This window comes from Chenopodium album, chromosome 26, assembly GCF_948465745.1.
Source record: "Chenopodium album chromosome 26, dcCheAlbu1.1, whole genome shotgun sequence".
NCBI lineage: Eukaryota > Viridiplantae > Streptophyta > Magnoliopsida > Caryophyllales > Amaranthaceae > Chenopodium > Chenopodium album.
This window is the reverse complement of record NC_137859.1, coordinates 31916667-31988755: the sequence shown is the minus strand read 5'-3', so window position 1 is coordinate 31988755 and position 72089 is coordinate 31916667. Positions and strand designations below refer to the sequence as shown.

Genomic DNA, 72089 nt, shown 5'->3' with positions numbered 1-72089 from the left:
CTTTGTGTTCTTAAGGTTCTGAATATATTCAACACTTGTTCTTTCAATGTGATTACAATAAAAGATTACTTCAGGTGCTGCAAGGAAAGCTTCAAGTTCAAATGCAATTTTCAAACTCAGAAGAATGTAATATTTGGTGTTGGAAGGCTAAGAACAGGTTCCAGAAATCTGTTATGCCGAGCAAATATACTGCTAGGGATGAAAGTGATTCAGATTTAAACCTAAAATCGAACCAAACCAAACCAAACTGAAATAGTAATTCAGTTTGGATTTTTTAAAAATTTGGATTGGATTGGTTTGGAAAATTTCAAAAATAGGGATTATGGATTGGATTCGGTTTTTTAGGTTTTAAAAAAACCGAAAAACCGAATAAGAAGTTGAATTATACAAATGAAGTACATATCCTGCTTGTAATTCAGGCCCAAAATGTAAGCCCAAGTCAGCCCCTATAAAAGCAAAATTGAAACAAAATAGTTCCTAAAAGCCTAAATTTTTATCCGCTCATTCTCGCTCTTCTAGTCTTCTCTGATTTTCTTTTTTCGTTCCTCTTGTCTTCCATGCTCTTATCTCATTGCAAGTCTATTTTTTATACTCAAATCTCAGTTCGAATTCATATTTTTTTTTTTTGCTAAATTTTTAATTTTTTAATTTTAGTTTTCTAACTCATGCTAAGGGTCGGTGGATTTGAAGTCCTTCCTAGAGGTGTTACAAGAAGGCATAAGAGTAAATTAATTTAATAAGAATTGTAGTATACTTTTTGTCAATTTTTGGATCTTATGAGTTTATATTTCGTAGTTTTTTTTTATTGTGGTAGAGAGGGACAAGTGATAATGGTTTATTTGACCACTTATTTTGGTGATTTTTAACCAGGTTTTTCAATTATTTTCCCTTTTTCTAACCCTTTTTGAATAAAAATGTTGTATCTCGGCTTCGCCCCCCCTCTTTGCATGTGTTTGTCCACGATTTGCAGGTATTATGACTTACTTTGACAAGCAATCAAAGCTCGAAATGGAGTTCAAGGCAAGGAAGCAAAGAAGGGAGAGCACGCTCCTAGAGGAGCGGGCGTGTACCTCTTTAAGAATGGGCGCTCCTTCCAAACCCCAAATTTTCTGCCCCTTTTCTGAAGCTGTGAGGAGCGGGCGTGAAGAACTCTTAGAGCGAGCGCTCCTGACTGCTTTTCTACAATCAATTTGCCTCAAAGTGAAGCAGGAGGAGCGGGCGTGCACCCTCCATGGAGCGGGCGCTCCTCCCCTTGAAGTTGAATTTGCCTATATTTGAAGAACAGGGGAGCGGGCGTGCAGAACACCTAGAGATGGCGCTCCTCCTCGATGTTTGTATACTGGCTTCTTCTGGTGATATGAGGAGTGAGCGCGCAACAACCAGGAGCAGGCGCTCCTCACTAGAAATCCGTTTTTTACGGATTAACCTATGTAATTCAGGGAGTATAAATACTATCCCTTTAGTTCATTTTACAATCAGACAACAGTAGTATAGTTTTCAACACCTCCTCTTAGTTTGAAACAATCCACTTTGGTAATCTATTAGTTTTCCTCAAATTAATCATTGTAATAGTTAGTTTCAAGGATTATTCTCAAGATTCAACACTTGTACTCAACATTTGAAGCTTCAATTAGTAATTTCTTCCACCTTCATCTATTTAATTTTTTATTTTATCTTGTATTTGCATTGAATCTCTTTAGTTCTTGATAATTTGTTGTTGGATGCTAGTTTTATCTTTAGTTAATCACTTTTCCCCAACTATTGAACTAGTTAGTTACCTAATAATCTTTGTTTGCATGTCACTTGAAATGAGTTGGGAGTAGTCCTCTTTGCTAGGGGTTGGGTGAAGCTCAACCTAATGGTTAGTTAAGTAAACTTAGGAGAAGTATTGATGTTTGATTTGTGATTAAATTGATTGTATGCGATTGCTTGTTTGTTCTTCATGATAGGATTAGCTACCCTCTTGATTTAAGAGCTTGATAACATGTTATGCTTAGTTTGACATGGAAATGTAAATTAAGTATGTCATTACTTATTGCAACTTGATTATGTATCTTCTATTGCTAAGCTAATAATTGATCTAAGTTTAGAAGTGTGAGTTGTTTTCCTAATTGCATGAGGTTGATCTTACATATAGTCTTTGCTATCTCTTGTCTATTTTACTCCCAATTTGTCTAATTGCCATGTTTGAGTGGATCTCATTCCCTAGTGTCTTTTATCACTTGATTTAGAACTATAGTTTATTTGTCTACTTGATAAACCTCCAATCACCAAAAGACTTCGAATTAGCTTGAGTGTTAAGATCTTTAGCAATTATACCCCGTTCTTTGTGGACCGAACTCTTTCTTATCATTGTTCTTGCTTTGTGAGATGTTTGTTTATAATGTGTTTGATTGAGTGTGGAATGTGCGACCATTCTAACGCCCATCAGCAAGCCTCAAGAAAATGCAAAACATGCGAAACAAAATAAACAAGAAAACATAAACAAAAGCAAAAGAAAATTAACAGAAAATGCAAAGAAAACAAAACTAAGCTAAACTAAGCTTTTGCCAAAGAAACAAGCCTAACTCTAACTACTCCACTTAGAACCTCCACTAAAACGGCCTAAAGATCCCGGGGGACCGCTTAAAAAATAACTATCTTGTGATCCGAGTTGACACCAAAATTAGCTAACCAGTCAGCCGCCCAATTAGCTTCCCTGTAGCAGTGACTATAAAGATCAACACCTTCCAAAATTGAGGTCACATGTTTAACTTCTACCAATTGCGATTGCTCAGATTAGGGGTTTCAAGAAGCCTAGCTTACATACAAAGCCGAGTTAGGCTGCCCGAGTGAGGTTTCAAAGTGGTAATAGACCAGGTTGAACTGTCTAGCTAGTAGCTACTTTATTTGCTTTTTTTATTTTTGATTTTTGTAGGATATGGTGTTTCAAGTCGATTTAATTAAGAACTTCAACAGCTCCATCATTTAATGTGTTTTGCATCCACATATAGGTAATAGGCCATGTTATCGTTTTCAATCACATTACATACTTTGTATATTGGCAGAGGGTTTGCTTAATGCAATTTGTTTTTTTTCTAAATGTTACTTAAGATAGATAGATGCAAAATTTTTAACTTTTTACTCGTACGATGCAATTTGTAATCACATAATTTGGCCTAAACGCAATCCAAAATGATTCTAAATATACAATAGAATCGAACAATCCTTTAATCAAAACATTTAACCGTTGGATTGCATAGGCTATTTACTAGTTATCTTTATACTTTAAGGATGTAGAAAAATAAAATGTGGTCTCCCCTAACAACATTCCCTATTGTCATATGACATACAATTCTTACGAAGAAGATATACTTTTTCGTCTTTCTTAAATTCAAAAATCTCCAAAGCAACAAACACTTCAAAAATGCAATGAACACTACCAAAACCTCATCTTTCCTCTTCATATTCTTCTCACTCTTCCCCCTCTTCTCTTTTATCTTTTTCCTAGTCTCATTTCATTTTCCCCAATTACTCAATTATTATGAAGTTTAATTTATATGTCAGGTATAAATCTCTATATTATTTGTGTTTAAATAAATAATTTTTATCATATATATTTTATTTACTCTTTGATCCATATATCTTCTTCAACCTCCAACTCTCAGTTAATATATATAAATTGAGATAAATAGTGAAATTTCACAATATATTTTAGGCAAATTTGTCAAAAAAAAAACTTTTAAAAGCTCCATTTTGCAAAAGAAAACCTTTTAAAAGCTTTGTTGTAAAAGAAAAACCCAACACTCTTAATTTTTGTTGAAGACAACCTGGTATCTCTATTTCATCTAATTTACTGCTAATTACTTCTAATTATCCTTTAACTCAATTAAATAATAACATTAGTTTATAAATAAAAAATAAAAAAACCAAAAACCACCATCCCCACCACCAGCCAACCACCCACTCCCTTTCCCCCTCCCCTGACAGCAGTCCCCACCACCGACTAAGCCACCAGAATCGTTGCCTAGCCTCCAGAACCAATTAAGCCAACCACACAAACCACCCCAGCCACAACCTACCACCAACTAGCCTACTCCTGTCGTCAACCACCATCAAGAAAACCACCTTATTCCCATCGCCAGCCCACCACGAAAACACCCACGCCCCAGAAACATCAACTCGATCCAACCACGAATTCTCGAAATACAACAACATGGATAATCGTCAATTCCAAAGAAGATCGAGAACAATAATCAGAAATTCCAGGTCGAGTACAATAATCGTGGCGAACATGGCAGTGGAAGGAGGAGAGAGAAATTCGAGGTGAACTTAAAGAGTTAAAGTCTTTAATTGATAAATTAGGGTTTTTGTGAGATAATTTAGGGAAATTGAAGGGAGAAGCCATTGCTACCATGATTGAGCTAAGAGAGAAAAAGATGAAATTAGGAATTTTTGGAGGAAGTTGATGAAGAAGATGAAGAAGAAAGGAGGGTGCGTGTAAGGAGGAAAGGGAGGTGGGCCAGTGGTAGGGGTGCAAGGCAGCTGCTCAGTTGGGGGAGGGGGTTGTTGCCGAGGGAAGGGGAAAGGGAGAGGGAGGGGTGGTTGGGTGGTGGGGGTGGTGGTTCTTTTATTATTATTATTATTATTGTTTTAATCTATAAATTAATTTAATTATTATATAGTAAAATGAGAATTAGAGGTTGATTAGAAGAAATTAGAAGTTAATTAAGTGAATTAGTGGTATTAGGTTGTTTTAAACAAAAAAAATTCAACTTTGGGTTTTCTTTTACAACAAAGCTTTTAAAAGGTTTTCTTTTGCAAAATGGTGCTTTAAAAGATTTTTTTTGACAAATTTGCCTATATTTTAATTTGAATTAAATATAGAATTTATAGTTAAATCAAATTTGAATGTCTTTTTTGTTATTCTGGTTTACAATTTGGGGATTTGGTTAAAAGAATATACATCCTCCTAAGAAAATGTTAGGAGTATGTTTATATGTTATAAATTATTGGATTTAAGAAACTTATAAGAAACTCATATTAATATGATTCTCATAAAAACCTCACGTGTGACGTGATAAACAATCGATGTGTGCAGAAAGAATTCGTTTTTTTTTTATGCAAATGAGGGTGAAGACTCGTACAAAACAAAGAAACGTAAACGATAAGCCTAGGCGTAGCTACCCCTATGACATTCTCCCAAAGCAAGTCCTTTGTTTCGATTGGACGATCCTCAAAATAAACCACTCACTCTTTAAGAAGAACACCCAATCTAGTTAACTTGTCGGCTACCTTATTACTCTCCCTAAAACAATGAAAAATACAGAAATTTTGACCAAAAGTACTAATAATTTTAGCACTACTGGGCCCTGAAACTCTTGAAGAATCTTTTCCCTCTAACCTTTAGTCGACTAATAACCACGATCTCCTTCTGAGGAAACCGAAATTCCTTTAACATGAACACACATTCACCTCCTTGAAGATCTGAATAAAAGAAATGAAAGAATTATTGGTTACTGTAGGCGTCGTTTGAAGCGCGCCTACGTTAAAGCATATTGGTGAATATGCTTGGCACTCATAGGAAGTGGGAATTGACATTACAATTAGGGACACGATTAGGGACAAGGAAAGTAGGGAGCCGCCAACAAGTTTTTAAGGAACTTGTAAACCGTTCACGGATCATTATAAGGCAACCACGAAAAGGGACAACGATAGGCAACAACGATTGACCCGTGAAGGTTACACCCCATTCATAATCCATGAGATTACTAACTCCATATGGTTCGGAACCACGAAAGGAGGATCGGGGATGATGGTACGAAGTGATTCATGGAGTCACATTCGCCCGTATTGGCCTCTACTCGATTCTTATTGTGAAAAGTATTTCCTGCGATCTCAAAGGCATACAAACAAATATTCAATTTGCTCCAAACTATTATTAAGCTAAATTGGTTGAATATTAATGCACACATAATTCTAAAATATTTGTGACCACTTCGATTTAATAACAAGATTAAAAAGGAACCTAAACCGATTGTCCAAATTATCTTATTAGTCGTGATTTTCAATTACATATTCCCTTTAAACATGCAATATGATGATCATAATGAATATAAGAATAAACATTAATATTGGAAGCAATTCAACAATAATAGCGTTAGTCAAATCAAATAATAATCCTAATCATGATATTAGCAATAAGAAATAATAATAAGAGTAATTAAGTGATTAATTACTCACTTTCCGCGTTTCCTTGAATTGCTACATCATGAATAAATTGTTAGTAACTTCAATGAATAATAAATCAAATGTAAATTAAATTAAATTAACGTAGAGTTGATTTGGTCCAAACCCTCAGTTAATTCTACCTTTCACGCCTTGGTTTAAGTATAGAACTTCGGGTATCATATGGACTCCTTAGAGTGCTTAAGGGAAGAATAGTGTTTAAGAATATAGGTTTAAGGCTTAGAATATGAGAGAGAAGAGAGAATATTTTTGGTGTAGGGAGAGAGGAAGAGAGAATGATTTGATGATCAAGCTTGTTGATGATTGAAAAAGGGGAGACATGACCTCTATTTATAGGGAAAAAAAGGGGGTCGAATCAAGAAAAGATAAGAATTCGAATCGGATAAAACGCTTGCGATAGACAGCAGTTTTTGCGGTTTTTGTTTTTATCATATCTTTTGATCCAGAAATCGGAATAAGATGAATAAGATATTGTTGGAAAGCTCTTGAAGTCTACTTTCTAACCTAATTAGAATCAGATTAAAATATTTTGTAGAATAAAAGATATGGCCGAAAGAGTGAGACGGTGTCAGTTTTGGATAGAGTTTCGTATTTCTTTTATATCTTTTTCGTTATAGCTCGGAATTAATATTATAATATATCATTGGAAAGATAATTTCAAGAGCTATCCAATCATATAAGAATCAGATAAAAACTATGAAGCACGAAAATAATATTTGGCAATCTTTGAACGTCTTTAATTCGAATAGAATTAGGATTTTCAAAAAGAAAAGTTTTATTCAATTTCAAATGCTTTAATCTTATCTTTTCAAAAAGAATAATTAAGATATTTTAGAAGCTTATAGAAGCTTCCAATTAATCCTAATTAGTTTAGGAATGGGATTAAATCCTTTGGATCCTCCACATGATCATTGGGTCGTAGGTAAGGTGAGCTTAGGTTCGGTTTGGACTCAGTTTAGTATTTTGGCCATAATTTATTCGTTATAACTCGGATTTGGGCTTATGATATATCGTTGGAAAGCTCTTTTCAAACCCCATCCAACCATTTAACAATTGGACCCAGATTATGGACCAAAATAAACTGATATAAACATTTTTATAAAAAGGACACGAAATGAATGATTTTAATGGACACGAAATGAATTATTTTGGGTTTAAAGGCACGAAATGAGGAAAATAAGTTATGGTTTGGTGAAATGGGTTAGGAATTGGGTTGTTTTATGAAATGAAAATATGGATTTAAGCACTCTAAGATTAAATATTCAACCCAACCAATAACGGCGGTGAAAGGTTATTCATCATCGGGTTTGGTTTTGGGTAGACATTTTTAGGTGTCTACAGTTACACAAAACCTTTTTTCTTGTAGTGATGGAAGAAATCTTTTCAAAAGATTTTCATTTTACTTTCCTCTCATAACTAAACAAATTTGGGATGACAATCTATCAAATTAAATTTTTTTGACAAAATCTATCAAATTAAATTCTTCATGCTAATTTCTTACATCTTCCATTAAACCAAATGTTGTAAAGTAAAATTTATTTTGTGTTCCTTATTTTCTTGATAACACATTAATATATGCACTTTACAAGCTAAATCTATTCATTGTATTGTTTGTCATATTTTCTCCATAAATTAGATTTTTTTTACTCATACTCAGACCCTGCCCCTAGGATTATTGTTAGGGCTGGCAAATGGATCCAGTCGGATCGAGTTCGTGTTGGGTCAGCTGATTTCTGGTCAGCTACCCCCTAATCCGAACCTGATCCATTTAACTTTTCGGGTTGAATATCTCAACCTGAACCTGATTTTTTCGGGTTCGGGTCAACCTGAAATTAACTTGTTTTTTTTTTCTTTTTCTTTTTCTTCAAATAATCTGACATTTTTCAAACGCATGAGTTTTTCTTAGGTTCAATGCTTTATTCTAAATTAGCACATGCATAAAATCTAAAACAGACTATAAGACTTTATAAATTGGCTAAACTAGAAATTATATGAAGATTATGAACCATACTAAGGAAATTAAACAACAACAACAACAATAGAAATTACATCAACCAAAATTAAATACTGAATTATAAAAACAAGTCTTAATAAATTAGCCAACAAGTACTCTGTATAAATTATATCAACAAAACAACAACAATAGAGATTAATTACATAAGTTTAAATTGTATTAAACTATTAATATGAACAACTAAAATCTAAAAAGCAAACCAAAACAAGACAAAAACGTATAAGAAAAAGGAAAAATACACTTTATAATCCCAACTATTGGCGATTTACCTAGAATAATCCCAACTAAGGTTATTTTCTAACGGTACCAACTTTGCCTCTTATTTTCTTCCACCGGTCCCAATGACCGGTAACCTGTTGAAAAGGTAATTTTTTTAATTTTTTTTTAATAAATGACACGTGTCAACAAGTGATTAGTTTAGAATTTAAAATCTGAAAATAAATAAAATCATAAAATTAAAAAAAAAAACAGAAAATTAAAAAAAATAAAAAATAATAAAAAAATCAAAAATTTAAAAAAAAATCAGAAAATGAAAAAAATTAGAAAATTAGGAAAAAAAATAAAAAACAAAAAAAAAATCAGAAAATAAAAATACAATTAGAAAATTCATTAAAAAAAAAAATCAAAAAAGGATAATAAAAAAACAAAAAGTTAAAAAAAGAATAAAAAAATTAAAAAAAAAAATCAGAAAATAAAAATACAATTAGAAAATTCATTAAAAAAAAAAATCAGAAAAGGATAATAGAAAAACAAAAAGTTAAAAAAAATCAAAAAATTAAAAAAAAAATTCTTTATTTATTTCTGATTTTTTTTCTAATTTTTTATTAATTTTTTGAAATTTTTCTAAGTGCCTTATTTTTTTTTGTTATTTTCTGGGTTTTTTTTAGTATTTTTTGATTTTTTTTAATTTCAAATTTTTTATTTCAGATTTTTTAAAAATTTTCTGTTTTTTTATTTTCTAATTTTTTATAATTGTTTTATGTTTTTTTTTAAATTTCTAATTATTTTTTGATTTTTTTTTTTTTTTACTTTGGACCAATCGTGTGTTGACACGTGACATATGACTTGTTACAACAGGTTATTGACCCGTAGTTGACCGGTTGGGTCTACTAGAAGAAAATAAGAGGCATTGTTGGTACCGTTAGAAAATAATCCTTTGTTGGGATTTTTCTAGGTAAATCGCCAATAGTTGGGATTATTAAAGTGTATTTTTCCTAAGAAAAATTAATGAAGTTTGAACAAGTAGAACGGCCTTGATGTCTAATTGTTCGTCAAGGGAAGGGCGGAAGGCATTGAGACGGAAAGGATTTTAGGATTTGATTGTTTGAATTGTTGAGAGTTGAAGGGAGGTAAAATGAATGAGATTGATGAGAGAGAAAAAGAACTTCTATCATGTGGTTGTAGGAGTAAGTTTTTTAAGAGTATATTAGGGTTTTGTTTATATAAGAACCTATTTGGGCTTGGGCTGATTTCATTAGGTTTTTATTTTCAAATTTTAAAATTTCTATTTAACTTGTACGAGTTCGGGTTATTAGGTCAGGTTCGTTGACCCGACCTATTTTTTACCCAAAATTTTTTTTCATGTTACGTGGGTTATTTACGGGTTGAAATTTTCAACCTTAACCTAACCCATTTAATTATCAGGTCGGGTTTGTGTCGACCCATTTAAGTTTTCGGGTCAAAAATCTCAACCAAAACCCGCTATTTTCGGGTCGGGTTCGTGTCGGGTTTTTGGGTCGGGTCAGCTTTTGCCAGCCCTAATTGTTGTCCATTATTTATAAATTATTCCAAAGAGTGTCATTCCATATCAAAGATATTTTAGGATAGAGTTGATTTCTTAAATTCCACCTGAATGAAGTAAACAAACTCATTAATGCTATTTCCATTCATAAAGTTAAAATCCTACATGGATAGCAAATATTGTCTCTATAATAACAAAAATAAAAATAATAATAAAAAAAAAACAAAAGAAAAAAAGACAATCGTGAATCTATGTGGATTTCACAATTTAAATGAATCATGTCAAAAAAGACTCATAATTGATGCCACCACTTGGCGCAATACTTTGTTTACATGGACTGCACAACGAGATACAATCAAATTCACACAATACCAGAATATTAATAAGCCACAACATGTCACACTTCAAATAGGATATTTTACTATAAAATCATGCCATTTGGTTCAAAATCATGTTATTACTTATAAGTGTGCTACAATACAGACCCATTCATTTGAGTTGTCTTCAGCTAAAGTAGCAAGAAGCTTCCACGACAAATGCCGATTATGCACCTTTGGCCACCCATAGAACCCTGTAAGCCTCCACTTAAGCTCATTACAAACCCCCTTCACCGATACATCCACATGATGCAAAAGACATGGACCGCAAAGCCACCTGCATATCCTTCTTCCACAACATTGCTTACCCCGACTGTCCACAGCAACACCATCATAGTCACCCAATTTTACTCTAATTTTAGACATTTCACCACTACACAACTTTGTCTCCATAATAAATATAAGAGACGAGGTCTCTCTCCGAACTAGATTTCGGACGTTATTAACCGCAGAAGTGTTGCCCAAACCTCTGCAGCTAATGCTTAATACACTCATTGAGCTCGACGGGGGCTTCTCCTCGGCAACCTCTGCCATTCGCAATCCATAATGCCATCTGACGACATCACCTTCTTACTTCCCTTCTCCTCATCAACCACACCTTTATCCCTTTCCCTTTTCCCAAGTACCCCAATGTCCTCACCTCCCATCACAACGTCATAACTGTCCTCCTCCTCCCTTTAAATTTATCCCTACTACTCTTATACCAGTAGCTCTCCCCTAAACAACCCCAAACACAAACACCTCTTTCTTTTTTTCACCCCTATACTCACTCAAGACCCCAGTTAAGTTAACTTGACCCTCCTCACATCCTACTTTCTCAACATTTGAACCCAACCCCTACAACGTTAATAAATCAGCCCCAACCTCACCACTTCCTCATTCCCAGCAATCCCAACACCATTCTCACCCCACTCACCCATACAAAATTTTCAGCACCCAAAGCCTTAGTTCCCTCACTAACCGCAGCACCCTCCCCACCTAGATTCACCATCACCAGGCACGTCTTCCACCATAGAAGATCTCACCACTTTCCCCTTCAACTCGACAAGTTTCTAGAGAAAGGATAGAGCTTTCGCCTTCAATTTAAGTTTGACAACCTCTTCTTTAAGCTTTCCCCACCCCTTCCTAGGAGAGGCACGAAGCCAAAGCCCCACGGCTTCTCATCAACCTCTTCGTCTTCATCGACATTGGTGCAATCTTTCTCCGTATGCCCAAGAATACCACACAAGAAACAAAATATGGATAAGCTCATAATTGAATTGCACTGAAGTTATGAGGCCCTACTTATTTTTTATCTTTTAAATCCTTCGCAAAGGTTTTGTCACATCAACGAGAACACGAGCTCTCCTCGATTTATCCCAACCAAGCTCATCACTCTCCATCTCGATAACATATCCAATTTTCTCCGCAATCGTGCGCACATTCCCATCAGAACGACTATCTAGTGGAAGATTGTAGAGTCGAACCCAAAAAGGACAAAGTTTAATGTTAATCGATTCAGGTTGTTCATTCCTATTAATGTCCTTAAGGAAAAGCAATTGATTGTCAAAGTTCCCCCATCGAGAATTTTCTCCTTGTCCCTCCAGTGGAAAAATTGGATGATGAGTAAGTTATTTTCAATTTTACGAAAAACTACTGCACGACTAAGGGACCAAATTTGCTTCATTGTGTTCTGAAAAGCGTCAAAATTAAAAGATCTCACCGTCAACAATTTCCCCACAAGGGACAGAGCCCATTTAGAATCTTGCCACCAGTAGAGTCACCAAGGTCTGCAATTTCTTCTTCATCGGCTGTTGTTCGCAATTTTGCCCACTTCTCTGTAATCTCATAATCCATAGCAATCACAAATCACCAACACCACCCCGCCACAAGGGAGAAAAGATTGAAATCACCAACACTCAAACCTCACGGTGATAGGAAACCCTAAGCACTCATAGCGAAACTCGAGTATCAACTCATATTTTATTTTTGAGTCTCACTAGCGAAGATGAAACGAAGTTTGTATATTTATCCTTAAATGCCAAGGATGTAGAAAAACTAAACGTGTATAGTGTATTTCCTGGCTAAAAAACATTCCTTATTGCCATTTGACAGGCACTTCTTACAAAGAAGATATACTTTACTTTTCTTCTTTCCCAAATTCAAAGATCCCAAAAAACCCAAAACCAACAAACAAAACAATGCAATCACCACCACCAAAATCCTCTCTTCCCTTTTCATATTCCTCTCACTCTTCTTCTTCTTCCTCTTCTCCTCTCTCTTTTTCCTAAACCCATTTCCCCATTAATCTCCATTTTTAATCCTCCCCTTTCTCTTCAATTTCTCCCTCCTCCCCTTCAATGGCGACCCATCAAACCTAAAACACCCCATTTCAAATTCAGCCCTTTTTCTTTGTTCTTTTGATCAATTTCTTACTATCAAATGGGAGCGTCGCTCTCGAATTCAGCCGAGGGCGGTGCTAATGGCGGAGAATGTGGCCCTGGCCTCGGTGACATACCCGAGGCCTGTATAGCTTGTGTATTCATGTATCTTACTCCGCCGGAAATTTGTAACCTTGCTCGCCTTAATCGTGCCTTTCGTGGGGCTGCTTCGTCTGATAATGTTTGGGAATCGAAACTTCCCCCTAATTATCAAGATCTGCTTGCTCTTCTTCTACCTCTTGATCGTTTCCAGGATCTCTCTAAAAAAGACATTTTTGCCCTTTTTGCAAGATCTATCCCTTTTGATGATAACACCAAGGTAATCTGATTGTGAATATTTTGTTGAATTATGTCAATTTGTGGAATTTCTAGATTAGGGTTGATCGGGGTTTTCATTTGTTTTTGATATTTGGGTTTTTATTTTATTATTGGGATTATGGGTTTTCATTGTTTTGCCATTTGGTGGTTGGGAGAATTATTGTTTTTTGGATTATGGATTGAGAAAATTGTGTTTGATTAAATGGGTTTATTGGGAATAGTAGTTTTTGTGATTCTGTGAATTTTTTGATCTCATTTTAACCCTTATCTGTTGGGATTTTCATGTAATTGGGGATTTTTATCAATTAAAATTATGTGTGTTAATTTTATAGGTCTTAGGAATTATGGGTATTTTTTATTGGTTGCGAAGAGTTGGGTTTATTTTGAATTTGTTTGATTAAAGTTGTTGTTTTGTATTCATTGAGCAGCAAGTGTGGGTGGAAAAAGTGACAGGGAAGGTGTGTTTATCCATATCGGCGAGATCAATGTCGATCACTGGGATTGAAGATAGGAGGTATTGGAGTTGGACTCCTACTGAAGAATCCAGGTAAACCAATGGAATTTGTATTTCTACTGTTTTTTTTTTTTTTTTTTTTTTTTTTTTTTTTTTTTTGTTTTAAATCTTTTTTTGAACTTCTTTTGTGATTGTAAATGAACCCTTTTGGTGGAATTTTTGTCGGAACTCGTAAAAGTTAACAACTTGGAAGATAAACTTGTGGAAGTGAGATGAGCCAATGGCATTTTAGGTGTGTAAATATATGTAAGAAGGTAATATTGGGTTACTATCCAGCATCTTAAGGAAATTTGATTTTGAAGTCAGGCCTTTTTAGTCTCTGTTAAATCCATGAGAAGGTTTTGGCTGTGGTTAGGTATGAATGTATGACTTCCTTTTGAATCAAGCAAAAGAGGGTGGTTCTAAGAGGGTAGTTTGATAACTGTTTTCTTTTAGTGTTTTGAGGGCATAGTATGATCTGGATCTTGATGATCCAAAGATAACCAGCTATGAAATTAAGGCCTTAGATACATTAGTGCAATTGAATTTAGGAGGAAGGCCAAGGATAACCTAAATCTGGTCTGTGATATGGATTTATATTAAGTGGATTTTAGATGAAAATTTTCTGTCATTAATCTTTAATTAATGAGAAACTAAATTCAATTTTAACTCTAAATCTGAAATTAATGAGAAATCGAATTCAATTTTGAATTCGCTTGAATATAAATTCCGAAGCTTAGTCCCTTAAATATGCCACCTTAGGTCTATGTTTATATCTAAAGTGGTCTTGCTCTTTACTTCAATTACCCTAAATAATTAATTAATGGAATCATTTCAATAATTAATGGAATCCATGAAAGACCAACAAATCAAACTAAACAAATAAATCGAAATTAAATACTAAATATTGATAAATAAAACATAGTGCCTAGGATGGATTTTGTTTTTGGTTCTAAGTCTAAGGTGCCAAGAAAGGTACTTTGTTGGCTAATGCTGAGCAAAATATTTCATGAGGGTACGAGACCTGGTTAAGGATATGTATTGGGATGTGTCAACAAATTTGAGGACATATGGAGGGTTGACAATAGAGTTTTCTATTACAATTGGATTGCATCAAGGGTCTGCATGAAGTCCTTTTCTTTTTGCAATGGTTTTAGGTCAAGTTACCCAGTCAATTCAAGATGAGGTACTATGGTATATGTTGTTTGCAAATGATATCGTTTTGGTGGTATAGAATGTTGGGCTTCTAAGAAGAACCACGTTAAAAAGATGGAGGTTACGGAAATCCGCATGTTAAGATGGATGTGCGGTAACACTCTAAGAGATAGAATAAGAATTGTGGTTATTCGCAAGAAATTGGGTGTTGCAGACATTGCATACAAACTAAGGGAAAATCACATGTGTTGGTTCAAGCATGTAAGATGGAGAGCTGAGGGTGCATTGGTCCAAAGAGTGGAAGAGTGGGACCATGAAGAGGTTAAACGAGGGAGAGGGAGACCTAAAATGACTTGGTTGGAAGGAGTTAAGAAGGATATGAAGCATATGGATTTGCATGAAAATGAGATATTTGATTGTAAGGGATAAAGGAGGAAGATTTTGTTGATGAGTGTATGGAATAATTACTTTTGGTTCATGTAGCCGATCCCTCTTATGTGATTAAGACTTTAATTGATTGATTTATTGGTATTATCGGAGTTGTATCTGCCTTTAATGCATGATTTGTTGCATTTAAACCCCATTGTAGTAAATTGCAACTTTACATTTTTTTAATGGATTGTATAAAACACCAAAGACAATTTTAATGGATTGCATGTGGGGATAATGTAAAAAGCAAAACATTGTGAGTAAAATTGTGAAGTTATTATTATTTACCAATTAAATAAGAAAAAAAGAGATATAAAGTCCTAAGAGTTGCATATATAAAACCCTAATTTATAAAATCCACATCTTGTGCTATATTTTATGACACCTTGTTTGTTTTCGTCAATAATAAATTTTATTATTGTTATTTAAGTGTAAAGGATTGTAAAGGAAGTGAAGGAAAGGAAAAAGAAGGGAGTGATTTAGAAACGAAAAAAGGGAGTGATTTAGAAATTTATTAATATCTAAAGCTCCAACAAAGCCTAATTTGGTTGATGATTTTTAACTTTCTTTTCTCTCTAACTACCTCCAATTTTGTGAGTAAAGGAAATTGATATTTATGGGTTTTAAGACGGTAAAATGGTGGATAGGGGTGAAAGTTCGGTTTTCGGTTTGGTTTTTTGCCCAAACCGAAACCGAACCACCATATTTCGGTTTCTAGATTTTGGAAACCATACCGCACCACTTTAATTTTAAAACCGAACCAAACCAAACCACCTAAATTTTCGGTTTTCTAAAAAAAAACCAAACCACACCGAATTTTCCTATCAAGGAAAATAAACATCAAATTTAGCAAAAAAAACCGAACCAAACCACACCGATCAAAACCGAACCAAACAAAACCACACCCCTAACCTAGATCCGCAATTACGCACCCACCACGAATCACAATTCAATCACAAACCACAATAAAAATAATGTAGAAAAACAAAACTTAAACCAAATTAAATTAAACGAAAGAAAAAGAGAACTACCTCACGTCCTCACATTCCACCAAAAAACGTCGATTTTGGGTTTTAAAGGTCAAATTCGACCATGAAAACTCTAGATCTAGAGTTTTCATGGTCGAATTTGACACGAAAACCCTTTAATTAATGTTGTACGAAATGAAAAACCATAGTTTATGCCCTTATGGAGTTCGAAAAACCTCGAAACCTTAGTTGATGGTGATGCGGGTTGGTGGGGAAAAGAGGACATGGGAGTAAAAGTGGAGAAAGGGCGGAAGAAAGAAGAGAGAGTGAGACTGAGAAGAGGAGAGAGAGTGAGACAAACAAGAGGAGAGAGAGGGCGGAGAAGAGGAGAGAGAGGGGGAACTCAGAGAAATGAGAGGGGGGATTAGGGTTTTTTCCTATATATACTAAGGGTAAAAATATGTTGGGCTAGGGTTTTTTTTAGTTTGGGCCTATATTTCGGTGTGGTTCGGTTTTGTTTGGTTTTTCATTTTTGCAAATCGAAACCGAACCATACACCGAATTTTTTTTTCTTTTTAAAAACCGAAACCGAACCACTTCCGAAAAAAACCAAACCAAATTTCTTATTCGGTTTGGTTCGGTTTTAAACCGAGTTTGTTTCACCCCTACTGGAGAGTGGTAGTTTTGAGCTAAAATTAGAGTCCCAAAGGGGGGGGGGGGGTGGAGGAAGGGAAACTTTTACATCTAGTTTTGGAACTTCAGAACAAAGAAGGGTGGAAGGGAATTTTTTTTGTCTTTAACCAATGAAAAGGGGGATTCTAATAAACATATGAAGCAGGAGTTTCAGAATGGAGAGTTGGTTGAAGTTTTGCTTTACAGAATTGGAGGAGTTTACTTAGGACCCCTATGTAAGTGGAGCTTTCTGTGGTTAACTAAACAACATTTTGCTCTTTTTAAAAATATATATAAAGAGAACTTCTGGCAATATATTACTTCCTATGTTCAACCAAGGGACCACTATAGATAGAAGGGTCTCTTTATAGAATACAACTTACAATTATAGTTAATAAACCTCTAATATTTGTAATTTTGTATGGTTGATTTCTTTGTAAAATTCAATTGCTGCAATTTCCTTAGTCTATTTTGTCCTCCAATTTCATCATGCAAACTTGGGTTTCTCTGATTTGTTTGTTATACCTTTTCTTTTATAAATCATATACTACCTCCGTTTCTTATTAGTTGCGACTTTGGGGTATTATTTGTGAGATATAAAATATTCCAAAGTTGCAACTAATACGAAACGGAGGTAGTAGATATAGTGTTATGACTTTAAAATTTTTATTTTATTTTTTTAATGTAAATGGATTATAGCTCTACTTTCTATTCATCTTATGTGTAGTTGATGGCTATTACTGTATGCTGAAGTGAGGTGCATACTGATTCCATCAACCATATGGATAGCCTTTTGTGCTTAGTTGACTGGTATTCACTATTTAGTAAAGATTGTACTATGGGAGTGAGTTTTTGTTATGATTGTTGATTATACCAGGTATTACCAGCCATTGATTTCTTTGGGTAGGGCCATTTGTACTCCATCTGTTCTTCTTCATTCTCACTTGCCATTTAAGTCCTTTTAACTTTTGCTATACTCACATTGCTGTATTCTATTTTAGGTTTTTTACCCACAATAATTACACCTTTCCACACCCTCTCTTACTTTATTTATCTTTTTCTTACATCCACCCACCTTTTCCTTTATCTCTCTTACTTTATCTTACGTCCTCTCACCTTTTTCCTCATTTTCTAAATTGCGTATATACATTAATCTAAGTAGAACATAAAAGAACTAAGGAAGTACCTCTTAGTATATAAAAAAAAAATGTAACACCCATATTAAGTTGTTATTTTATCTATGCTAGTATTATTGCTATTTTGTTAATAACCTCTTTATCACCTATCATTCTTTTGTTCTATGAATCAATCCTATTTTAATGACTTTGGCAATATTTGGACCCATGTCAAAATTATATCTTTTAGATTTCTTGAAACTTTGGGAACCTTTTAGTTAGTCACTTGCTAATAACAATGAATATCTATTATATGTGACTTCCTTCCACCATAGTGGGTCATCGGGAGTGTTAGATATGGATGGAACCATATGATATGTTTCCAATTGTAAAGGCATGTTTTCCGTGAAGATCTGATTGGTAATTTGTGCTTAATGTTTATTGATTTCCTCGAATTCATACCTTAGTAGTGTAATAATGTCATCTCTCAATGTTGTAAAATCCTTTTCCTTTCTAGAGGTCTGCAGATTGTTGAATGGGGTTTCTGCAATCATGTGGGAATTCCGACACTTGAGATTTGAGAATATGAAAATAAGGTATGGGATCATAAGAGTAGTGTTCTCGTGTTATGTCTTTCTTTGGGGCTTGGGATCTAATTTTTTAGTCTAATAAGGGCATGTGTCAACATTTTAGGGGAGTCGTAACTCTTGCTACATGTGGAAATGCTGCTTTTGAGAACATAAAATATAAGGTATTGTAACATATGTAGGAGTTTCCCTGTTCTATATCTTTGATGGGGCATGTCCATTATTTCTCTGGCATATGTTACATGTGTTAAAGGGAACAGGGAATTTGTTACATATGTTACAATACCTTATATTTTGTACTCTTGGCACCTGGTTTGTAGCTCTTTTATCATCTTCTCTTCACACCATTTTCTAGTTTGACTCTTAGTTTTAAAAGGCGCAAGGCGCACCAAGGCGTTTATGGTCCTTGCAGCCTAGGCGCAAGGCGAAGGCGCGCGCCTTTTGTATGCAAGGCGCATGTATTTATATATTTATTTCAAATTATTTTTTTACGTTGATTGTACTTAATATCAATTAAAAAGATTCATAATAAATTTAGCTGGGTCACCTACGGAAGGCACGCACGTAAAGCGCCTTTGGTAAGGCGCGCGCCTTTGCTGCTCAAGGAAAATAACACCATTTAACCCGAGGCGCGCTTTTTAAAACCAAGGTTTGACTGAGCACTACAATATCATTAAAAAATCAAAAGTTTTAAAACCAACATAGGTTTAGGAAATATCAATACTCATCTAGATGGTTGAGACAGATGTTTTAGCTTAAAAGCTAAAGCTACTTGTTCATGAGTTGTGTTGAGTACAAAATCTTCTCAAGGCTATTAAATTTGCTGTCTCATATTACTTTGCCATTATCCTTATGTGGAAGTTCTTGAAATGTCTTTGTACTTTGATAACCATAGATATATATGCCAATCTATGAATTCATAGTGCTGAGCAAACTTTAGCAGGTGCATGATTACCTGCTCATGATTAAAACTTGATCTTAAGGTGCTGAATATGTTATCCCTCTACCTTGGTTGTGAATTGGGTTATTCAAACTTAAGGACACAAGTATAAGCCCAGTTTGATGGTGGATAAGCAAATTGGAGTGTCAAAGAAGAGTATTCCTCTTCTTAGGTACATACTAAATACTCCCTCCGTCCCTAATTGTTTGCCCCATGTTCATTTACTACTTTATTAAGTTTTGGTTAAGTGAATTGATCAGAGAGAAAAATAGTGGGGCATAAAGTATTTTTTGTGCGAGTAAAAGTGGTGGTCCCCATAGACATTCAAGGTATGGGGCAATCTTTTAGGGACACCAAAATATGGAAAATGGAGCAAACAAATAGGGACAAAGGGAGTATCTAGTAACCATCAGCATCAACATTATCATTTAGGCATTTTTGGGTTTATTCGTTTGTCTATTATCCTTTGGTTCTGGATTGCATAGGGCAGGTATATGGTATACAATCTAAATTTCTCTCTTCTACTGGTCTAACTAACGAGACTAAGAGTACGGACACATGTATGATATATGTGATACTTCTTTCATGACGAAAGTATTGCAATGATTGTCTTTTAATAAGATTTCACTTTCACAAGTATTGCAACACTTTTGTATAAGTAATAGCCTTTTTCACTCTTCCTTGCAATAATTGATACTGAACTACTGATAGGGCTTTCAGTTCATTTTCATTTTGCCTCTTTCGAACGGTCTAATGTCAATACTTTAGTTAGTATTTTTGCTGTGGTCTTAAAGCAGTTACTTCTATGTTGTTGGTAGCCTTTAAGTTTAATCATCATCTATGGTTTCCTTTCCAGGTTCCAGGTGATAGCTTATCTGCAGCAAATATGGTGGTTTGAGGTTGATGGTGTTGTACAATTCCCTTTACCTCCTGATGTCTACACTCTTTCCTTCAGGTTACATTTGGGGAAATTTTCAAAGAAACTAGGACGTCGCACATCTAACTATGAACACACACATGGGTGGGATATAAAGCCAGTCCGATTTGAGCTTACTACTTCAGATAATCAGCATGCTACTTCTGAGTGCTATTTGGATGATCCAGAATCGGATGAGATGAAGGAAAACCTTAAGCGTGGGTGTTGGATAGATTATAAAGTTGGTGAATTTATTGTCACAGATACAGATCCTGTACCTGAAGTCAGGTTCTCCATGAAGCAGATTGATTGCACGCATTCCAAAGGTGGGCTTTGTGTAGATTCAGTATCAATCATTCCTAGTGATTTAAGAGAGAGAAGAAGAAGATTGCTTTCTAATTAGCTATATCAAACAAATCACCATGCCTATTATATAGTTAGCTGTCTGGACTCTGGAACTTTGCATACTGGTATCTATCATGCTCTGCATACCTTATAATAATTTTGTTGCATGAGGAATATCGTATCTATATGGTTCTGTAATCTTCGCTGAAGTAGCTTGCCTTATTTTGCTTTATTTTACACACAAAATTACAGAGGAAGAATGTAGGGAATATATACTGTTTTTGTTTGCTCAGATGCTTAATGAGCTTGTGATTACCTGGGATTTGCTCTGATGTGCATTTTGAGCATGTAAATTATTTATTGCTTATTTTACCACCACATTCATTATACCGAAGTTGTGAAAGGATTGTGAAATTGGAAAGTATCTGTACATTTTTGCCAAATTGTGTTAAGTGTTCTTGATTATCGAAACCCTGAACTAGTGAACTTGAATATACGAAGAAGTGATCGATAGGTTTCATAGGGATGTACTTTAAAGTCCATTTCAGAGGGTAGAATGGCAACACCCATATCTATTCTGGCACGCCAGTAATGGTCATGGATGGTTGACTCATGGACTGTCTTAGTGTGATTTTTATAATTCTTGCACTTTCCCTTGCATTTTATAAACCTAGAAAAAGATGGTAATGGCGTGCTGCTAGCATGAGGATATTGGATGTAAGACCCGACATGAGGCTTCTTTGTTGGCTATGGGCTGTGCATATAGCCGGTAATCTTACTTACGGATCATTCTTGCATGGTAAGATTTATAGCTAAAGGCAGTGACTTTTGAAGGGGACAATGTATGTACTAACTAGGTATCTTATTTCGCTCAAAGCAAAATTAGAAGAGGGTGGCCTATCACATGAAACACGCAAAACAAGGCATTTTTAATCAGTTTTTGTCAATTTTGATCTCAAATTGAACACGTAGGGCCAAAATACCCCCTAAACCCCTAGCATGCACGGAAGTCGAATAATATGTTTAAAACTAGATTTAATGGTTTTCTTAATAGTAGGTGGTAAAATACAATTTTTTGAAAGTTTTTTGGTGGTAAAATATAAGTTTTAGAAGTTTTGGTGGTAAAAAACAATTTTGTTTTTATTTTTTATTTCTTTTTGTGGTAAAAGTAGAATAATCCTCTATTTTGAGCCAGTTAATTTTTGTAAAGAGTGTTTTAGCATTATTATTATTATTATTATTATTATTATTATTATTATTATTATTATTATTATTAGTAGTAGTAGTAGTAGTAGTAGTAGAACTACTACTACTATTATTATTATTCTATGAAACCCATGCATCGGTTTGTTTGAATTTTTTAAAATAATTTTTTATATTTAATTAATTTAAACTGAAAATTTTCATTCGCCAATTTTGCTTACGTGTCATTTAAATTATTGTTAAAATGGTAGTGCTAGTTAAATTTTATACAACTTTATGATAGCTCTTTTTTTTCAAAAAAAAAAAAAAAAGAAAAAAGAAAAAAAAGAAAAGAAAAGTAAAAGGTAGTTGTTTCCAAAATACGTGCTTTAATTGATAATTCTTGATAAAATTTCCTAGATGAAATAAGCTGAAAAAGTTCCTTATAGAAAACAAACTAGCATAGTGCCCATGTGATGCATGGTTTATAAAGTATATTATTAATTCCATAAAATATAAATTTGTTCAATGAATAAAAACAAACTCATTTATATTAACAAATAAATTATAAATTGTTATACTCACAGTAATGGCCAAACACAAAATATTAAGCGAATATGATATGAGTAGTATAGTAATTTATGTCATTCACAATTTTTGGTATGCGGCCTGTTGTATCGTGCGACATGGGTTACTTGAGTTACTCAGTCAGGGGTTACTCGAGTTGCCTGAATTACTCGAGTTTCTCAGTCAGGGATTACTCGAGTTACTCAGTCAAGGGTTACTCAAGTAGTCGGAAATACTCGAGTTACACGGTCAGGATTTACTTGAGTAAGTCCTGACTAAGTAACCCCTGATTGAGTAACCCTTGAGTAACCCACGATCGAGCCCCTGACCGAGTAACCCCTTAAGTAACCCTTAACTAAACCCTCAATTAACCCTTGACTGGACTCCTTAAGTAACTCGTGATCGATTTACTCGAGTAACCGCTGACCGAACTCCTTAAATTAACTCTAGCTAAGTAACTCGAGTAACCCCTGACCGAGTAACTCGAGTAACCCATGATCGAGTAAACCCTAGAGTAATAACCCTTGACCGAGTAACTCGAGTATCCCTGATTGAGTAACCCCTTAAGTAACCCTTGACCAAGTGAACCCCTCGAGTAACCCATGTTCAAACCCCTTAAGTAACCTCCTGACCGTGTAACTTGAATAACCCTTGACCGAATAACTCGGGTAACCCCTAACCGAGTAACTCGAGTAACCCATGACCGAGTAAACCCTCGAGTAACCCCTAACCGATGGGTAACTCGAGTAGCCCCTAAAGTAACCCTTGACTGAGTGACCCCTCAAGTAACCCATATTTGAACCCTTGACCGAGTAACTCCAGTAACCCTTGACCGAATAACTCAAGTAACCACTGACTGAATAACTCGGATAACAACTAATACCCAATTTCCCCTTAGTATTCGTCAATATATTTACCCACCCAAAAATAATGAACATGTATTTTATTCACCAATAGGTACATTTGTTTCACAAGCATAGTAACAGAAATTATCACATCACATTCATATATAACGACCAGCAACATCTAATTAAATATTGCACTAATTAATAGGTATTTATATGCTTAGGAGTGTATATGAATAGAAGATAATTATTGAGATAAAGGAAAAATATTAGTTACTTATAAAGTATACATATTATATATAATTTATTTTGAAAAATATGAGCATTAACTTTTGTAATTAATGAAATTTAGGTATCAGATTCGTAAATCTTCTCAATTTGAAAACTCAATATTTTAATCTAAAATTACATTCGTAGGAAATACACAGTATTCAAATCAATTAAAATAAACAAAAAAAAAAAAAAAAAAAAAATTAGAACATAATGTAAGAGGAAAAGTCTTCATAACAAAGGATTATAATCAACATATCTCACTTATGAATTTATGATATTAAAAATATGCTATATACTTGTAATATCTATAAATTTATATGGTAGAAAATTATAAGGTAAAATAGTTTATTATATTCTTTATATGTATGGAAGTTTCTTGTGGAATATTCACATTAAAATCATGTACTTCCTCCGTTTTCTTTTAGATGCAACACACACTTTTTCACGGTATTTAAGAAATGTAGGGTTCACATGATATAATACACTTTAAAATGGGATGAGTGGTTGTTAGAATTGTAATTTAGTGGGCCGGAAATAGTATAGTTTTTCCCTAAAGTAACTTTTTTTTTATAGTGTGTTGCAAGTATTGTGACATTTTCTTTTTAGGAAAGTGTTGCAAGTAAAAGAAAACCTAACGGAGGAAGTATATGATATGGTTCCATATAAATACTTTACTAATATAAATCATTTGCTTATATAATAAATTTAAATTTTAAAATCAATTAACTTATACTAAAGGCGAATATAAAATGACACATGTCAATATGTGATTAAAAAAAATCCCGCCTTTTTTTAACTTTCCAAATTCTTCTTCTAATATATATATAGATTCAAGTTAATTATTATTCCAAATCTTCAATATATTTTATACTCCGTATAGCATAACATTTCACTGCCAAATAAAATAATAAAACATTTTGCAACAACATATAGAAAATTTAAGCAAAATAATATTATTAAAATAATATGCATAATATATAATATAAATTTGTACCGAATTTATAAAATATCATACGGGTATATATATACAACGTTTGTCATACTTTTATAAAGAGGAAAAATTTATACAAAAATTATTGAAAAACTTGAAATAAAATTGTCTTAGTTAAAAAATTTGGTAAATTTGTGCATTGTACGGGACCATGTACCCTATTTTATTATAATATATACATACATATAAATTTAATTTTTAGTTTTTCTTTGTTATGTATGATTTTATAATTAGTTTTATTATTATTGATTTCTTAAATTTCTCTTCTTCCTTTTAATTATGCTTATTTTAATTACATGTTTAGTTTAGTTTTAATTATACATGAGTAGTTTAATTCTAGGGTTTTGGAGATCTATGATTCATATGAAGGGATGATTTATTATTGGAGAGTTTGAGTTACGCATTTTTCTGAATATTCCTCCAATTTTACAATAATAAATCATCCTGGTGATTATCCTCCAATTTACACATCACCAGAATATTCCTCCAATTTTTCAATGTTCCTCCAATTTTACAATAATAAAATTGGGAGAGTTTGTTTAGTTTAGCATTTGCTTATGAGTCGCTCAGATGATTTTTTCAAGTTTATCTATTATCCTGTTGATGTACAACAAACAACTCGTATTTACTAAAAGCATTTGGTCTAGGTAATGCATCTTCATTTTTTTTTATTGAAATTATAATTATTACTTTTGAATAATTTATAACATTTTTTTAGTGCTTGATGTTCATGATAGGGATGGTGGACGTGTGGATCTTTCTCCTCATATGGGGAGATTGGGAATAGATCTTCGGATTGCTTCCATCTATCGTATTATTTGTTTCATTGACATGGTATGTTTTTTATTAAATTTTTTTTATATATGTTGTATTAATTTTTCTCAATTTATATTAATTACTTGAATATTAATTATAATTGAATAATGTAATTTAACTCTTAATACATGTTGTATTCATGTATGCATTGACCAGCACAAGCTCATTTACATCAATGGTACTCCTCTACAACAAAGACACAACTAATTGCCATATAGAGGGGTTTGAGCTTTGTACGGTATATATATTAGCTAATATATCAGCGTTAGATGCCACTCTTTGCCTTACATATTCCTCCATTGTTGGACTTTGGGTTGGACTCTCGGTTAAGTAATCTGTATTCAAGATTAAATACTATAGTGTGCCTTATAAATCTATATTATTTAAATATTTGTACGCTAAAATAAATTGAATCTATATTATAAATCTTTATGCATCTGTAAAAAAAAAAAACAAGACAATCATTCTTATCATTATTATGTATGTCTTAGATTGCCTAGGTGAGGAATTAATATGTATATATTCTTTGCTTTGTACATATTAAGGCCAAACTGCAGCACATAAATTAAAGAATATTAGATCTGAAATTCATTGCAAGAAAAGAAAGAACCTAAATTTTTAAATTGGTCAGAAATTTTAAATATTTTACTACCTCTGCTTCTTATTACTCGCAACAAAGTACAAGATTGCGGACGCCGAGGCAAAAGATTGAAGGGGGATTAATTAAGGGGAGGGGTAAAGTATTAGGGGAGTTAAAAGGAAGGGAAAGAAAAGTGGTCCATGTGAAAGAGAGAGAAAGTGAGGGAGGGAATCTTTTTTAGTGGGGATTAGGAGTAGTAATGTTGTGAGTTATAAAATAAGTAAGGGTAAAATTGTCAATTTATAAGAAAAAACCTACCATAAAAGGAAAGAAAGTAAGTTGTTGCGAGTAATGTGAACCTTCCAAAAAAGGAATTTGTTGCGAGTAATAAGAAGCGGAGGTAGTATATATTATATATTACACACATATTGCACATACAACTTTGTGTATATTACAGGATAGATTTATCTGAATTTTGATATCATATTTCCCATTATAAATAATTCAATTTTTTTTTTAATGTTTGTAACATTTTTTTTTTTTTTTTTTACAAAACTTAGGTGGGGTTAGTTGACTCTATTTCCTTGAACATATATCCGTCCCTATCTCGTTTTTTTTTATATTGGCAAATGCAAATTGTAAGTAGTGAAATTATTTTTATTGTTATTATATTTGGTCTCATTTTATAGCACTTTATATAATAATGATACTTGTTTTGTTTATTAGCTATAAGAATGATGATTGGGAATTCAATTTGTTTTAGCGTTCGAATAATTTTTCCACTAATTTGTTTTAGCGTTAGTTGTCACTCTTTGCTACTCTTTTCCACCAATTTGCTTTAGTGTTAGTTGCCACTCTATATATGTATGGAAGTTTCACGTGAAATATTCACATTAAAATCATGTACAGTATATGATATGATTCCATATAAATACTTTATTAATATAAATCATTTGTTAATATAAAAAATTTAAATTTTAAACTTAAAATAAAAAAAAAAGACAAGGACACCTGTCAGCCATGGAGCTACTGTCAAAGTTGTACGGTACATTTGTAATTTCTTAATGGCACCACTCAACAAATTCTTCAATGAAAGAGACTAATCATATATAAATATAAAGCGCTAAAGCTAGGAGTTACCATAGATGGATAGACAAAGTTTTGAAACCCAAAAAAAAAAGTTGAGGTTAAGGTGGTGGAGTATGTAGCAACATGGCCAACATCGTTCATCACCTTATAACTCTGAGACTTGAAGTCTAGGGATCAAATCTCATGGAATTCATTTGAGGGATTTTCCTTGTTCTCTCTCAAGGGAGCCTCTTAACTTATCATTGAAACATAATGTATTTAAAATTAGTGTTGTAACAATTTTTATGTGTATCATGATTCACGAATAAATGGCTATAAATTTATAGTTTCTTTATTCATGATTTTCCTTTAAGAAAACTCGTAAAAACATATATTTTTTCTCTTTTGGTTATTGAGTTTTTATGGGAGTCTCCTAAAACCCTATTAGTTAAAGTATGTAAACTTGTTAGTTACTCACATGTCCATGAAAAGTGTCATATAAGTTGATGAGTAAGAAAATCTCAATGTAAGTGACATGAACATATTTGTTATCTTTAATAGAAATACTCATACAAGAAGATTATTTATGGACGGAAGAGAGTATTCCGTATTGTGTATGCTCAAGTCTAGAGATTACACAATGACATATCACAATCTCTTAAATTAAAATTAATACACAATTGTAGTAAATACATAAGGGCAGTTCTACAACAATCTTGACTCCCTAGAAGAGTAGTAGTTATCAATCTTCTGAGTGGAAATTCAAATATCCAGCAGATCAGAAAATCTGACACTTTTCATTGATTGCAATTAGCCCCAAAACTAAAACCCAAGTATAACCAATTCAACAACGAAAGATTAAGATACAACTTGTGTTACTGGTGCTTAAACTCTTTTTTTCACCTCAAATTTCCATGTCGGATTTTCAACACTCAACATAAAATATAATTATATTTTTTTATTCTTATGGAAAATAGCCGAGTCTGTCACTTGGACCATTGGACACATACAAGTAAGGCATGGATACCCGTAACATCCCAAAACTAAAACACAAATATACCCAATCCAACAATGAAAAAATAAGATACAACTTTATGTTACTGATGTTTAAATCTTTTTTCACCTCAAGAATTCATATCGGATTCTCAACACTCGAGCATAAAATAGAATCATATTTTTTTTATTCTTTTGCAAAATAGCCGAATCTGTCACTTGGACCATTGGACACATACAAGTAAGGCATGGATACCCGAGTTTGTGTAACATATGAGTAGAACGGAAACTGATTTTGGCACACTCTAAATTGATTTTGGCACACCCCTATGTGAGAACACAATTTTCTATACTCTTCTCACAAAGGGGTGCGCCAAAATCAATTTAGGGTGTGCCAAAATCATTTCCTGAGTAGAACATATGAGTAGAAGTCTAGGAGACAACTTTCTGTTAACACTGCAAGTGAATTAAGGGTTTACACTGTATTTAAGCAGCAAATGACTCGGGATTGATGATAACACAGTACTCTGCATTCTTCAACTATCTCTTTCTCAACTTTGTTTTTTCTATTAACAGTTATGAAGAAATAAATAAAACTTGCAGGTAACATCTACTCATTATATGCTTCACATACTAGCAACCTTCTATTAAATTGTCTTAAGCTATGTTTTTATTTCTCTGTTAACTGCTAGAGCTCTGTTTGGCTGTGAAGGCGTGAGAAGAGGAATTCATAAGCTGTCTGTTTTAATTAAGACCAGAATTTGGGGACCTGATGGTGACTTTTTGATGCCATCCAAACAGGCTCTCTATTTTGTAGTAATGCTCTTTCAAAATTTATTCCTCTTTCAGTTTAGTTTATGTTATGAAAAGATGATGTAACTAAGACTTTGTAACTAATAGTTTAAATTTCAATTGAATTATTAGTTTCACAAAGATGAGAGTAAATGAAAAGATACCCCCTAAAATAAAAGTAAACCTACTAAGTTTTGCTCGGACTCAGGTGGGTATGTGTTCAAGTGTCCAACTCGGCTATTTTATGATTTTAAGATTTATGTCAAAAACAAATCAAAGGTATGTATGAAGTTTTTTTCCCTATGTTTGATGGTCAATAATCTAAAACAGATAGTATGTCATAGAAGTAAACTCTAGCAAAATAGAATATAATACTTAATTAAATTTTTAACTTTATAGTGGCTTGAACTTTGTTTAAATAGGTGATGTAGAGAAGATCAACAATCACTTCTATTACAAAGAATCTTTTGTGATTAAATTCATACTATAAATGGTTTCAAAAAAAAAAAAAATATTCATACTATACATAATAAATTGATCGATAACACCAATTTTCCTTAGCCTTGTTAAGTCATCTATGCAAAGTTGCTGCTAACAGTCTCACACTGTCACACAACTTAAAAGAGACGATGCAAAAGAGTAAGCTGATAATAAGGGGGCATGCGCAAAACAACCATCGGTCAAACAACTTCATTTTACCAAAGCATGATACACGTCATGCTTCACAAAATCACAGGTTGTAACAAAAACAAACGTGACAATTAATTTTAGACAGTATCATCAGTACGGAGTGCATCTAGAAAAATCTAGCACGTAAAACAAAGTTATGCAGAGGCATCAATCCCTAGCTAGCTAAAAGTAATAATTATTACAGTAGCAATTTTAGCCTACCACCCTCAGAGAAAGTCCTTTTTGTAAAAAATAAATTCTTCACATTCTAAACTTTAAGCCAACATTTCTTGAAATTATGAGAGTGAAGTCCCTTTCTTTATATTATTGTCCTTTTTTTGTCAAATGATTTAAATAACGAAGAGTAGACAATTGAATAATAAGTTACCCAAATGTTTGGGATAGTTTTTAAGTAGAAAGTAACCAAATATGGATTGGAATACTAAGATCTTAAGGAGCCCTCCCGAGATCTCTTCCACCAACTCACTTTACAATTCTTGTAATCAATATGATCGTTTTTCTGGTGAGTTTTCACTGTTACATTTAGGTATATTTTGTTTACATTTCTGTAGATCATAAAACCTTATAGGTATTTCAAGCACATTGAATACATATTAATACACGAACTATATATGGATGTACTTGATGATATAAGTAGCAATATTTGTAGAATCAAATGAATTGAGCAAGTAGCTTTTGATACTTTTTATTCTAATTTCATGCCCTCGGCTTTGCATCCAAAAAAAAAAAAGAATTGAACAAGTCATGTTTTTACGGTATTGTTGCAAGTTTTTAAGTTTTCATGATTTTTTTTTCCAAATTTAATAACACGGTGTTAGAAGTCGGTGGGTTATTATATATTTCTGTTAATAATTGTGTTGTTAATTATCTTTGGTAAATATCTCTTAGGAGTTTTAGCTTACCTTAGTTTGTACTATTTAAGTACAAAGTAAGCTGTTTTCTCCAATTTTTCTCTAGTTTAATATGTTTGGTTTGAATCAGGCTTCTAATTAATAGTCAGTTTTTATATGAGTTATCGTGTAGAGTAGCTTAATATTATGAAGTACGAAGTATTAGGTTTAGAGGAGCTTGATTGCTTGCTTTAAACGAACTCTTTTTCCCTTTTTTTTTTTTTTTTTTTTTTAAATATGAGATTTTTTAAGCTTTTGTTATTGTTTAATTAGTTGGTATATATGTTAGAACTAGTTTAGCTCGTATAAATTTGTCGTTAAACTTTGTACTACCTTCTAGTTTAGCTTTTGTACTTTGTAATAGGTTGATTAAGCATGCATATATGTAAGAACTAGTTTAGCTTTTGTACTTTGTAATAGGTTGATTAAGCATGCATATGTCAAGAAATAAAATTTTATTATGAGTGTTCAATATTAAGTTCGCAATACTACTCGTACTTCTATTATACTCATTTAACTTTTGGAATTGGTTTCTTCAAAAAAAAAAAAAAAAAAAATTGGAATTGAATCTTTACAACAGTACAAAAATAACCCTAGCTTAGGTGTTCATAATATTCTATAACAATTACGAGTATTAATTTTTTTTATACGCTAAACATGCACCATTATAATGCTTATAAGCTTGCTTGTTATTTATATTCCCCAAGGTTTGGAGGTGATGAAGCATCATGGTGCAGTTGAGATGATGGCAGCAAATGTTATTCCATCAACTATGGAAAGAGACATGGTTATGATGAGCTTTGGCAATCAAGAAAAGATGAAAAGGCGGCTAACGACGAATCAACTAGAGTCATTGGAGAGTAGTTTCCATGAAGAGAGGAAGCTAGACCCTGATAGAAAAATGAGGCTTGCTAGAGAGCTCGGCCTTCAACCTCGGCAAGTCGCGGTTTGGTTTCAGAATAGGAGAGCAAGGTGGAAGGCTAAGAAGCTTGAGCATTTGTATGATGCTCTTAAGCTTGAGTTTGAAGTTGTGACTAAAGAGAAGCAGAAGCTCCAAGAGGAGGTTAGCATCATCATCTTTCTATTAGAGTTTATATCTATCTATGTGTTATTAAGGTTTTGCATGATTTTCTTTTCAAATGATAAGGAATATAAGATACCATAAACATATAACATCATTTTACTTGTAAAATATATATCTAGATTGCTTTTATTGTTAATTGTCATGTTTATAATAAAATGTCACAATTTGTGATAATAGTAACCCCTCTTAACTAAAATAAGTTTTAGACATTGTTAATATGATTTGAAATCACATTGTTACTTGTCACAAATTATTTGAGATAAAGTCTTCAAAAAAAAAAAATTATTTGAGATAAAGGTGGTAATGATCATCATGATAAAAAAATAGTACAAGTACATAAATTATTAACCCGGTAAGGTTATTATTCCAGTTTAGGTTGGGAGAGCTTATTCCTCCAATTGCTCGAATTAGGATTTGTTGGAGTCTAGTTATCTTTAAACCACCTGGTATACTTATGCGAATTAGTATCTAAATGATCAATTACATGTAGAAGGTTATTGCTAACGCCTAACGGTGTCAATAAAATGGGGCTTGCGATGTGTATATGCTAAGCAATGTTTTACTTCGTACAAGTTTTATAACCAATCAATAATTAGTTAAAAATAAAATGAATGAACAGGTACAAAAATTGAAGTCTATGCTAAAGGAACAAGCTACAAAGAAGCAAGTCTACAGCAGCTATACAGAAGCCTCATGTGAAGAGACCGTTGAGAGTACGTCAGCAGCAGCTGCAAACCAAAACAAAAGTAATGGTCGTGAGCACAAAGAGGGTCACTTTCTCTTCAATGTTGACAATTACAACGCAATTTCATCACCTTCTTATTGGGGTTCTCTTGCATGATTGATCACCTTAATTATGTTTTAAATTTAATTTATATTAATATACCCTAACTTTTACTAGAAAAATTATTTAGCAAGATATGTTGATTAGTGGTACAACTAGTATTTTGGCTGCTTTTGTATGTATGTACTACTAGTAATTGAGAGCTTCACTACTCTAACATCATGATGTTTTACCAAATCTACTTTGGATATTTTGCTCAATCTATAGTATTATGAATTAGGATTGCCTGTGTTAAGTGCAAGTGTGTGAGTATTACACTATCACGGAGTATTTATGTACTTACATGTCCCACATTGATAAATAAAATATAGTTATCACTTTCAACAGAAGTGGCTAATCCTCATGTCGTCCATTGGTTTTAGTATGACACCGCATTTGACTTTGTTAGTAGGCTTTTAAACCTTTTTTTTTCCTCTCTTCCAAATTTATATCTATACTTAGTATTTAAAAACTATAACCAAGAAACTAAGAAAGACACATGTCCTCATCATCCATTCTATTACACTTCTCTAACGATAGTGCCACATGCCATCTTACACTATTAATTTTTTATTACACCATTTTCTTTTACTTCATCTTTCATACACACTTCATCTCTTCATCTTCTTCTCTCCCTTTAATTCAACCTTTTCCTATTCTCTCTACTTTAATTTTAGCACTTCCACCTTCGATTAAAGCCTCTTTTTTAATTAAAGTTCTAGAATTTTAATTTCTTTAATCATGTTTCTGATTACTTATTATACCCTATAATGACTTACTGATATTTCCTCACTTATCTCTCAATATAATTTTATATAAATAACCCGTGCATTGCACGGGCCAGAAGGCTAGCTTGAGTTAATCGGTGGCCAGTAAGCTTAGGCCTTAGGATCAAATCTTCACAAGATTGTAGGTGGGTGGAACTTAAATGATCTACCGGACTATCAGTGTTGGACTTACAGGGTTGTCATTCGCAAAATTTTCCAGGCAGCGACAAAAAACCTGATAATTTGGAGATAAGATGACTTCACTACTCTTGTTATGTTAAGGATTATAAGGATATTGTCCATCCCTTTTAGTATGTCTTTTAAATTAAAACAGTTATTGAAGGAGAATTAAACTTGAGATCAATTAGAATTTTCTTGAAATTCCTCACTATACTATATAATTCCTTAGTGCAATCTTATTAAAGTTTTCATTACATTTAAATTTTTAGTAGCTTTAAGGTAAACAATTAAGTGTAGCTAGCTAGTTATCCAAGTGTCTCTAAAGCTCTCTTGAATTGTCACTCTAGTCTAGAGTTCAAATCCGTTGTTAACCATTTTTCCCAACATTATTTTGATGACCACTACATGTTTAGATCATTTATGCATACATGTTTAATTTGGATGATTTTGTATTCAATACATAATTGTGCACGCCCTGTATGTGAATCATGGATACGCCTAAATCTGATATTCAAAGTAAAAATTGTTAAACCCTGTATGTGATCCTTTCCAATATGCATGTGTAAAAAATTGCAATATGATAATCAAAGTAAAAATTTAGAGCATTGCTCAAGACATGCACTAGTTATCAATAATTATGCTAGAGACAAAATAATCAATTGTAATCTACGAGTATAATATAGTTACAGAGTTGATAGGCCGTCGTCGAGCCTACCAAAGATAAAAACCTAACTTGGTCTCTCTAATGGATAGAAAGGGCAAATAAGGGTCGATCCCACAAGGACTAAGGGGAGCACTAACAAATATTGATTTGTGATAAGCTAAGACAAGTCTTTTTGGGTTTTGAGTTATAAAGAAAAAACTACAAACAATAATATAAAAAGGATCTTGGGAAGGTATCCACCAATGAAGTCATTCACAAACTACAATTTAACATACAAAACATAGCATTTGGGAATAAATTAGGGGAAGTCATCTAAGGCACCCAACTACTCTCTCAAGCTAGAGGGATTACTTGAATCATGAATACAAGGTACTCTCGTGGTTACAAAGCATAAAGCAAGTGTTAAAACATAATCACAATGACATAAACATTCCCTTGACTAGAAATTCCTATTCTCATGGCATTTCAAGTCAATTAAGCATAATGGAGCTAACTCAAGTTCATCTCTCGATCCTTCGTTGAGAAAGCTTAGATAAATGGTTCTAGCAATGGCCACTTACAAGAACTAACAATGAAACCACTTAAGCTCAACTAATTAACATCCCACATTAGCTAAATCAACACATGCAAACAAGTATTTGTGAATTCATCAATGGTTTCAACCATCCCAAGTAAATAAACTACTCACAAAACATTATAAATTCCAAAAATTAAGGGAGTTAACAACTAAGAACATGAATTCAAACACTAATCTAACATAAACAAGTAATTAAACTAGAAAAGATGCAAAAATAAGTAATTAAAGCAATAAAATAAGAGAGAGAGTAAGAAATTCTCATTGATTTTGCAAGAAATAATTAAATCTTCAAGTCTCCTTCCTTCAATTCTTCATATTCCAAGCTTTTCAACAAGTTTTCCCCACTTTCTCTCTCTAGAAAATGAGAGTTTCTCTCTCTAAAAACCCTAACCTAAGCTAAAACTATACTAACAAGATCTTTTTTTTTATACAATCGGAGCTAAGAAGGTATTTATATTACCCCAAATAGAAAGGACGGAGAAAACGAGAAAAACGACCCGTCTACAGGTCGGCACGGACGTGCCAAAGGTTGCACGGATGTGCAGACTTGTTAAAATACGAGCAGTAGCTACTGCCTGACCTTGCACGGTCCCTGCACGGACGTGCCACTTATTGGCACGGACGTGCAGCCCTTTTCTGGCGAAACAGCTTATTTTCGGAAGGTCATAACTTCTTCGTTACTCATCAGAATAAGGCATGTGACCAGTCGTTGGAAAGCTCTTGAGCTGAACTTTATTCTCCAATTTGAATCACTTCAAAATGTTGAGTAGAACAAAAGTTATAGTCAGTTGAAGTTGACCCTTGTGCAAACAATCCAAAGCTTTCCAAAAGCTTTCCATTTCTCTTTAAGGCACTCATCCTTCTTCCTCCATTGCTCTATCAACCAAGCTTGCCCTTCTCCTTGTTCACTCATGATTGATCACATCCATATATGGTGCTAAAAATAGCTACATTACATCAAAAACACAAACAACCCGTGAAGCATGGATGGTACAAAATTTGTATAAAAATAGGATAAATAATGAACTTTGATGTCGAATAATCACGAAAACAAGGTTCAAAAGTACCCTAAAATCGTACCAAATAACAAGTTATCAAGAGTCAATTAATGTGGTTTCTCCAAAACCTCAAACCTCAATCCTCAACTCTCATGAATTTCTTTTTTGGCTATAACCTCCCATTAAATAACTTCCATTATTTTTTGTTAATAACTTCCACCTTTCCTATTATTTTTTCTTTCTAAATATACATGTTACGTATATACCGTGCGCTAGCATGGATACACTCTAGTTTACCTAAAATCTACACAATCACTTTTAGTTTAGGTAAGTAGTTTGTATTAGAGAATCAAAGTTGGCCTAGCTAGTAGTTGAAGGTCCTCCTTCCACCCCTATGAGATGAGTTCAATTCTCACTCCAAGTATATAGATTTGTATTTGTTTAAGAATGCATTAAAAGAATCTAAAAATCAAGACGGATCTATTAAGATATCACGTGATTATTATTATGTTTTAAAGTATAAAAAATCTGTCATATTATAGTAAACTAGATGAAGCCCGTGCGATGCACGGTTTGTTTGATTTTTAAATTTTTTTTTTATTAATGTGCTAAAATTTGTTATATATTTGGATAAAATTCCTAATATCAAAAGATAATATAATATTTAATTAGTTTAAACTTTAAAATTTCATTCGCCAATTTTGCTTACTTGGCATTTGAATTATTTAATTATAAAAGAATTTAATAATCTCTTATTTGATTGGCTACAACAAAAATTTATAATCCTACGTGGCGTTCTAAGAAAATTAAATCCTACGTGGCTCTCTAAAAACTCGGGAAAAAATATATATATATATATATTAGATTTTAAATGATCTAAACAAAAAATAAAGAAGGGAGTATTATCAATCAATTATCATCAACAAATTATCTATTCATCATTTTGTATTTTACATAAAAAAAAAAAAAAAAAAATATATGATAATTGATAAAGAACAAAAAAAAACCCAATCATGAAAAGGGTCAAAAGGTTCAACAACTAATTCATTCTTTTTCCCATCCTATCTGACACCGAAAGACCATACCTTACCTGATACCTCCCTTCAGATCGGAAAACTCACCGGAAAATGGACAGCCGGCGAAAATCCACGGCGGAAGTCTCGGCGGAGAAAGCGGAGCTGAGAGAGAAAGAACCGGCGGTCGAAGAAGAGGAAGAAGAAGAAGACGAAGTGAGCGAAAGTGGAAGCGATTATACGTCGGAAGACGAAGGAAAAGATGATTATAGAAGAGGAGGTTATCATGCTGTTCGAATCGGCGATTCCTTCAAAAATGGAGCTTATGTTGTTCAGAGTAAGCTTGGTTGGGGCCATTTCTCCACCGTTTGGCTTGCTTGGGATACCAAACACTCGGTATTTCTTCAATTTGTGTTGTCTTGATTAATTTCTATTTTTGATCGGGAAATTAATTTAGGTTTTTTGATCTGGATTGTTTTTGTTTGATTTTGAGTTTTTGACCTTGTTTTTGGTGTTTGATTGATGTTTTTGTTGATTAATTTTGTTTGTGGAAGCTTGCATTACCTAATTGATAATGTTATGGGATTATGTATGTTAAATGCGTTCGTTTTCTGTGAAAGTTTTGATTGTTTGGGAAATTATTTGTAAAATTTGTTCTAGTGTGCAGGTTTGTATTTATCTGTTTGGCTATCTTATCAGTAATTTCGATTTTTAATTTTTTTTGTTGATTTTGAAATTCTGTATCCTGTATACTATTTTATTGACGCGGTTTGTTTGTGTAAGCTTCTGTACTTCGTGTTGTCTCTTTTGCTGAGTAGTTCATGAATGCACTATCGGTATTTGGCAATGGAAGGATCACAACTACAAGTATGAGAAAGTTGAGTTTGAAAAGAAGATTGGAATTTATCGGTATTTGCCTATTTGGCAATGGAAGTATTGCAAGTATGAGGAAGTTGTGTTTGAAAAGAAGAGTGGAATGTTTCGTGTTGTCTTCATTATTGTTCATGGAACTTTAGGCTGTGGTAGTTACCATTAGGTGTCTTTTGAAATGTTGTCAGTAAGTTTGTTGGGATTATTGTTATGTACTGATTTCCATTTCTTCTGTCTACATTACATTAACACTCAAATTTTATTGAAAATGCTGGGTAGGAGGTTTATGTTATTCTGTTTTCTTCTTTGCGTTGTTTTCATTTTTTTTGTTTGTTTTTATGAATTAGCGATATGTTGCATTGAAAGTGCAAAAGAGTGCGCAACATTACACCGAAGCGGCAATGGATGAGATAACAATATTGAAGCAGATTGCTGATGGTGATCCAGATGACAAGAAGTGCGTTGTGAAGCTTCTGGATCACTTTAAACATTCCGGTCCAAATGGACAGCATGTGTGTATGGTGTTTGAGTATTTGGGGGACAATCTTTTGACACTAATCAAGTATTCAGACTATCGTGGGATGCCTCTAGCTAAGGTGAAAGAGATATGTTATCATATTCTAGTCGGCTTGGATTATTTGCATAAGCAGCTGTCTATCATACACACTGATTTAAAGCCAGAAAACATTCTGCTGTTGTCGGTGATAGACTCATCTAAGGACCCTAGAAAAACTGGTGCTCCTCTTATTCTTCCTAATTCCAAGGACAAAACCATTTATGAGTCTAGTAGCACAAAGGATAGTAAGTTGTCGAATGGAGATTTGACAAAGAATCAAAAGAAAAAGATTCGGAGAAAGGCGAAACGTGCAGCTCAAGGGTGTGCTGGGAAGGAAGCTGCTGCTGAATCCGAGCAAGATCCTGATGCATCAGGTGGAGTATAGTTCTAATCATTGTAAAAGTTTCAAATAGGGATTGCATGGAAGTTCAATTGAATATTCTAACACTGTGGTTAGATCATCAGATGTCGATGGTGTGAAGAGGACAAGTGGAGGAAGTTCAGTCCATAAGAGAGGGAGCCGATCAACAAGGCGGAAACTTTTGGAGTCTGTGGACCTCAAATGCAAATTGGTCGACTTTGGAAATGCTTGCTGGACTTACAAACAGTTTACTAATGATATTCAGACCAGGCAGTACAGGTGTCCTGAAGTGATCCTTGGATCAAAATATTCTACCTTTGCTGACATGTGGTCCTTTGCTTGCATTTGTTTTGAGCTCGCAACTGGTGATGTTCTGTTTGATCCTCATAGCGGTGACAATTATGACAGAGATGAGGTATGTTTTTTTTTTTTTTTTTTTTTTTTTTTTTTTTTTTTTTTTTTTTTTTTTTTCTTCTTCTTCTAGATTATCTTATATCATTATATCTTTGCTGCTTTATCAGTTGTGGCTACTAGATAATAATTATATAAACTATGAGAAATGTATTCTTAATATTATTTAGAAATTATTTAGTAGAGTCTAATTATATTTGTATTTTTTCAAAAATCTTTCTCCATTTCCCACATTAAAGAGTTATCGTTTCATTATTCCATTTCTGTATTGTTTAGGTCAGTAGTCATTAACAATTAATATTTATTTTGCATTCCAATCTCCAGCAGATTCATATTAGAGTAAAATCATAAAGTTGATTATGTACATGTGTTTAGTCTAGTTAATCTGATGATTACTTCGTAAAAGGAAATAAGAAGGTATGTTATGCCAAGCCATATAGCCTATCATATAATTCCTGGCTTGTAAATACGTATTGTATATTTGTATGTATTATTTTGCGATTGAGGTTCTCTGTGTTATGCTGTCCTAATCTACCATAATTCTCGATTTCTTGCATCTGACTTGCACCCACCTGTAATTGCTTATGGCTAGATCTTCCTTCCTTGTATAACTCTGTTTCTGGTTTCTTGTCTATGTTCTATGCCCATTTTTTGGATCTGTTCTGTGTAATTATGATTTCTAGTCATCTTTTCCTTATCCGCTCTCTTTTGCCACAAGTTCTGCCCCTTGCCACATTGCTAGTAGACCACTATTCGCTTCCCTTATGAAGTCTCTGGATTTATCTTCAACTTCTCACTTGATACCACAAGAGAGAATCTGAATCTTGTTAAAACATAGGAGAGTTGTGAGAGCTTCAATGATAATGAACTTATGTTAGTTTCATCAATCTCATCATGGTTGATCAGAGGCCTGTGAATATGTTTGAAGTAGACTTTATGTTCATTCTGTGAATATATCCATGGCTGTTGTACAAACTCAGTAACTATTATAATAAATAGCCTTTTATTTCTTTATTTTCTACCTGGTTTCCACCATAAAGATACTGCTCCCCCCCCAACCCTTTCCCTGCAGTTCTTCCTTCTTTTTGAGGTAAGGTAGTTGAACAGTTGATGGCTTCATGTAACAACTCTAGAAACACCCAAAACAGAGTTAATATATAAATTCAATTCTGTTTTACCCACTTGCTCAACCTTTAACATTAAGAACTGTATCCAGAATCATCTACTAACTAGTAACTACGCACCCTATGGGAAGATTTTCTTGCACCTCTTGGAAAGAAACTTAACTTATGTTGTGTATGCAGTTTTTTCTTCTCACCTCTTACACTTGGTTAGCTGTACATTGTAGGCTCTCTTTATTTTTTATATTTAATAATCAAGGTGGTTTGCCTTATTTTGGGGCAGTTATTAGACATTTCGACTTGTAACGTTTTAGGAAATGTTTACCCGTAGACCCGTAGTACACTATGCAGTGAGCGGGCCGAACTCTAGGAGAAGATTAGAGAAGGCAAAGAGTATAGTGAAATAGAAGGCAGAAAGTTATTAACTTTAGTGAAGGTAAGGGATGTGAATTTAGCAAAGAATATAGTGAAATAGAGGGCAGAAAATTATTAGTTTAGTGGAAGGTAGGGATGTGAATCTAAGTATATCATGTACTTCCTCCGTTTCTTTTTACTTGACCTATATGGCATGCAACTTAAGGAAGAAATTAGAGAAAAGATAAACATTTTTCTTTTGGTATTAATTAATTTTTCTTTAGCGTATGTTTATTTTCTTCAATCCCTTCCTTTAGCTACGTGCCAAAAGGCTTATAGGTCAAGTAAATATAAACAGAGGTAGTATAAAGGAAATATGCCATGTTAGGATATCAATATTCTTAAAAGAAGACAGGAAATGCAGTTTCGATTAATAAATTATTTAAGTGTATGAAAGTGGTAAACTTGTACCTGAAAGTTTCTTAGTTTGTATTTCCGAGACTTCTATTTTCTATGCCTAGTTATTGCCTACAATGCATGGAAACAATAGTTTTTGAAATTTGGCTATTGCCTGACATCTAGTATTCTAGGATCATTACGAGGCTGCATCCTAGCCATATTAAGAGCTTAGAGTTTAACTTACCTAGGAGATCTTTTGGATATGGGTAAAGGGTAGTTTTTTTTCTAGAAACTTTCTGTGAAAACTTTCTAGAAGAAGCTGTCTGGGCGAGGTGATATATTCTATCCGTAAGCTGCAACATATTATACGAGGAAACTTGATTATTTTTTTTTTGTTTCGAGAGAAGAAGTTTGAATTTCAATGTGGAGCATCCTGAATATACTGGTTCAAGGAATGGTAGGGTGTATGGACTATGGAGCTTGTATGAGGTGATAATTTTGGGCGATTTTATGGTGTGTTTTGATGTGTACGAATGATTATTTTTCGAGATTTTAATGGTTTAGATAATTTTTTTCCCTGTTCAAGTGTGTCACCGGGGGGGGGAAGGTGGTGGTGTTGGTTAATAATGCTTCATCCCAAGGAGGGAATTGAAAGGGCTCACTCTTGATTCTTGCCTAAAGGCTAAAACCTGTTTTGGAGAGGGTGGATTTTATTTGATTTTTATTCACATATTGGTCTTTGGAGATGCTTTCTGACTTGGATATACAGTAGCTTTAACTGTTGTACTATTGTGTTCTTTGCAGCTCCATTGAGCATGCAATGATTTTATTGCTAGTTAGATATTGCTGATATTTATTGTTGTTGTTACCTTGCGTGCCATAGTTTTCTTCAGAATAAGGGGGAATTTTAGACTTTATTATGGTTATATTAACCTTATATTCCAAAGTCCTAAAATTCTATCTTCTTCCTCTTCTTCTTTCTTCTTCTTTTTTTTTCATTTTTTTTCATTTTTTTTCTTTTTTATTTTTTTAGAAGTATAAACATATACTACAACAATAACAATATTAGAGCCTTAATCTCAATTATGGGGTTGGCTACATGAATCAAGAATTTGTCTCTTGCTGTTGTCAACCAAGATCCTCTCCTTCCATGACCCAAGAATTTGTCTCTTGCTGTCGTCAACCAAGATCCTCTCCTTCCATGACCCAAGAATTTGTCTCTTGCTGTTGTCCAATAGTTCCATTTTACTCCTTCAGAGTCATCTTTGTTCTCCCTGGATTTATTTTCAATGCTTCTCCAACTTTCTTATGATTATATTTATTCCTATTTTTATCCCTTTAGGTGTCCCTGTGCATTCATCTCAACATACATATTTCTGCCACTCTCATGAGTCCCGTCTTTTTACTCTCAACATAGGTATATTACAGTTACTCAATACTCTCTCCATTTGTGCCATCTAGACCATTGTGAGTAACATCTTTGTCAATATTTCCATTCCTCCGTAGAATTTAACTTGAAATTTTCACTCTTGACAATTTCTTACCATCCAATGTTACTGCATCCTCACATGACTCCATGTAAAATGACATTCCATATATTCCCTCAGCTTTTCTCCTAAATAATCTATATTCTTAAGATTCCAACTTTTGCCTCCATAGCTCTCATTAGCATTAAACCCAATTCTATTCTCATCCACTAATACAATTTCACCTGCAACCAACATACACACATGGTTGTTAATTCATCTATTTCTTCTATCCTAGATTAGTTTGGCACTTGTCACAACACAAAGTTGTAGGTGATATATTGTTTGGTTAACAATTGTTATTTATTGGAAAAGTAGACGTGGAGAAAGATAACGGGGTATTATTTTATTGAAAAGTAGATTTTATAGTTGATAGGAGTATTTTTTATTTTTTTCCATTGAATGTGAGCAAGGGTAAGGCCCTAAATTTCTCTAAGTGGAAAAAAAAATAGTGGAGCATTTTTCAAAATAGAAGTGTAAAAAACTTGAGTGAATGAAAAAGAAAGTGTAAGATCTATTTTTGGAGAGAGGGAGAGTACTAAAATTGCTGTAAAGAAGAAGGGGTTTGTGTAGGTTCTTTGATGTAGTTAATGGTGATAGGAAACTCTTTCATAACTCCAGCAAAAGCCCTTGATTTTGTTTTCACTTCTTCAAACATATTTACAAGAAATAAGGGTTCTTAATCATTTCCCACCAGATCTCGTCTCTCAGCTCCTTATCATAAGCCCTCTCCTGGTCAATGAGAATCTTCCATAAATCTTTCTTCCTCAACCTATAGTGTTTCATCGTTTTCCTTATCAAAATGTAAAGCTTCCATGGTAGATTGCTCTGGTATAGTAGTATACACCCTGATTGGCTCTCTGAAATACTTTACATCTTCTCAATCTATGCTCTATCAAACTCTCCCACGACTTAATGGTATGGTCCATAAGCTTAATTGCTTCAATAGATTGAATAGACCTAATCATCCCCTTTGTTTTTATAAACTGGTATTAAGGTGCTCTTTTTCTAATCTTACTTCCAGATCTTGTTGAATAAATCTGTTAGCCAATTATTTCCAATCGTCGCCAGACATCCCTCAACCTTAATAGGAATTTCATCTGGGCCAACTGCTTTCTAAAACGGTAAAAGTGTGACAGACTCAACAACTCGCAACACAAACACACAAATATAAATGAGAACAAAGAGATTCAACCAACTAAAGATTGTAGTTTGATTGAATGATTTAGTAACTTTAGGTTACAACTCTCCAAAGAAGTAAGGGTACAATCTTAAATACACAAGTCTTATCTTATGTCTCTCCTACTATAAATACATTCCTTATACATACAAAGCAAGGCTACAAAAGCTAACTGACATTTAATTGTTTTTCTCGTTCCACATTTCAATGCTGCTGCACTACTTGTTTGCACCCTTCTCTTTAGAAAATCAGAACATTAATTTGGTTTGTGCTCGTGTGCCACTTGTGTCTTCTCCACCTGTGATGTGGCTGGTTGTTTGGCTTGCTTCCCCTTTCTCTGATATTGAAAGCATATTGGTGGCTAAGTGGCTTGGGTGGTCCGATCATTGGCTCTATCACAAAAGGTTAATGTAGTTTGCTGCCTTGTGGGTAAAGTACTGGAACTTTCCATAATGTGACTAAGGATTGATTCAGGCTCCACTGTATCATTGCACTGGTGTTAAATTTTTTTTTTTTTTTCGTGGAAAATGGTTTGGGCAAATGGTTAAGGTATGGTTTTATTCTCATAGTGGCCTGGAGCATAGACTTTGTGTTGTCAAGGGTGGTCTTTCAAATTCTAACAAGCCATTGGGAATCCTGCTTTATAATGTATCAAGGTCACTTCCAACCTTTGCTCAGAGTCTCAGACTTGGGTACCTAATGTGGGAGTTTGTCTAATTTGTCACAAGTGTAAGAAAAAAAGTTCCATGTAGTATGGGTAATTGAAGTGAAAGGAAATGTTTGATCAACATAGGTTCCTGCTGTCAGATACTTGATAGGATCCTCTTGTAAGAACAATCAAGACTAAAGAAGATTAGCTTTTTGTATATGGTTAATTTTCTGTTAATCTAGTTTTTTGTCTTTAATAGCCTTTTCTTCTAGATTTTCTTCTTTCGAGGTGGATGGATTTAGAGAAATGGACAAACTTTCTTGTTTGTGCTTAACTTTGGGCTGATAACCTTGTGGGGTTTGATTTATTCACTTCGATTTGATTGAGTTGTGCGAAGTTGCAACAATTGCACTATGAGTTTTGTCAAATGGATTCCTTTAGTTGCTTATTGACAAAATGTTTCATAAAGCTGAACCATGTTGTGGGTTAAAACCTTGGCCTTAATGCTTATGCGTGCTGCGGTAATGGTGTAGATGTTAAATGGTCTTGCTACTTTTGAGCTATTGCAAAGTAGTTCGCCATCATCCGTGTTAAGTGGTAGCATTTAAGTGTTTGCTCTCCTTGATTGGCTGGGTTCTGTTTAGATGTGAATCATTATTTTTCCGTGGATAGTGTTCACAGATAATGCTAAGACTAAAGCTGGGCAAGATTTTTGTTTTCACATCGCCTCTGTGCCTTTGTGCCATGAGTTGCCCCTGTGGTAATCTAAAAAATAACTTGAAACAAGTTATTGGTTAGATGAACTTCTGGGAAGTTTTATCTCAATTGCTGTAGTTGTCAAACTGTTTAAGTTCCTAGCATATCCCCAAAGGACCAAACCCCATTTCTCATCTTAGCTGGTTATTGTGGGCCTTTGGCTTTATTCTTCTCCGTTTATTATAGATTAGTGACACACATATGTTGAGTTGCAGGCTTTCTGTTCTTATGTAATAATCCACAATATATTTAACTACCTGTCCCTTTGTTGGTACTAATTTGTTTTCACTGCTTTTACTTGATATTGTTGTGTGGTAATAGTACTCACTAACCACTGCAGTTTTTGTAGTGATAGGTTTTGATATTTTATTGAGCATGTTCAAATATAATAGAAAAGAGTGAGAAAGAAAATCTAGAATAATCTACCTGAGGAGCAGAGGAGCAAATAAGCTACTAGCTCACCTCTGTAAGCCATGAAAGAATATAGAAAGAGTCCGCATTCATCTTATTGTCATTAGGTTGGCAGTGGCTAGCTGTAGAAAATCTAGATAGCGTGCGTACAATAGGTAGACATGTCTTTGATTAGTTATTGGGTGTCACTACAAAGCCTTAGCTGACATTAGCAGATTAGCACTGTATAAAATACAGCTAAGCAAGTGTTTGTAGTTGTGATATATATGAGCCACTTAAGTGTAAGCTAGCAAGTGTGAGTGTGCTAGTGCGTGAGTGTTGTTTAGCACACTTGTAATTAAGAGTGTCCACATATATCAGTGAGGTATCCCAATATAATTAGAGTGTGCATTCCCTTGTAAAACTTTGTCAACCTTATAAAATTTGTGGTTATTGTAAAATACGAGTAATTCTTATTTCTTATACCTCGTGCGTACATCGTCAACACTGGTGATGCCTGTAGTTTTTAATCTTCAGATATCTAATTAGTTGTTGCATAAATATGAGCTAGTCTTGACTCATTTTTCTTCAGGATCACTTAGCTTTAATGATGGAGCTCTTGGGAATGATGCCGCGCAAGGTTAGAATATATATTATTGCTTTCACTCTTTCAGGGAAAATTTAAAGTAAATTTTGTAAGGCATTTGCTTCTAAGCTTTGAATTTTATCATCAATCATTTCCAGATTGCATTAGGGGGGCGTTATTCTCGGGACTTCTTCAACAGATATGGAGACTTGCGACACATACGTCGGCTTCGATTTTGGCCATTAAACAAGGTCCTTGTTGAGAAGTATGAGTTCAATGAACAAGATGCAAATGACCTAGCAGAATTTCTAGTTCCCATTCTTGATTTTGTCCCTGATAAGCGTCCTTCTGCTGGTCAATGTCTTTCTCATCCATGGATTGCTGGAGGCATTCCTCGTGTAGAGCCTTCACCACCTGAAAGTCAGGCAGTGGATTCTACTGCTCTAGATAAAACGAAGAAAGAAAAGGATGAAAGAGAAGCGATGGAGAAAGGCATGGGGAGTATTGCTATCAGTACAGACTTAAAGCCAAGCAAACAACCTTTATCCTCTCCTAAACCTTCAAAAGCGGCTGTAATTGGTTCATCCAGGTAGGAAACCACTCTGTGCTGGAGCAAAACTTTCTTCCAAACCTAACCATTCTAAATTTCTTATTATACTCTACAAAGTCTTGTCTGTTGCTTGATCTGATGTTGGGTGGGATGGTGTGGGATTCGATGCATTCTTTTATTGTGCAGGGAAAACCTTGACCGTAGCTGTAGCTCCAAAGGAAAGGCCCTCGAACGATTCTGAACTTTATTGCGAATCTTGAGGCAGTTGTTGATGGGGTTCTGTTTTGTACGATCAAGTCTAATCTCTGCTACTGCTGTCCTGTTGATACCTTGTTGATTATGAAAAGAATTAATGTACCATATTGCAACCAACCTTATTGATTTGTTAATTACATTGATCTAAATTTTGTCTACTATTGCTTTGCTTTGCTTTGCTATAAAAGGAATGGTTTTGGCTTAAGAGTACACACATCTCTGTTATACATTGTAAACTGTATTATTCACAGTTTTGTTAGCCTAGGTATTTTCCTTAATGGGGTTGATATCATCCTCAGAAGTTGGATTCTTCACGAGAGGACTACTGAATAGTTTAATCGTCTCCGTTATCCAATCAAGTGACATGTTTTTTTTCCCCCTAATTTGTGAAAAGTATCGAAGGCTTTTGAGGTTCATGAGTATCTACACACTTTGATCCGATTTGGTTGAAGTTGAACACAGTTATAGCTTATCAGAATATATTAGGAGTTTATCTAATTATCACTTTTTTACCATGCTTAATTCTCAAGAGTTTGTATTGAAAAGTTCTGTGCTCTTCGTGATTCAAATTCACTTTTCTTCAGATTACTTTCTGCACATAGTTATTTTTTACCTTGATGTCTAATGTAATCAATAATGCCTCAAAAGTCAAAATAATTGGGGTTCCGATAAAACACGGTAAATAAAGTAAGTTGATGAGCAATCCATATAGAATAGAGAACTCAAAGTTTATTATTTATTGCAAGTCGTGCTAACTTGTGAAGATTTGACATGTCTTGCCTTGAATTTTAATATAGTAACGCCAAGTATTACAGAGTAGATATGTCTGTTTTAGTTGCTTTTTACTAGTACCAAATATAGAATTCCTTCCACTATTTATAACTTCACATGTTAAAATTACTCTTTTCATCCCTAAAAGATTGCCCTATATATGTGTAAATAAGGTCTTTACAAGATTTACTCTACACTATAGTAAGCTTTTCCTGATACAACTCGACTTGCTTTCTCGTTCTATCCCTCTCCTCATCAATAATTGTATCCGGCCATATGGCCATATGCATAAAGTTGCATTTTCTCCTTAGAAAATAAAGTCGAGGCATGAGGCAATCTTTTAGAGACAAAGGAAAAATTACTAGTAAATTAAAAAAATAACCACATGATACTTAGACTTCCTTTCAAAAAATGTCTCTATATAAACACCACAAGGCTTATTCAATAAATAAGGATACATATACATACCATCAAACACATAATAAAACATAAGATGTGCTGTTAAATTGTACCTGATTAGAAAAACAATTATGTTATAGAGCTAATCCAATTACTGGTGGCCTGCAGGGTAACTTCACTTCTTATTCCATAGTATTAGTCATACTTCATGAAGTTCATGACATACATCAAGCTTATTCAGCAGTAATCATACAACCAAAGGCATACAAGTCCTCACAATATGATGTACATATTGATGCATCTAGAAGCATGAGATCTGATCTACAACAACGAGGCTGCTTCTTTGTCTAGAAACCAAGTCATCTCATCTTCTGGCGAAACCATTTGAGCAGGCAGAACATCAGTAGTACTCTTGTCACCGAGCACCTTCTTCACTGCATTAACCTCACCACATCCACAAACCACAAGAGCAATGTAAGCAGAAGAGTTGATCACAGGAAAAGTGAAAGTGATTCGCTCTGGTGGTGGTTTTGGCGAGTCCTTAATAAAAGTAACCCATTTCTTATGCTCCTTAAGGAGAGGATGACCAGGAAACAAAGACGCAACATGTCCATCTGGACCCATGCCCAAAAGCATAAGGTCGAATTTTGGGAAGCCTGTAGCTTGTGATGTTGCTATCACATTGCATTTGACGAGTTTTCTTATACGGGTTTCGTAATCTTCAGCTGCCCCTTCTGGGGTGAGTGCATCATTGATGGCATAAACTTGCCCAATTAGGATAGGTACCTGGTAGAATTAGTAGGTGTTACATGTGATGTATAGCCATATGAAAAATATGCATCAAATTCATATAGGAAAACTTGGTTTTAATAATCCCAACTTTGACCGATTATTAAAACCAAATTTTTCATTCATATATCACTCTGATTGTCCTCTAGATTTTTCTGTTACAGTTTTCAGAGTCAGTATTATTGAAAGAATTGACAATAATGTAAAACTAATTTCACAAACAGATGTTTATAGTCAGAAAACAACCACCTCATTATCTGTACTCGATACATAGATTGATTGACCTTAAATTTGGCTAACAGTTAACCGTATTCATCTAAGTAATCGACTTTGAATATCCATTTTACCTAAGTCAATTAAATTGCCTAAATCTATGTACCGAAAAAAAAAATGTAATTTAGGGACGAAAGAATATCCATTTGTTATAAATTATTACATATTAAAAGTTATTTCATGTGATCTATGTAATCGACTCCCTAAAAAAAGCTCGGTAACTCTCACGATCAACCGAACATTATGCAAGTTATTCGAATTGTTGATCATTAACAGTAAAAATATAAATGAAAGTATAATCAATGAAATTAAATTAAAAAAAAATACCTTTGACAAGAAACCATCAAAGGCAAGCTTATAATTACTGTCAGGATGATCTCTGGGAACAACTCTTTCATCAAGCCAGAACACATGCCATTTTGACCAATCAATTGAATTTGAATAGGGTGGTTCCACCAATTTCCTAAATTATTTCCAATAATTATAAAAAAATTAAAAACCCAATTAACCAAACTTTAAAAATACATGAAAATAAAAAAGATTTCATACCTGAGATTTTGTATAAGGTATCCCCCAGAAAGAACAACTGTAAAAAGGCCCCTTTCTCTGACAAACTTATCAGACAAATCAGCGACGTATTTTGCCAATTCTGAAGCAACAACTTCTTCAGAATCTAAGATATTTACTTTAACAGGAGATTTTACCTCTGACATTGATGGTTTCTGATCTATATATTTATTGTATTTGAAAGATGATTGTTGTTCTGGATTTTGACGGTTTTAGTGACAAAATAAATGTGAGTCTAGATTCTAGAATACTAGAATAGAATAAAAGGGTGATTTGATTGTTTGGTAATTGGTACAACAATCAGCACGAAGAAGTGGAGTTCCTCGTGTAAGATGTATTTGATACGTGTTGTTTAATACCCCACCTTGGTGCCACAACTCGACATTAATCTGACTATAATACAAAGACTCTATTTGGTTCAACTTTTTTTTTTTTTTTGGGAAATTATCAATGGTACACCCGAGCTTTTGACTTTTCTCAATGGTACCATTACTGTATTTTTTATTATCAACGGTACACCTAAGGTTCCGACTTCTTAACTAGTGTGATTAGGCTGTTAATGAAACGTTAATAACATTCTAATTATACAGATTTAGGTCATTAAATGCATAAAATGTCTAAAATACCCCCTTTTTTTAAAAACACCTCATATATCCTCCTGCCATAATTAATCCCTTCCTTTGGTATTTATGTTGATTGGACTTTCCATCTTCTGCATTCACCTCTGTTTCAATCATCTCTCTTGCGTTGAATTAAAGAAGAAGATAGTTAGGGTGTTTTGGCAAGAAATCTTTCAATTACAAGCAAAGAAAAGGGGATAAGTGTGGATCATCAAGTATGTATCACTTCCACTATTAAATAAAAGCAAAAAGGTTGTATGTTTTTCATGTTTCGAGTGAATATGTTGAGTAATTGTTTTACATATTTGCGAAATTATGTGAATTTCATGATTATGCAAATTATATTCAACTATTTTGATTATCTTGCAATATTTAGTGTAATTATGTGCATGAATTATGCGATTTGGTTGAATTTTAGGTAGGATCATGCGATTTTTGTTTAATTTTGGTATAATTATGCGAATTGGTTGAGTTGTGGTATGGATTATGCAATTTGGTTGAATTTTGGTATAAGTGATGAGTATTTTGTTGGAATTACAATGCTTGATTGCTGCCGGAGGTATTGTGGATGTGTTAGGTGTTTTAGTTAACTGCATGTTGCTACTTTTGTTTGAATTTTGGTGCATGTTGAAAGATTATAGGTTTTTTTTTTTTGTGATTTTGCATAATGAGTGATGATAAAAAAGTGTTGAGATTTCAGTATAAGGGTCATGATGTTGACATTGAAGTAGATGTTGATATGTGTAACACAATGGATTTGTGTATTGAATTTGAAGATCGATTACGTAGTTTGGATCCTCCAGTAGATATTGTGAACCCAACCTTTAATTATGCCTATAAAAAGAAACATTGGCCTATTAGAGATGATGATGGCTTAATTAGGTTGTTTAGAACTTTCCCTAACGACCCCATAATATGCATCTTGGTTGGCACTGCTAAGGAACCAGATTTTATCAATGACTTAGTAATTGAGTTCAGGAACAAACAAGCTGTTGCAGGTGGTCACCCAGCTCCTCCTCCTCATCTTCCTCCCCCACCACCACCTCCATCATCACCTGGTAATCAACATCAACTACCACCTTCAGTACCAGAATCTGTAGTTTATAAACTAACACCTAGGAGGAATAGCAATCCTAAATCCACTTCTCTTGATGACCTACCAACAGAGGAAGATGATCCTTACATTAGCACCGATTATACTTGGCCAGAACTACAAGCAGAATTTGAGGATCAAAGTGCTAAGCAAACTAGTAAGGAGTACACTAAAGGTAGGAAAGCCTTTGAAAAGTCTTTAGAGAAGATATATAGCTCTAAAGGGAAAAAGGGGAAGTCTAGTAAGGGGCAATCAAGTAAGGGGAAGGCACCATGTAACGCAGGGGCCGGAGAGAAATTACCCCCTTCTCCTATCTCACCAAACACAGCATTTAAATCCTTACTCTTTAGGAGAAGCCCTAGATTCTCCCCCATTGAAACAATTCAGCAAAACGATTCTGCTTCCCAACCTACTGAGATTGACCCTAATGCTAAAAAACCAACTTCATCCTCTGTATTTAATAGAAGACTTCCTAGAAGCACTGCCTTCAGGAAGGGTATTAAGAAGCAACCTGTTAATACATTGAGTGAGGTTCAGCCAACTAATGTCAGTGTTAGGAGGAAGGTGTGTTTTAATTCTGGTGGGGAGGATGATGATGATGATGATGAGAGTGGTGATGACTATGTTGCATCAGGGGTAAATGAGGGTTCAGATTCTGATGGTGAGGTAATACCTACAGGTCCAGTTCCTGCAGATGAATTGGAGGGAGTAAAGAAAGTTCCTAAGGTGAAGGATAACTGGAAACCTTCTCAATGGTATGGTTTCATAGATGATGATAATGATGATGATTATTTCCAGCATTTGTATAAAAATGGAGAGTTGTATGAAGAAAGGGATTTCGGCAAAATAGAGTTAAGGCCTTGGATGATATTCACTGACAAGATACATTTGAAGGACACTATTAAGGATTATGCTGTTCAGGAGGGGTTTGCTATTAATGTTGAGGCTGCGGACAACAAAAGATACACTATTATTTGCTACTCTGAGGCTTGTGGTTGGCGGTTGCATGCTAGCAAGTTGCCTGATGGTAGAACCTGGACTATTAAGAAGATATGGAAAATAATGAGATATTTCCAATAGCTTATGCCATAGTGGGCCAAGAAGATAAAGAGACCTGGTCATTTTTCTTCTGGCATTTGCTAAACATTGTCAAAGAGTCTTCAAGGGAGGATTGGACAATAATTTCAGATAGGCAGAAGGTAAAAATTTAGCCTAACATTTAATTTCATTTTATTCATTGTTATCACACAAGTGTTTTGATCACTTTTTTTTTTTTATTATTTTTTTGTCTTAGGGAGTGGACTTGGCTTTGACTCAAGTGTGGCCTGAAGCAGACAGGAGATACTGCTGTAGGCATTTGAGTAGGAATTACAAAAAGGCTTTCCCTGGTCCACTTATGTACATATTATTCTGGAGGGCTTGCAATGCCACTTCATTTTTCACCTTTAGGAAGGCCATGAAAAGGCTTCAAAAGGAAGGAGGGGATGATGTGATGAAATGGTTTGCAGACTTGGGTCAACAATCAAAGTGGAGCAAGCACAAGTTTGATCCCAATGTGTGCAATGACTCAAATACTTCAAATTTTGTTGAAAGCTTCAACTCAACACTTGGGATAGACAGGTGCAGACCTGTGTTAACTCTACTTGAAGGTATGTCAAAATACTTCCCTATTCTTGTAGTTACCAATTATTTTGATCTTAACTAAACCAATTTCTTATTTTCCAATGTAGGGATCAGAAGAGTATGCATGGTTAGGCTTGCAACAAGACATGAAAATGCCATGAGTTGGAAAAATGATGACATATGCCCGAAGATTGCAAAATTAGTGAAGGCAATTGGCAAAGCTATCTCAACTTGCAAGGCTTATAAGTCAAAGCCCGGGGAATATGAAATACATGAGGGAAAGTCTCAATTCCCCCTAAGTCTTAACCAGAGAATATGTTCATGTGGGGCTTGGCAACTATCAGGAATCCCATGTCGGCATGCAATTAGAGCACTAGTGGATGGAAAGTTAGATCCACATGAGTACGTAAGTTCATGGTACTCAGTTAAAACATACAAGCAAGCTTACAGTGTTGGAATAAACCCTGTTCCTGATCAAGACCAGTGGCCAGAAAGTGAAGATGGGAGAATTATAGAGCCACCAAAGATGAAGAGGGGGATTGGAAGACCTAGTAGGAACAGAAGAAGAGAAGAAGGTGAGGAACAACCAGGAAAAAGATCAAAGACCGTGAAATGTTCTAACTGTGGGTGCTTTGGACACAACTCAAGAACATGTAAAGGGGGGCTCACTGGGAAGGAGTTAAAGGCAAGTGAGCCTGTTGTGATACAGAATCCAAGGGTAAGAGATCAATCCAATGCATCAAAGTCAGCTAAGGAAGCTACTTAGACAATTCTAACAGCCTCACAATTGCAGAGTCAGCCAGTTAGCTTATCTCAGTCAGAATCTCAAGTTTGAATAGCTCTGAAATGTTTGAACTTCTAGCAAGTTTTTTTGTTATTTAAAATACTATTACCACCTTCAACATTTCTGTTAGCTTTTATACCTTTTTTTTTTTTTTTTTTTTTTTTTTTTGCTAAAACTATGTTTAGTTTGCTGTCAGAATTTTATGTAAGCCTAGTACTTGGATTGATATTGGTATGGAAATGACAATGTTTGGGTTTCAAAGAAATTTTCTTTCAATTTTGCCTTATTACAGGTGGAAATATGTTCAAATTAAATGAAATTTATATCATTAATTTTTATTCTAACAGGCAAAGAAGCTCATGATGATGATGGACCTGCTACTGTCATGTCTTATTATTTGGTTTCAGGTTTCTCCGCAATGCTTTATGTTTTCAGCTACACAGAATTTGCAGTAGAAATTCCTGTTGCAGGTGGTTCATTTGCTTATCTAAGAACAGGATTGGGAGATTTTCTTGCATTCATAGCAGCAGCCAGTAGGTAACACTCTGTTAGAAGGCATTGTTGGGAGTGCAGCAACATGTAACAATACTTTAACCAAATTTATTCTATTTCAGTACTTTAACCGAAACTCCATTACATATCATAAAATGCCAACACAGATTACTTCACTTTAATGCAACAACTATCAAAATCAAATACATAACAACAACAATTCCTAATCCACATGCCCCTTCCAATCTTGCTGCCAAAAGAAGAAAAGCCAAACCAGAAGAATCCCCCATATAATCAAAACCAAAAAATTAAATAAAAAATAAGGGAGGTGTTGAGAATGAAGATGTACTGTGACGGATGCTTATATAAAAGATGGAGAATTACCTGTTTTGGTGGGTAATAGTGCTTAGATTTTGAATTTGTGAGGGAAAAGTTGGTGGGAAATATTAAAAAAAAAAGGGGTATTTTAGACATTTTATGCATTTAATGACCTAAATATGTATAATTAGAATGTTATTAACGTTTCATTAACAGCCTAATCACACTAGTTAAGAAGTCGAAACCTCGGGTGTACCGTTGATAATAAAAAATATAGTAATGGTACCATTGAGAAAAGTCAAAAGCTCGGGTGTACCATTGATAATTTCCCTTTTTTTTTTGAAACCTTTTTGATGTTCTTATTATACTAGGAAAAAGTCAAAACTCAAAATCAAATACGTAAGGGCTTGTTTGGCATCATTTTTGGTTTTCAGTTTCCAGTATTTTTAAAAACTAAAAACCAAAAACAGTAAACAAGGAAAAGATGTTTCCACATTTCTGTTGTCAGTTTTCAAAATTATCATAATTTTAATAAGTCTATTTAATTTTTGATTCATTATGTGACATATATAATATACTTTTAAAAAAAAAATACCAAAAAACAGAAAACTACAGCGATGCCAAACGAACCCTAAGTGAACTGCTAAACGTCGCTCCCATTTTACTCCCTTCGTTTCAGAATGATGTTCCTGTTTCGTAAATCGATGCAAATTTTTACCCAACTTTGACCGAAAATATCTTTAATCTCACACTAGCAAAAATTGTAAAAGTTAGATTAATCTACTCACCAAGACGAATCAAATTAGATCCCACATGACTATATTTATTCTTTTAGATTAAGAGAAATTTAGAAGATTCTCTTTTACTTAAGAAAGTCAAAAATTCCAAACAAGAACATCATTGTGGAACGGAGGGAGTACATACTAATGCTCCCTTTTTTATATGGAAGGACGATATTGCCCTTTGTGTAAGTTGTAGTATATAATGGTATAATATCATTCCCGACCCCTCCACTTACTACCAAGTGGTAAAAAAAAATCCCGACACTACCACATCTGACCTCGACCCACCACATCCGACCCCACCACATTCAATCTACCACCAAAAATCTGAGTTTTTTTTTAAAAAAATTTTATTAAGCATTAGTGACGGGTTTAGCCGTTTAGGACAATGGATGACGACAACGTTCGGACACTGGAAGTCTCGTCAGAGGATTCTGTAAGTCGTCGTACTTTTTTTTAAAAAAAAAATTTGAAATAAAACATCCGCCTAAAAAATTAGGATTCACCTAGGTGTGGATCCACTTAAAATTTCCGGATCCACCAAGGAAGATCCGGAAATTTTAGGCGAATGTGGGAAATCCGCTCAAAATATTAGGATCCACCTAGGTGGTTCCAAATATTTTGGGCGGATGTATCATGCATGTAGGTTTTTTTTTTTGTTTTTTTTAATTGATTAATTAATCATATTTATTACTAATCTTTGTATTATTATTATTATTTTATTATGATTATTATTAATTTTGTGATTAATTGAGTAATTAGTATTAGTACTTTTATTGTTGTTGTGATCAATGTTGTGGCTTTTTTTTCCCTAATTTTACTTAATTTTTTTTTGAGAGATAAAAATGAGAGTGAATGAGAGTATGAGAGTTGTGAGTGCCGTGGAATGAGTCATGGGTATTTATTTGATAGGGGTAAAATGGAAAATCCAAAAAAAAAAAATGCGAGTGATGCCTAGTAAAAGGGAAGCGACGTTTAACAACCCCCATATGTAAAGGTGTATAACCAAAAAAAAAAAAACAATTTGTATATTAACTACTTCGTATATAGTACGTAGAAAGAGACAACTTGTACAGCTTTACATGCTACTCCGTATTAGAAGAGTTCCTAGAATCATATATCAAGACCTGAATATGATTGCAAGAATTGTATTACCTAGCGGATAACTATATCTCAAATAGGAAACTTTTGTGCATGCATTTGACTTCTAAAGGTGAAATTAGTCTCACAACACCAAGTGTCATGACCGAAAGATGTTGAGCTTGGTTATTGAAATTCCGCAAACAAGATTTGTTAGATTCCAAAACTCAACACTTAGAAGATATAAGTTGTGCGAAAGATTATGACAGTTTGTATCATACTCATGCATAACATAATTGTTGAAGATGAATGAAAAGGTTACTTCACAATGAGAAAAATGAAAGTACATTGGTATGCTAATATACATAGGTTAGGAGTAATTCTCAACCTCAACTAAGTTGAGGCATAAAAGACTCAACGAACTTAGGTAAAAAAAGAAGGAAGTTAAAATTAAAAGAAGTTGCCTCTTCTCTTCTCTCCTCCTCTCTTCTAGGGTTTCTCCAAAAATCTTGATCGTTTAGGTCGGAAATAATCTAATTTCTTCGGAAATTAGACTATTTCCGACCCTTTTCCCATATCGTTATTTAGTTTTGCAATTTAGGTTTCAATAAATCTACACAAGTAGTGTAGATATTCGTTTGTCTCCCTATGATGGAGTTGTTAGTTTAATTGTTTGTTTATGTTTAGGGTTTATTTGTGTATACTACTAGAAAACAGGCAAATAGCGACGGATTGGTTCCGACGGACACATTATTCCGTCGCAAATCCGTCGGAAATTTCCGACGGAATAAAAATCCGTCGGAATATATGTGCGTTCCGACGGAAAATTCCGTCGGAAAAGATATTTTCCGACGGATTTAAAATCCGTCGGAAATTTCCGACGGAATTTTCCGTCAGAATATATATTTTTAAAAAAAAAAAACCCAAATTCTAATAACCCTACCATGCTTTACGCCTCTTTTCCTCTTCTCTCTCCTCACCTTATCCTTTTTCCTCTTCATTCTCCCTCTTTCTCCATCTCTCTGTCGTTCTCTCTCCTCTCGTTCTCCTCTCCTCTCTCCTCCTGTTCTCCTCTCCTCTCTCCTCTCATTCTCTTCTCCCTCCTTCTCCTTCTCTCCTCTCGTTCTCTTCTCCTCTTTCGCTCCTCTACTTTCCTCGTATCCCCCACCGCCACCGACAATGCTTATCACCACCGACAGCACCACCGACATCACCACCGACATGAACAACATCACCATCACCGTACCGACCACAAATTCTTCTGTTTTCACCCTTTTTCTCTCTTCTCAAGTTGAAACAAAGGTTTTCGGGTCAAATTCAACGATGAAAACTCTAGATCTAGAGTTTTCATGGTCGAATTTGACCTCTTAAACCTAATTTCGAGGTCATAGGTGGTCGAATTAAGGTATGTATCTTATTTTATTTCAATTTTATTTCTTTAATTTTTTTATGTTAATTTTTGGTGGTAATTGTGGTATTCGGCGGCCACGGTGGTGGTGGTTTGCTTAGGTTGGGGGGTTCGGCCGAATATGTGAGGGTTAAGGCTGTAGATCTGGGCTAAGGTTAGGTGGTGGGTCTGGTTGTTTAGGGTTAGGGGGTCTGGTTTGGTTTGTGGGTTCTGGTTTAGTATGGGTGGTGGTACGAGTTAGATGGGTTGGGTGGTGGGTGGTGGCTGGTGCTGTGGGAGTAGGGTAAGGGGGGTCTAGTTTGGCTAGGTGGGTTCTGGTGGAGTTTTTGGTGTGTTGGGTAGTGGGTGAAGGTAAGGGTTAGGTGGGCTGGGGTGGTGGCTGCTGGTTGGGGGTAGCCATTTTTTTTTTGTTTTTTTAAAAGCATTATCCGACTTTTTCGTCGGAAATTTCCGGCGGAATACAGTCCGTCGTACATTTCCGACGGATTATTTCGGGCCTTAAAATATCTCCCGGCGGACTGAATTCCGTCGGAAATTCCGTCGGAATAGTGGTTTCGACGGAAATTCCGTCGGAAAAGGTCCATTTTCCGACAAAGGGTTTTCCGACAACCAATTCCGACGGAATTTCCGTCGAAAACGGGTTTTCCGACGGTAAACGAGATGTTTCCGACGGAAAATTTCCGTCGTTATTTGGCAGTTTTCTAGTAGTGGTATTAGGTTCATCAAAAAGGTAATCATCTTTTGCCCTATTGTCAGTTCTTTGGTAAAGATTTGTTCGGGATCGCAACGGTTGTCAAGTTTTCAAATGCGTTTAAGAGAATCAGATGAGAATCATCCTTACTACTACAACAAATCGTTAGACCGTCTCTCCGAAAAGGCTGTATATTCCAGCGATGTGTGCGGGAGATGTACCACAATGCAAGATCTTTTCAAAGATCGTAGTTTTGATGAAGGAAACCCTAATTTGATTCAATTTTATGTATTTGTTAATTTTGATTTTATTTGTAGATGCCAGATGGATTTTTATTAATGAATTGATTTGTTTCAAAAAAGGTAAAAAAAAAAAAGGAAAATAAATTCCTCTAAAATTAATAAAATGACTGAAGTACAAGTAGGACCATAAGTTAATAAAACACACTAAAATAATGTGAGAAGAGAGTGAGAATGGGGGAACCTCAATATGCTAGTAAAAAAAACCCCTTCTCCATCTCAAAGAGGAGGACCAAATCTCCCAAATTAATGGCGCGGGGAGTGTTTTCCCCCAATTTTTTCCCAAAATTTCCTCCCAAATATTCCCTCCCAATCTTTGCACCAACCAATAATGGAATTAGTAATCTATTCCTCAATTTTGTTCCAGGAATATAAACGAAGAGCATACACACTGATTTACACCACACCCAATTTTTTCCCATAAAAATAATCGAAGCTAATTGCTGAGTGTTGGGAGTGCAGTTTGGAGCTGATTGCTGTTGCAGCTGAAAGAGACGAGTTGGTTGCGAGCTTAGTAGGCTGTAGAAAAAATGGATTATGGTGGTGCTTGTGTGAATAGAGAAATTGAAATAATTGAGGTAAGTTACTGTAAATTCAGAATGTTTAATAATTGAGGTAATTTAATGTAGTTCAGAAATTGGTAATTGAAGATGAATTGTTTAATTTAAAGCTATGGAATGTGTGTGGAAATTGGGCATGCAGTTGTTGTTTTTTACTCATGTATTTGTTATTTTCTAGAATTGGTTTCTTTTTTGGGACAATTGAATTGCAATTGGTGTAAATAGTGATGATGTTTATGTATTATGAAATATGCATTCTAATCTTGGAGACTTGGAGGCTAAAATTATGTTAATTGAATTGTGCTGATGTTTATTTAAATGTGTTTGGATCTCATAATTTGTTGGTTCATGCTCGTTTTGTTGATTCCTTATTCTTGTAATTAGCTTGAGGTGTTGCTCATGTGGTTGTTGTTAGTTGTTGTTGTGACAATTCCCTCCGATTCCTTCTCTCTCCCTAATTGCTGATGTTCTGTTCTCACATTAAGCAGAATGACTGTGAAAGCTCAAATAGTAGTTCAGATAGCTTACACAGTGATGAATTCCACATAGTGTTGTGAACGATGATGAATGGGAGGCTTGTGACTTAAATAAGGAGCCTCCATCTAAGGCTTTTATCGTGCGTGGTGGCATTAATAAGGATAGTGATATTATTGACTTGAATGAAGATTGTACTATAGGTTCAGAGAGGGAGTTAGATAGTTGTACAGGTAGTGTATTACCTTAACCAGAAGTGGAAATGGTGTTTGGCACCTGGGATGAAACGAATAAGTTTTACCGTGGTTATGGGAGGCAAGAAGGGTTTGGTATTGTGTGTATAGGTGGTGGGAAGCCAGTCTCTAAAAATGGGGGAAAGTCAACTCCATATCGCACTTATGTATGTAAGTGTGAGTGCTATGGGAAGACAACATACAGAAGGAAGGTTAATGGTAAGAGGGTTGTGGTTAAGGAAGAACCAATGATGAAGAAGAAGACTAAAAAATGCGATTGTCCAGTTATGATGCACGGGGCAAGGTAATGATGAAGGTGGTTGGATGGTAAAGAAAGTTGTGAATGAGCATAATCATGTATTGAAACCCGAGATGTCCAAACACATAGCTATGTATAGGAAGGAGAATATTACAAAGCACTTGGAGTATAGGATTGAAAATGATCATGGATTCAGAGCTCCAATCGGGCAGATTTACAACAATATGGCAAGCGAAAGAAATGGTGTTGGGAATATGGGATTCACTAAAAAAGATATGCACTACTTGGTGAATAGAAAGAGGAGGTTGAAGTTAAATAATGGTGATGCCTCGGCTATGTTGCACTATTTTGATAGGATGAGTGTCGATAATCAAATTTTTTTTTTCATATGCACCGTCTTGATGTGAAGGGGAGGTTGAAATACATAATGTGGGTTGATGCTCGGAGTAGGGAGGCATTTAACTATTTTGGGGATGTCATATGCTTTGATTCGACGTACTTTACAAAATAGTACGAACTTCCTTTTTCGAATTTTGTAGGGGTTAATCACCACGGTTAGACTATCCTTCTTGGTTGTGCGTTGGTTTCTCATGAGAATGCGGAGACCTTTGAGTGGTTATTCAAGAGTTGGATGTCATGCATGAGAGGCAAGGCCCCGGCAGTAATCATGATAGATCAGTGTGCGGCGATGAGGAAGGCGATTAAAGCTGTTTTTCTCATGCCGCAAACACGCCATCAGTGGTGTACGTGGTATATTATGAAGAAGTTTGGGCAAAAACTTGGTGCTTTGTCTAACTATCAGGATGAAAGATGAGTTGCAGAATGTAATCTACAACAACATTACCCTAGAGGAGTTTGTTGAGTCTTGCCGAGAAGTGATGAAAAAGTTCAAGCTCGAAGAATTTGACTACTATGAATGGCTGGAAGGTCATTATTTTGGAAGTTTTTTAACTGATGTTCATAGTCCATGTTTTTCTGATTTATTCCTTCTATTTTGGTTCTTTTTTTTGGTTCTGTTATGCCATCCAAACCTGTGTTCTGCCTCATGTTTTGGTTTTGTATTTTGCTTCCTGCCTCCCTGCCTCATGTTCTTGGTACCATAGTGGCCTTGGATGGTACCGCCAACAGGGGCTTGGATGGTACTTAATTTAATACTGATGGTACTTCAGTGTACCATATTGTTCTGAATGGTATTGTATTTGATTCAGTCTTATGTTGCATAGCTGATTTGAAAGTTTACTTAGCAAAATTTAACCTCTTGTTGTTAGGCCTGTTTGAGGAAAGAGAGATGTGGATTCCTGCGTATGTTAAAGATGTCTTTTGGGCAGGAATGCAAACAACTTAAAGGGTTGAGAGCATCAACAACTTTTTTTATGGGTATATTAACAGGCATACTCACCTTTGTGAACTTGCTCCTAACTATTGCAAGGCCATGGAAAGTCGTGCAAGTGATGAGCAGGATGCGGACGCGAACTCAGCCCGGTATGTAAGGCCTTTGCTATCGGAAATCAGGTTGGAACGTAAATTTCAAAAAATGTATACGGATGCAAAGTTTGTTGAGGTACAAAATCAATGCAACCGAGTGGCATATGTGACCCCTGTTGGGCCAAAGAAGATGGTGTCACCTACTGAGGATGAGCATGTGTTTTTCAGATTGTGTTTGGATCTATTGCAAGAAAAGGATGAGAGAAGTTCCCCTGCAAAATAAGGGGCAAAATAGGTTAAAGGAGTACACAATTTTGTATAACAAGGAGAAAAAAGAGGCGTATTGTGATTGTCGGCACTTCATATGTCATGGGATTGTTTGTAGACACATAATTAAGGTATTAGACATGAATGGTGTTACTGAGGTCCCTCCCATGTACATTCTAGCTAGATAGGTGGAGAAAGGATATTACTAGGAAACATACCCTTACATACCAAAGTTGCTTACCATGATGCGTCTAAAATGGAAGATGTGATGAGATATGATAAGTTGATGCTAGCTCTCGAACCTGTTGTTATGCGTGCTTCATCACCTGAAGAAGCTGTTGAAGTGTTGATGGATATGATTTAGTCTATGAGCATAAAAGTTGATGAAGTACAAGTGTTGGCTCAAGGTTTTTTGACAAGGTTTGGCGGTGATGAAAGGCCTAGTGGTGAAATTGAGATGGTGCAACAAGCTTTTCCTCCAACTCCAAAAACTCCTAGCTCAGTTAACAAAGGGAAGGGAGCACTGTACAACCAGGAGATACACCGAATTCTAATGTGAAAGATCCTGAACCTCGGGGTAATAATAAAAAGGGAAGACCAAGAGCTTCTCGGTTTGTATCACCTGCAGAAAAAGGGGGTTCGAATAAGCAGGCCAAGACAGGAGGAAGAAGAAGAAACAGGTTACGGGACAAGAGACTGATGTGAATAATAGGACTGTACATACCTTAAGCTTGCAAAACGAGGTAAGTGTAGTGTCTTTGGTGTGGTGAGTGTGTGCTGATTAGATTACAGTTTCTTATTGCTGCGATTATGCTTGCAGGTTCCTTTTCCTAATATGTTTGGTGCTCAACAAATGGGCCCATATATTCAACAGCATGCACCAGCAGCAAGTGTACCAGCAGCAGGTAATACTTTATGCTAATTGTTTACTCTTTTTTTTTAAACTGGAACAACAGCAAGCCTTACAGTGGTGTGTGGGCCAATATACAGTTGCAAGCAATGGAAGTGGCCCCTCAGCGTTCAACAGAAGGATTTTAGCCGATGGAATTCACATGAACGAGCACACTGATGCAGTAAGGTACTTCACCAACAATGCGTACCATGGCCACAAATTGATCAGGTAGTAAAACACTAAAAAAGCCAAATTGGGGATACAACACAAACAAATATCAACAAGTGATACAACACAAACAGATTTCAACAAGTGATACAACACAAACAAATTTCAACAAGTTATATAACCAACACAAACAAATTTCGTTCAAAAATTAAACAAGGGTTCAAACTTACATCCAACGGCGCGAGCAAATTAGGGCGAAATTGCAAACGGAGTGTTTGATTAGACAACGCAACGGATCTTCAAAATTTGCTTGAGTACAAACCCAATATTAGCGGTTTTTACTTTGCGCTCTCTCTCTCTCTCTCTCTCTTTCTCTGAAGCGAAATGATTTTCTCTCTCCTCCTTACAGAAATACTGAGATTTATTCTCAAATTTAATTTTAAATTTCTTGCATAATATGAATAGTGTGGGTTTTTTTTTCCATAAAGTAATAGAAAGGGTAGGGACCAAACCCTTTTCAGATGCAAAATGTTGTTTTCCCATATTACCCCTTAGTTGAGTCTTTGATTGCTCCATAGGTTAGTTGCAACTTCCAATTTATATCTTTATATGTGCGTACTTTTTAATTTTTATTACAACTCAAATAAAGTTATTGTTTATTGGTGCTTTTCACCTTGTTGCACCCGTCATAAACACAAATCAGAGCTATTTGTAGATATCAACTAGTTTAGTTGATTAAAGTCTTTAAATCTGTTCTCAAAAAAAAAAAAAAAAAAAGTCTTAAAATCTGTTACTCAAGATTTAGGATAAATTTAATTCTACATCATATAAAAAAAAGTAAAAAAATAAAAAAATTAAGAAGAGTAAACCATTACCCCCGTCCCCCAAACTAAAATTTCAAATTTACAGGATAGTTCGTACTTCAGTAGAATAAAAAACGCTATGAAACCTTGTACTCCATTTCAGTAAGTGATAGCCGTTACACAGGTTTCAAATTTCAATTTTAATCAGAGCCAACAGATAAACAACAGTCAATGGAAACAGGATTGATTGAAGTTGCAAAAGTCGGTGGCAAATCCACCGTTACCCGCTGTTTCTCCAAGTATCCCCTCAAATTCATTGTACCCAATAAGGTATTCAACAAATTCTCGACTTCAAATTTTCTGGGTTTTGATTTTTCAAGCATTTTTGTTTGATTTTGATCATTTTTTTCAGGTGGGTAATCGAAATGCTGATTGCGTCTGGATTTACTCTCTTAGTTATGGAGGCGGAATTGTTTCTGTATGTTTTTCTCAGTTTCTCCTTTATTTTGCCTTTAATTATTTATAATTGGCCTGAATTTGTGGAAATTGTTGGGGTTTTAGGGTGATTCAATAAAATGTAATTTCACCATTGGAGATGGGTGCACTGCTGTGTTGACTACACAAGCTTCAACTAAGGTACTTTCTTTATTTTGGACTCTTGGTTACATCAATGTGGTATGTTGTTTGATTTACTAACGGCCGATTTGGTAGGCGATACCATGGCTCCGATACCATGTTAGAGGACCAACTCAACCAAAAGCTTAAGCTGATGGTTGAGGCCCAGGAATATGTTTTATACTCTATCACATGCTCATATATAAAATCATTACTATTACCGCTACCATACAATAGTGTACCGACTTTATGGTTTAATTCCAAGAATAGAAAATGTGCTCACAGGTTGATTTGGACTATCAGCATATGAGGGAAGGGGAGGGAAAAGATAATGGGTTTGGTTGGGAGGAAATAATCCTGAATTATTTTGTATGGTAAATATGTTTCATTGGAAATCAGACATTACAATTTATACTTATATGTGTGAAGGTATACAAATCTGTTGCATCAAAGGGCTCAGAGCAAATTTTGGAGGTATGATTCCCATTTGAGTAATTAATAAGGCTATTATACCTAGCATACTCTTCAGGTTCTATTTATTTTGATGTAAGGAAAACAATTGGTTCAGCAGAAATGTTTTGGCTTTTTTTGTCAAAGATTTCCATGTATAGATTGATTGGTGATGGCAATGATGTATGCCACTTTGTTTATTAGTGCTAAATTATGAAGCTTCTTTTATTTATGTATGACTAGATATGACTTAGGGCCTGATTGACTGAATTGAGCTTAACTGAATATTTTATGAGAGAAGGAAATTAAGAATTGACTGAACTGAAAATAATCTGAAGAGAACAGACCTTTAAGGCACTATATGTGTTATGAGTCATTTTGAGTTTAGTTAATTATTGCAACTCAAGAGTTGAAAGGTGAAGCCAAACAACAAACATAGAGAATTATTATAAGAAGATTTTGAGTTTCATATGAAACTTTTTCACTCATTTTGGGTATAACATTCTAGCTTCCGTCAAACTTATCTTCCACGAGTTAAAATTTTGAGAAAGTGGATCTTGATCATTTTACTTGTTCAGTTTCTTATCAAGTTTATGAGGAATTGTCGTGATGTCTCTAGTCCCAGTTGTTAGGGCCGCCACACACGTTCACACACCCACTAGTATGATATTGTCCGCTTTGGCCGGCCAAGCCCGCACGGATTTGTTTATGGGCACAACCCAAAAGGCCTCATACTAGTGTAGTGAACGTCTCATTAATAAAGAGCTCTCCTCCTCCTTATTTCTTCCATGTGGGACTTAGGATGCATATTCCCAACAATCCTCCCCTCATACCATGGACCACAAACTCATGGCCCCCCCTCGAACGATAGCCTCAATCTGCTACTAGCCCATCTCAGTACCACCGTTACTACCTCGGGACCCGCCGCTTGATTATACAATCAGCTACCACGGTTCGCTCTCGGCCACATACCCACTCGATCCTCGCGAGTTACAGGGTCCACCCGGCCATGAACCACCACACCGGACTAATATGCCCATTGGACAACATGCCCACACAATCCGCCAACAAATTATAGGGCAACTACCACCAATCTCATGGCAACCTCCACACTACACAGCTAAACACACACAAGAGGACTTTCGATACATAGGCTTACCAAATCACCAAACTTTGAGGACACATGAAGGAACCGTCCTACACATAACGCCCGTATATTGTCCCAGCCGAACCGTCGGCTCTGATACCAAGTTGTAGGGATCGGAAGGGGTCACTACGACACCCAAAATGTCACACAATCAAGACAATCAACCTAAATTCAATCCAAACAAACCAATTTCTCACACAACCAATGTAACACAGTCAAGACAGCAATAGGGCAGTAGCAAATCAATAATAACACCAACAATAATTGGAAGAAACAACAATAATCAACACACACGGATTATACGTTGAAAACCCCTTCGATGTGAAGGATAAAACCACGGGACCGTTTAAGGAGTCCACCCTAACTTCCCTTATTGATAATTGAGGGTAAAATAAACTCAAATCAGTCTACAAAAGGTTTAACAACCCACCAACAACAACAAACAATAAGAGATCAACATTAGAGAGCAAAAGAGTAGAATTCACCCAAAACAGCACGGCCCGGCACGGCACGGCGACCCACTTGTGGGCCGTGGGCCGTGCCGTGAACACAAATGTTGAAAATTGGCACGGCACGGCACGGGCACGATCGCCGGCACGTTATTTTTATAATATATATATATCGATTTTGTATTATATATATATTTTCAAAAATAAAAAAAATTAGAAACCCGTGGTGGCCCGCGGCACGGCACGCCGAGCACGTGGGTCGTGCCGTGGGCTAGGTTGTGCCAAAACTTGGCACGGCACAACACGGCCCGCCTCCAAGCCGGCACGGCACAAGCCCCACCCCAGCACGACCAATCACGGCCCGTGACGGCACGATGCCCATCTTTAACCGTTCTCCATCAGTTCCTCTTGGTCTTGACATTCCTGATAGAGCATGGAAGGGGTGTGATCCTTCATATTCACACTTGAGAGTCTTTGGATGCAAGACATTCATGCATGTGCCGAAAGATTAGAGATCGAAGCTTGATTCCAAGACCAACCCATGTGTTTTTGTTGGCTATGGTGATGAAGAGTATGGTTTCAGACTTTATGATCCTGAAAAGAAGAAGGTTGTGAGAAGCAGAGATGTAGTATTCTTTGAGCATGAGAAGGGTACAGATCTTCTGAATACGAGGTATACTCCTACTTCAGAATTGACTTTTGATACTACTGATGATGTTACTTCTCCTATACCTCCTGTAAATTAGCCAGCAGATGAGAATGTTGAGGAGAATCATGAAGATCTTGGTGAGGTACAATCTGTACCAATACATGATGATGATGGTGTTGATCTTAATGATTCTTTATCAGATAAGGAAGAAGTTCATGAAGAAGAGGTTCATGAGCAGGGGAGCAGCCTACCCCTCATGTTGAGGATACACAGGTTCGAAGGTCAACCTGAGAGTGTAAACCTTCAACAAAGTATCCAAGCTCAGAGTTCATTCTACTCACCGAGGATGGAGAGCCAGAAAACTATCAAGAAGTGTTGTCTCTTAAAGAGAAAGATCTATGGCTCGATGCAATGAAGGAAGAAATGGATTCCTTACAGAAGAATGAAACTTATGAGTTGGTGATGCCTCCTAAGGGCAAGAAAGTCTTGAAAAACAGGTGGGTTTTCAAGAACAAGAAAGATGGTGAGAAGATAGTGAAGCGCAAAACCAGATTGGTGGTTAAGGGATGCAACTAGAAAAAGGGCATTGACTTTGATGAGATCTTCTCCCCTGTTGTCAAAATGACATATATCAGAACTGTGCTGGGATTAGCTGCAAGTCTTGATCTTGAGTTGGAGCAGCTTGATGTTAAAACTGCTTTTTTACATGGTGACTTGCATGAAGAAATCTACATGGAGCAGCCTGAAGGATTTGAAGAGAAAGGGAAAGAAAAGTTTGTTTGCAAACTGAAGAAGAGTCTTTTTGGGCTTAAACAGGCACCAAGGCAATGGTACAAGAAATTTGATTCGTTTGTGACAAGCAATGGTTATAAACAAACTTTGGCAGATCCTTGTGTGTGTATTAGAAAGTTCCTTGGAGGTAACTTCATCATCCTTCTTTTATATGTAGATGATATGCTGATAGCTGGACAAGATGTGGAAATGATTCAAAGTTTGAAGAAAGACTTGTCCAAGTCATTTGACATAAAAGACTTGGGTCCTGCAAAGCAAATCTTAGGCATGGAGATTGCTCGTGACAGGAAGGCTGGAAAGCTGTGGCTTTCACAAGAATAGTATATTGAACGGTTGCTTGAAAGGTTCAATATGAAGCATGCCAAGCCTGTTAGTACACCACTAGCAACACATTTCAAGCTAAGTAAGAGAGCTTGTCCTACAATAGAGAAGGTGAAAGAAAGTATGTCATCCATTCCTTACTCCTATGCTGTTGGTTCTTTGATGTATGCTATGGTGTGTACTAGGCCAGATATTGCACATTCTGTGGGTTTAGTGAGTAGATACTTATCCAATCCGGGTAAGGCTCACTGGGAAGTAGTGAAGTGGATCTTCAGATACTTGCGTGGTACCTCCAAACTTTGCCTGTGTTATGGAGGTGGTAAACCTATTCTTGAAGGCTATACAGATGCAGACATGGCAGATGATCTTGATAATAGAAAATCTACCTCAGGTTATATGTTTACATTTTCAGGGGGAGCCATCTCATGGCAATCCAAGCTACAGAAATGTGTAGCATTGTCAACAACTAAGGCAGAGTACATTGCAGCTGTGGAGGCGGGCAAAGAGATGCTACGTCTAAAAGGTTCCTTCGAGAGCTAGGTTTGAAGCAAGGAGATTATGTAGTGCTTTGTGATAGTCAAAGTGCTATGGATTTGAGTAAAAATGCTATGTACCATGCTCGTACCCTAGCATATTGATGTCAGATATCATTGGTTATGAGATGTGATTGCAGAGAAGCATAAGCATTTGAAACTGAAGAAAGTCCACACTCACAAGAATGGTACAAATATGTTAACAAAAGTGGTTCCCGGGAGCAAGCTTGATGTTTGTAGCAAGCATGTGGGAATGAGCTTCAAATGATGATTGAAGCGTATCGGTCTTCCCCGTGTTGGGCTGGAGGGGGAGATTTGTTGTGGTTCCAAGCCAATTTGCAATATCCATATATTGCTTTTGGACTCATGTATTATGGGCTCTTTTTCATGGACTTGTTAAGTCTTATTTTTGGTCCATATTTGGCATGACTTTTGTGGCTTCTCTTGGAAGCTTTAGTTGGGTAATTTTGTGGCTAGCAAGTGCCCAAGTGAGCAGCAAGTAGCTGATCATATCATTCACACAAAATAGAGAGAAAGCGAGGGTTTGAAGAAGTACATCGAACTTATCCTGGACAGCTTCTTGTAAACTGGCTGTTGCCGGAGTTTCCACCGTTGGATCGTACTCAAATTTTGACAGCTTACTCCTGACATCAAGGGCTTCATTTTGGACGGTTGGATCGTCGTTTTGAGGTCTAGTTTGGTCAGAATCTGCTTTGGACAGAACTGATGTTTTTGGGTGAATTCTACTCTTTTGCTCTCTAATTTTGATCTCTTATTGTTTGTTGTTGTTGGTGGATTGTTAAACCTTTTGTAGACTAATTTGGGTTTTATTTTACCCTCAATTATCAATAAGAGAAGTTAGGGTGGACTCCTTAAACGGTCCCGTGGTTTTATCCTTCACATCGAAGGGGTTTTCCACGTATAATCCGTGTGTGTTGATTATTGTTGTTTCTTCCAATTATTGTTGGTGTTATTATTGATTTGCTACTGCCCTATTGCTGTCTTGATTGTGTTATATTGGTTGTGTGAGAAATTGGTTTGTTTGGATTGAATTTGGGTTGATTGTCTTGGTTGTGTGACATTGTGGGTGTCGTAGTGACCCCTTCCGATCCCTAGACCAGTGACTGGTAAAAGAGCATAGTACTTGTTTGTTAATGTGTCTTTTGATGCACATATTTGTATAGCTTTTGATAGCCTATCCATCTCATTGTTTCTGTAAGAAGCCTCATGTGGTCCAAGGTCATTATAAATCTTTTGTGTTTTTACTTGTGATGATTCTTGGTTATTCACAAGTGCCTCAGAAGCTTAATTCCTAAATTAAGTCATGTTGAGTTTCTCTTTCTAGTTAATTGGCCTAACAAGCCTGTATGCATTTTATGAGTTGAAATTGTAAGGGTTTCCCAATCAGTGATCATTAAGATGTTAATAAAAAAAAAAATGAAAGAATATGATGTAGATGAAGCTATTTTGACTAGATGCTTTAGTTTTTTGGCAGTGCACTAGAGTGTGGGTTTAAGCTTATCCAAAGGTGCTGTTTTGGTTGGTTTATTGTTCTACTTAATTTTTTGTAGCTTACTTCAACAATTTTTCCAATTGGTAGTTAGATCCCCTCCTCTAAGTCACGCTCTGTGCTAGTCTTGATCAAGTACAATTTAGGACCAATTCCCCTCCATAGGACTATGTTATTATTCTCTTAAGCGTATTTGAACATTATAACATTGTAGCTCTGGTGGTTTAGTCGGTGGTTAGGTAGTTGCTTAGTGTTTTATAATGGCAGTGTCCCTGTGTCATCTGCCCGGGGGGTTTTGTATACACCAATTATTGCTAGTAACAATACCCAAATTTCTTATGCAGTAGGCACGAGTTGGACATGAAGCGTTACTGGCTATCATTCCAGATCCAGTGACATGTTTTGCTACCGCAAGGTATACTCAAAAGCAAGTATTCAGGGTGCTATCAGACTCAAACTTATTGGTTGTTGATTGGTTTACAAGTGGACGCTATGAAAGCGGCGAAAGATGGAATTTTGAATCATACAGGAGTACCAACAATATTTTCTGTGAAGATGGCCAACCTTTGTTTCTTGATACGGTTTGCTCTTTCTTTTAATGAGCTACTTCTATATCTTGACTTAGTGATACTCCCTTGCTTGAATTCCTTATATATCATTATTTCTGGTGTCCCTGCTTCTGGGTTGGTTTGTCTACATATGTTCTCATGTCCACCAAAGGCAGAAGCCCTTTGTGTACATAGTCTTTGTGTTTTACATAAAAATGATATGTCATGCATCTCTTCCCTGATTATGATTATTTATGTATTACTCATAATGTAATGCAATATATTTGTCAGTGCATGTGCATATTGACCTGTATAATCATCTGCCAGCTAGCTTTCTATCTGAGGATGGAAATGTTATATAATTACAGAAGTTCTGATTTCTTTCCGGCATTTAGTTGCACAAACTCATCTATTACTAATAAGTACCAGGATTGGCTGTTGATACCTTTGTATATTGTCCGTATGCATTTGTTAGTCTTTTGCAGTATCCAGTTATAAGTATGGACTAATAAAGTGTCTAATTTTCTTGGCATTCTTTACCAGAATTTTTAGGGGGTGGAAGACAGGCTTGCTTGATATAATTCCTTCTTGTAGTTTTCTTTTGCATTTCTGTTACTTATGAGGTGATCCCATGGCACAGACTATACCTTTTCTTCTGTAGTCTTACTAACCAATAGAGCAAAATCCTGCTGCAGACCATTTGCTTGGTTATTGAGCATGAGTCACAATCTGACTTCTTGACCGTAAATTATCCAAGATGGTTTTTTAGTTATCTATTTTTAAAAAAAAAAAAATTTATACATATATATTTTGTAATACAATTAAACCTACTTTGATTTCTTGTTTGGTCAAAGCAGCAATTCATACTATATAACATAGTCTGCGCATATTCTCATTGTTTGAATAATATACCCTATTTATATATGACTTTATGGGCTATAAAAAAATGACTTTATGGAGAATGCAGTATGAACTATGAACAATGTACCCTATTTTTATATGACTTTATGGGGCTATATAAAAAAATGACTTTATGGGGACATGTAGTTTGAGAAGGTGTCACACATGCAAATCATATCTAGCTGAAGCTGTAGATGTTTAGCTCCCATGATCTACCCTGTTCAAGAATGACTGGATCTTGCTGCTGCAGATACTGTTGGAGAAAGGAGCCATTAGCAGTATTTCAGAGTGCATGCAGGATTATCAAGTTACAGCAATGATCGTAGTATTGGGGTATGATCATTTCTTTATGCTGGATCTTTGAGCTTCGTTTTATCATGCTATAATCATGCTCTTTACGTTCCTAGACTGTTTCAATGAACTGTATGAGGTTGAGTGAAACTGTTAGCTGTTCTCTTTGTAATTCTACGGCATGCTCTTATTTAGATTTCAACCTTTAGATTTCTACTAAGATAGTTTTGTTTATAATACAACGGTGCCAGAAAAATAAGAAGTACAACACATTTGGTTGGTGCCAAGAGCATCAAACTGCAATGTTTTGGACACTGAAGACCAAAAGAAAAAAAAATG

General features: G+C 35.1%; 5 protein-coding genes across 6 annotated transcripts in view; 4 read left to right on the top strand and 1 right to left on the bottom strand.

Moving 5' to 3' along the window:
• The first annotated feature begins 12468 nt into the window (after positions 1-12468).
• LOC145617574 (F-box protein PP2-A15-like) lies at positions 12469-21161 on the top strand. Its single transcript, XM_081672291.1, has 3 exons — positions 12469-13099; positions 13527-13645; positions 20314-21161. The coding sequence occupies exons 1-3, from the start codon at positions 12782-12784 to the stop codon at positions 20774-20776; spliced, it is 900 nt and encodes a 299-aa protein (XP_081528417.1). The 5' UTR covers positions 12469-12781; the 3' UTR covers positions 20777-21161.
• An 8721-nt stretch (positions 21162-29882) lies between these two features.
• LOC145617027 (homeobox-leucine zipper protein ATHB-22-like) lies at positions 29883-32330 on the top strand. Its single transcript, XM_081671731.1, has 3 exons — positions 29883-30017; positions 31113-31468; positions 32109-32330. Exons 1-3 carry the CDS (start codon positions 29924-29926, stop codon positions 32328-32330), a joined length of 672 nt encoding a protein of 223 aa, XP_081527857.1. The 5' UTR covers positions 29883-29923.
• A 4086-nt stretch (positions 32331-36416) lies between these two features.
• LOC145616297 (uncharacterized) lies at positions 36417-46634 on the top strand. Its single transcript, XM_081670996.1, has 6 exons — positions 36417-36907; positions 37729-38311; positions 38403-38713; positions 45677-45724; positions 45829-46259; positions 46407-46634. Exons 1-6 carry the CDS (start codon positions 36626-36628, stop codon positions 46459-46461), a joined length of 1710 nt encoding a protein of 569 aa, XP_081527122.1. The 5' UTR covers positions 36417-36625; the 3' UTR covers positions 46462-46634.
• Positions 46635-47646: 1012 nt separating this feature from the next.
• On the bottom strand, positions 47647-49598 carry LOC145617844 (putative 6-phosphogluconolactonase 4, chloroplastic). Its single transcript, XM_081672598.1, has 3 exons — positions 49257-49598; positions 49035-49170; positions 47647-48431 (listed from the first exon to the last, which is right to left on the bottom strand). Exons 1-3 carry the CDS (start codon positions 49418-49420, stop codon positions 47967-47969), a joined length of 765 nt encoding a protein of 254 aa, XP_081528724.1. The 5' UTR covers positions 49421-49598; the 3' UTR covers positions 47647-47966.
• Positions 49599-63724: 14126 nt separating this feature from the next.
• LOC145618104 (urease accessory protein D-like) overlaps positions 63725-72089 on the top strand; it is an 18194-nt gene continuing 9829 nt past the window's right edge. Inside the window, exons 1-6 of one of the 2 annotated variants that reach the window (XM_081672894.1) lie at positions 63725-63875; positions 63958-64023; positions 64107-64181; positions 64590-64634; positions 70359-70592; positions 71710-71792. In XM_081672894.1, coding sequence (XP_081529020.1) covers positions 63777-63875; positions 63958-64023; positions 64107-64181; positions 64590-64634; positions 70359-70592; positions 71710-71792 — 602 coding nt within the window. In that variant the 5' untranslated portion in view covers positions 63725-63776. The remainder of the gene's footprint in view (positions 63876-63957; positions 64024-64106; positions 64182-64589; positions 64635-70358; positions 70593-71709; positions 71793-72089) is intronic. The other variant, XM_081672895.1, reaches the window with a different exon arrangement.

Bases quoted from the DNA above. Each gene is read 5' to 3' on its own strand.
- LOC145617844 (XM_081672598.1), bottom strand. From the start codon at position 49,420: ATGTCAGAGGTAAAATCTCCTGTTAAAGTAAATATCTTAGATTCTGAA. The intron at 49,171-49,256 runs GTATGAAATCTT...GAAATAATTTAG, and splicing joins TACCTTATACAAAATCTCAG to GAAATTGGTGGAACCACCCT. The intron at 48,432-49,034 runs GTATTTTTTTTT...TAATTCTACCAG, and splicing joins TTGATGGTTTCTTGTCAAAG to GTACCTATCCTAATTGGGCA.
- LOC145617027 (XM_081671731.1), top strand. From the start codon at position 29,924: ATGGATTGGAATACTAAGATCTTAAGGAGCCCTCCCGAGATCTCTTCC. The intron at 30,018-31,112 runs GTGAGTTTTCAC...ATATTCCCCAAG, and splicing joins TCAATATGATCGTTTTTCTG to GTTTGGAGGTGATGAAGCAT. The intron at 31,469-32,108 runs GTTAGCATCATC...ATGAATGAACAG, and splicing joins AGCAGAAGCTCCAAGAGGAG to GTACAAAAATTGAAGTCTAT.
- LOC145616297 (XM_081670996.1), top strand. From the start codon at position 36,626: ATGGACAGCCGGCGAAAATCCACGGCGGAAGTCTCGGCGGAGAAAGCG. The intron at 36,908-37,728 runs GTATTTCTTCAA...TTTATGAATTAG, and splicing joins CTTGGGATACCAAACACTCG to CGATATGTTGCATTGAAAGT. The intron at 38,714-45,676 runs GTATGTTTTTTT...ATTTTTCTTCAG, and splicing joins ACAATTATGACAGAGATGAG to GATCACTTAGCTTTAATGAT.
- LOC145617574 (XM_081672291.1), top strand. From the start codon at position 12,782: ATGGGAGCGTCGCTCTCGAATTCAGCCGAGGGCGGTGCTAATGGCGGA. The intron at 13,100-13,526 runs GTAATCTGATTG...TTCATTGAGCAG, and splicing joins CTTTTGATGATAACACCAAG to CAAGTGTGGGTGGAAAAAGT. The intron at 13,646-20,313 runs GTAAACCAATGG...TTTCCTTTCCAG, and splicing joins ACTCCTACTGAAGAATCCAG to GTTCCAGGTGATAGCTTATC.